The sequence below is a fragment of the Nicotiana tomentosiformis genome, chromosome 10 (assembly GCF_000390325.3).
Source record: "Nicotiana tomentosiformis chromosome 10, ASM39032v3, whole genome shotgun sequence".
Lineage (NCBI taxonomy): Eukaryota > Viridiplantae > Streptophyta > Magnoliopsida > Solanales > Solanaceae > Nicotiana > Nicotiana tomentosiformis.
In genome coordinates this window covers 7,363,165-7,435,253 of record NC_090821.1, presented here as the reverse complement: position 1 = coordinate 7,435,253, position 72,089 = coordinate 7,363,165, and the positions used below count along the sequence as shown (strand labels likewise).

The 72,089-nt window shown below is 38.5% G+C and overlaps 1 protein-coding gene across 1 annotated transcript; it reads left to right on the top strand.

Moving 5' to 3' along the window:
* The first annotated feature begins 18,305 nt into the window (after positions 1 to 18,305).
* On the top strand, positions 18,306 to 58,115 carry LOC104111740 (uncharacterized). The gene is made up of 3 exons (XM_070186402.1): positions 18,306 to 18,433; positions 57,371 to 57,653; positions 57,843 to 58,115. Exons 1-3 carry the CDS (start codon positions 18,306 to 18,308, stop codon positions 58,113 to 58,115), a joined length of 684 nt encoding a protein of 227 aa, XP_070042503.1.
* Positions 58,116 to 72,089: the final 13,974 nt, after the last annotated feature.

Sequence of the window (72,089 nt, the reverse complement as noted above, 5' to 3'; positions counted from 1 at the left end):
TCCTTCTGTGGATGTTCCTTCCCCATCTGTTTCTTCTCCACCATCTTCTACCAATCTTCCCTTTTCTATTTCTACCACCTTTTCCACACCTTCAATCCATCTTTCCTTACCTATTGTACCTGTCCAAGCTGTCAGAAAATCCACTAGGACTGTCACACAGCCTTCTTATCTCAAGGATTACTTTTGTTCTTCTGTCCTACCCCGTGTTCCTGTCCCTAACCTTTCTAAGGTGTCCCAATCAGAGTTGCATATGCATGAACATCAGTTTTATTAGCAGGAAGCTTCACATCTTACTTGGCAGGAGGCTATGATAAAGGAATATCAAGCTCTTGAGTCTAGCCAGAGTTGGAACATTGTTCCTCTCCACCTACACAAGAAGGTTATTCCTTGTAAGTGGGTTTATAAGATTAAAAAGAAGGCAGATGGTTCCATTTAGAGGTACAAGGCCAGGTTGGTTATCAGGGGTGATACTCAAAAAGAGGGTATTGACTTCACTGAAACCTTCTCCCCTGTTGTTAAATTGACCACCATCAAGTGTCTTCTTACTTTGGCTGTTAAGAGAGGATGGACTGTTTATCAGTTGGACGTCAATAATGCTTTTCTACATGGTGACCTTCATGAGGAGGTCTATATAAAGATTCCTCCTGGTTTGGATGTCTTTTCTACTTCTATCTCTCCTCCCTTGGCGTGTAGACTCAAGAAATCTTTATATGGCCTCAAGCAGGCTTCCAGACAGTGATTTTCTAAACTGTCTGAAGCACTGCACTCAAGGGGCTACATTTCTAGTCTCAATGATTATTCCCTGTTCACCAAGTCCTCTTCTGGTTCTCTTGTTGTCCTGCTATTTATGTTGATGACATTCTGCTAGCTGGGGATGATGTTGATGAGTTGGATTCCTTGAAGTTATTTCTGGACTCCCAGTTTAAAATCAAGGACTTGGGCACAGTTCATTATTTCCTTGGCTTGGAAATCTCCTCTACTCCTCATGGTTATCTTATGACTCAGGCCAAGTGTAGCACTGACCTCCTAGCTGAGTTCAACTGGCAGCATTTTTCTCCCGTGTCCACACCTCTGGATCCTTCTATCAAACTTTATTTGGATATGGGGGCACCTGTTTCTGATCCTAGTTTGTATAGGAGGCTGATTGGGAAGTTGAATATTTTACAACATACTAGACCTGACATCTCTTTCTCTGTTCAGCATCTCAGCCAATTCCTTCAGCATCCTCAGGTTCCACACATGTTGGCTGCACTTCATGTTTTGAGGTATCTCATGAATGATCATGCCAATGGTATTTTACTCTCCAACTCTGATGATATGTCTCTTATGGGGTTCTTTGATTCTGATTGGGGTACTTGCGCTATTTCTCGCAAGTCTATCAGTGGTTATTATATAACTCTTGGTGGCAGTCTTGTATCTTGGAAAAGCAAGAAACATCCTACTATTTCTTTGTCTTCAGCAGAGGCTGCGTATAGAGCTCGAAGGAAGGTTGCTGCTGAAATAGCTTGGTTGATCAGATTGCTGGGTGACCTTGGACTGCCTATTGCAGCTCCTGTTCCTGTGTATTGTGATAGTCAGGCTGCTCTACACATCACCAAAAATTCAGTTTTCCACGAGCGAACTAAGCATATTGAAATAGATTTTCATTATGTGCGTGAATGTTTACATGCTGGTCTTCTTTCTATACATTTTGTCTCCAGTGCTGATCAGTTGGCTGATATCATGACCAAGGCTTTACCTGCTCAGCTCCATTAAGCTTGATGAGGGTGTTAGAGCCCAAATCTGATAGTTCCTCTATAATATAGGCCCAATAGATACTTGTATAGGACCCGGGCCCAATACATATTAGACATTTTAATATTTGTCTTTTACACATTTATGGCTGTAAATATAAATACAGATTATTGAATAAAGAAGGTCAGATGGCTTATTTCTCTTTTATGTTTCTCTCAATTTCTCTCTCTTCTTCTCGACCCTTCTAGGGTTTTCTTGTTCAATCATCTTCCATGACTGGTCTGAGCTTCCTTCTAACACCTTAAGACCATTCTTCGCAGTTTTCTCTTTTGCGATTCTATTCTTTTTAAATTATACAATGATTTACATAGATTATGGTTGCACATAGTTAATAAATGTGCAATTAATTATCTAATTATTTTCTTATTTTCATAGATTTGGTTGATTCATGGCACAAAAATTTATGCCATAAATTGTATTACTTCCTACTACTGAAGGCAAGGAAAGGTTAGAGCTTTTTGATTTTAGTTTTTAGAGGTCTATTAGCATACATATCTTTATTTGTACATATATATATATATATATATATATATATATATATATATATATATATATATATATATATATATACACACACACACATTCATAAGGTCAATTAATGAAAGTTGGTTGTCAAAATTTTCTTCAAAATATTTACCATCTATTATTCCTCTATTAACAATAATCTTAACATAAATTTATGTATAAAAAGAGCTACCACTACAAATGATAATATTAATTTTAGTATATCCCTAATAGAGAAGATTAATTTTAATTTCATCTACTCTCTTTTCGTTTATACTGCATAGACGCGTGCTAGCAATTTTGCTGAAAGAAATACTGGAATATGGCCTCTCACGTTTTCTTATAGATCTTCAAGGTATTATTATACGTTTTTTTTTTTAATCGTATAAGTGAAACTAGAAAGACTTGTCTTAGCCTTTTAATCAGACTGATAGTATTTTTTTCTTCATTTCAGTTGAATATTTTAGGTGCACAATATAATTTTCTAACTCATAAAAAATAGATTACACAATATGTAGAATTAGCAAGTTGCTATATTCTTTATTAATATCTATAAATCTTCGTTTTTAACGAAAATAATGCTATAACTTTTTAGAAAGAAAATAAAAAGCTATGTAAAGATGTTTTGAGTATTCAATTGTTAATAAGTAGTTCACTATAATTTTTGTGCAGCTTTGTGAAAAATAGAACACCATATGATATGAATTCGGCTTTTAGACTTTTAATCCCTATGCAATACTAATTTACTTTTGGATGATGTCAGTTATTATGAGAAAACTTTAGGCCAAAATTGTTAACGATAAGAATCAAGCATGCAATTTCATAGATGGCATTTTTATGTAATTACTATATTATAAATATTGTATTTCTAATTTAACTAAATAGGTCATTTCGAAGATATTGATTCATCTACTGTGTCAGTGAAATAACATTTATTTGCAACATTTAAACAAATATTACATTTATTTTAAAGTTAATGTTTACTTTATAATAATTTATTCTTTATATATATTACTAATTTAAACTATTTATTCTTTATATTAATTCGATAAACACGTGCAACACACGTACACTAAAACTAGTAATAATAATAATAGCAAAATAGTAATGGGGTATAGAATAGTAAGATTTATTCCTAAGCTTGAAATTGGAGAAAATTAAATTTGACCCATCAATTGGCACCAAAGATTTTAAAGCTTGATTATAAATTTGGACTCATAATATTATGGGCAATCGGATTTTGTGATTTGCTTCGGGATTTAACTAGTTTTGATCGAGGATGCACTTTGACTTGTACAAAAGTTATAAAAAATTAGACTAATTAGGATGTGTTATTTGATATTTTGTATAGATTGAGGCCATTTGAAACTCATTTTGGTGGATTTTAATTGTCACGACCCAAAATTCAAACCTGTCGTGATGGCGCCTATCTCGATATTTGGCAAATTAATAATATCAATAAACCATAATTTCTTTTAAGTTTAAAAATTTTAATAATTAAATACAATACAAAATCCCACAAATACTGATACGAATGCTCCCCAAAACCTGGTGTCACTGAGTACATGAGCATCTAATATGAATAAGAGTCTGGAAAAATACGGTCTATAATAGTCTAAGACCAAAATACGGTAAACAAAGAGATAAGGAAGGAGAGACAAGGTCTGCAAAACACGACAGCTACCTCTGAATCTCCGAAAGATCAACTGTACGAGAGAATCAACACCCGCTATGTCCAGAAGCACCTGGATTTGCACACAAAGTGCAGGTTGTAGATGAGTACAACCAACTCAGCAAGTAACAATAATAGCTAAGGAACTGAATATAGTGACGAGCTACACAGTTATAGTTCACTTACAGTAATTCCAGCAAAGAATAGACATGCTTTCAAATCCTGTAGTTTAAGTCAAATCAATTCTATGCAGTTCATGTTCATGTAATCCGGATATAGAATCTTTCAGAGAATTTCACAATAATGAGAGATAGCAACTAAATACAACAACAAACAAAAAGCAAGTATACCCTCTCAGGCAACAGTCACTCAACTCGTCACAACAGCTAAATCACTCGGCTCTCAGCCCTCAGCACTCACACTCAATGGGTACCCGCGCTCACTGGGGTGTGTAGACTCCGGAGGGGCTCCTACAGCCCAAGCGCCATAATCCGCACGGACAACTCACGTACTATAATATCCTTCACGGACCCTCACGTGCCATATATCTGTCATGACCCCAAATTCCCTCCGTAGGATGTCATGATGGCACCTAATCTCTAAGACTAAGTAAGCCTATCAATGCGGAATAAAAATTTAAATCTAAAATAAATAAACTACAATTCAAAGAATTTCAACTCCCAAAACCCGGTAGAAATAAGTCACAAGCTTCTAAGAATTTATTCTTTATGTCTCTATATAGCAGAGACTAAAGTAAATAACGAAGACAACATAGTAAGATAGAATGGGACTCCGGAGTCTGCGGTCGCTGGCAGATATACCTCAAAGTCTCCTCATACAGCTAGTTTACTGATGCCTGTTCTGATAAGGTGTACCTGGATCTGCACAAAAAGATGTGCAGAAGCGTAGTATGAGTACACCACAGCGGTACCTACTAAGTGCTAAGCCTAACCTCGGTAGAGTAGTGAAGAGGTCAAGTCATGCCCTACTGAAAAATAATAATTGCATAGTAAAATATTTAACAATATAATAAAATATAATGACAATGGAAATGAATCAAGTAGCATGTCACCATTTAAATATACAAAATAATGGCAAATAAAATCTTGTGGAATCAAAACAGCATTCCTTTCAACTTTAAGAAAATCACGACAAATAATCAAAGACAACTGCGGCCATAAATCAATATCAACAAGGGCACTCCCGAGGTACCGCCTTGTAGTCCAAATCATAAATAAATTCACAATATATCATTTTCTTATCTCACCGCGGGAGTGTCACGATCCCAAATTTCCACCTTCAGACCGTGATGGCGCCTAACATTTCACTTGCTAGGCAAGCCAACGTTAGAATAATATTAATCCATTTTTAATTTTTTTTTTAAATTTATTAATAACAGAGAAGAATTGCGGAAGTAACGTCTCAAATATAGTGAATAATCCATAAAAATAACGGTGTCTAAATACCATCCCAAAATTAGTGTCACAAGTGCACGAGCTTCTAGAATTATACAAATAAAGGTCTGAAATAAAATAAAACTGTCTGAAAATAAACACACAGTTAAAATAAAATAGACGGGGACTTCAGAATTGCGAATGCTGTGCAGTTATACCTTAAGTCTCCTCTGAGTAGCTGAAATCCGAGCAAGTCTATGGTACGTCGCTGGGACCAACTCCAAAATTTGCACAAGAAGTGCAGAGTGTAGTATCAGTACAACCGACCCCATGTACTGGTAAGTGCTGAGCCTAACCTCGATGAAGTAGTGACGAGGCTAAGGCGGGTCACTTTCATTACTTGTACATAATATTAGTAACAAAAACAATAATAGAAATAAATCAGGTAATTCATTTATAATAATTGAATCCAACTCAGCAGTCATAACCAATTGTCATTTCCATCAATTCTGTTGCAGCATGCAACTCGCTCTCACAATATATTCACATTCAATTCTGTTGCAGCGTGCAACCCGCTATCACAATATATTCACATTCAATTCTGTTGCAGCGTGCAACCCGCTCTCATAATATATTCATTTTTAATCAAGTCTGATGCGGCGTGCAACCCGATCCCCCAATATATATATGTATGTCGACTTTTAAATAAGTATGTTGCGGCGTGCAACCCGATCCTCCAATATGGACTTTTAATAAGTCTGTTGCGGCGTGCAACCCGATCCTGCGTGCAACCCGATCCTCCAATATAGACTTTTAATAAGTCTGTTGCGGCATGCAACCCGATCCTCCAATATAGACTTTTAATAAGTCTGTTGCGGCGTGCAACCCGATCCTCCAATATATTTATTATAATCAATTTTATTGCGGCGTGCAACCCGCTCCTCCAGTATATTCATTTACCAATTCTTATAGAAGGAATTTTTTCAATAAATGCAACAATTAATATGAAATTATAAGACAACAAGCATACAATAATTATGTTTTAATCATGAAACAGACAATGTCAAATAGCAAATTATTATAGAAATCAGGGAGAAAATAGGCAGTTTAATATTTAATATGTTAAACGTCAAATAACAATTAAGACACATAATTCAAGAAGCATGTAACAATTAATGCAGGAATTCAAGAATTAATATTTGGCAAAGAATATGAGAGAAATAATTATTATGATAATTAATTCATAATTTAAAACAATTTATGATTTTTCAAGTAATTATGCAAACAATTAATTTAACGACGTATAGACACTCGTCACCTCGCCTATACGTCGTTCACATGCATTTCATATAACAAATAGTTTAAGGGTTCTATTTCCTCAAGTAAAGGTTAACCACGCCACTTACCTCGCTTTGCAAATTCCAATCAATTACTCGACCATAGATTTTCCTTTTAAATTTATCTCCAAAAGCTTCAAATCTATTCACAAACAATTTGATACACTCAATACGAATCATAGGAATTAATTCCATATAAATTTACTAATTTTCTGGATAAAAATCTGAAATTCATTTAAATATTCGACAGTGGGACCCACATCTCAAATCCCAAAAAAACTCACGAAATTCGAACACCTGTTCTGATACGAGTTCAGCCATACAAAAATTGTCCAATTTCGACATCAAATGGACCTTCAAATCTTAACTTTTCGTTATTGGAAAATTTTATAAAAATCTGATTTTTCTTCCATAAATTCATAGATTCATGATATAAATGAGTATGAAATCATGAAATATAATCAATATAGGATAAGGAACACTTACCCCAATGTTATCCCGTGAAAATCGCTCAAAAATCGCCTTACCCGAGCTCAAAAATGGAAAATAGTTGAAAATGGGTTGAAACCCCATTTCCAGAACTTAAATTCTGTTTCTGGGATTTTTTTACCCTTTGCAAACGCGGTCAATGCCTCGCGTTTGCGAAGCACAAACTTGTGCTATCCAATCTTACTCTTCGCGAACGCAAGGTCTACCTCGCGAATGCGATGCTTGCCAGGCTTGGTTTTCGCGAACGTGAAGGCTAATTTTCATGGCCAACCTCTTTCCCTTCGCGAACGCGAGGCTTCGATCGCGAACGCGAAGCTTTTAACCTCAAGACTTCGCGAACACGGTCATTATATCACGAACGCGAAGCACAAAATATGTCAGCCCCAATTCGCTCTTCGCGTTCGCGAGGGTGCCTTCGCGAACGTGAAGAAGAACACACCAGAAGGCTGAAATCTGCAGAAAACCAGATTTCCTAAGTCTTAAATCGTCCCGTAGCCCATCTGAAACTCACCCGAGCCCTCGGGGCACCAAACCAAATATGCACACAAGTCCAAAAACCTCATACAAACTTGCTCGCGCGATCAAATCACCAAAATAATGCCTAGAACTACGAATCGGACACCAAATCAAAGAAAATTTTGAAGAAAACTTTAAAACTTATATTTTACAACTGGACGTCCGAATCACGTCAAATCAACTCCGATTCTCACCAAATTCGGCATAGAAGTCATAACTATTATAGTGGACCTATACCGAGCTCCGGAACCAAAATACGGACCCGAGGTCAATAAATCCAACATCAACAATTTCTTAAAAATCATTAAGCTTTCAAGCTTTTAATCTTTCATCAAAATTTCATATCTCGAGGTAGGGACCTCAGATTTCGATTCTAGGCATACGTCTAAGTCCCAAATCACGATACTGACCTACCAGAATTGTCAAAATTCTGATTCGGGTCTGTTTGCTCAAAATGTTAACTAAAGTCTACTCAGTTGATTTTTAAAGCTCTATTTCACAGTTTAATCCATTTTTCATATAAAAACTTTTCAGAAAATTGTACGGACAGCGCACGCAAGTCGATGAGTGATAAATGGTGCTTTTCTAGGTCTTAGAACTCAGAATTACTTATAAAATTTAAAGATAATATTTTGGGTCATCACAGGGAGCCTTCATAATTTATTTAAAGAAAATATTTTTCCCGAAATAGCATCCCGCGTTTTAGCCATCCTTATCACACCACATGACTTCTAGTAGTTTCCCCTACTAGCCACGTGTATCAAGCCACCCTTATCTCACCGCATGCATTTCAATACCCAGACCTTATACCACCGCATGCGTATGAACATCACAATATATCACAATTTGTACCTCAAGTGCTCAAATAATTTAACTTGCCAAAATAATTCAACAACAATATATTTCCACACTAAAGAACTCACGGCTCATGCTAAAATAAATCATCAATAATAGTTTTCCACAATAAAGAGCTCACGGCTCCATCACAATGAGTACAAAAGTCTTACAAAATATTCGAGAATAAATAACTCAACAAAATAATATTTCAAAATTTTAATACATTGCTTAAATACTAAATTTAAAATGTCAAATAATTTATATTAATAATATTTAATTTAAGGAAAATCAATTTCAAATAATACACAGAATAAAAGAAAAGAAGTTTCAACTAAACAGATAAAATTATTAGCAGAAAAAGGTCAAGCAACTTTAAAATATAAACATTACATCAATGATGAAGAATATATCAGAATAAAATAGTTTAATTAATGCACAATAGTGATCTACACAATTTAAAAACATAATCTTTCACATTCAGCCCGTGTATACACTCGTCACCTCGTGTACACGACTTTCAACACATTACAATTTATCACTTCAATACCAATCCTAGGAGAGATTTCCCCCACACAAGGTTAGACAAGTCACTTACCTCGACTTGCTCCAACTTAACCAAGTAGTATGCTTTTTCCTCGATTTTCCGACTCTGATCGACTCGAATCTAGTCATAATTAATTTGATACATTCAACAAAAATTATAGGTATCAATTTCATAAGAAAATACTACATTTTTCAATAAAATCCGAAATTAGCTCAAAAATGGCATGTGGGGCCCACATCTCGAAATCTGGCAAAAGTTACGAAATATGAACGCCCATTCAATTACGAGTCCAACCATACCAGTTTCACTCAAATCCGACTCCAAATCCATACCAAAATCTCGAAAATTCTTTTCTATGAGATTTCAAAAAATTCCCAAAATTTCAATCTCAAAACATTAATTTAATGGTGAAAACAATGATATATTTGTGTATATAGACAAAATCCGAGTTAGAATCACTTACCCCAATGTGTTTCCTTGAAAATCTATCAAAATCGCCTCTGCTCAAGCTCCAGTTTGTTAAAAATGGCGAATGGGACGAATGCCCTCTTTTATAAATCTGCCCAGGCAGACTTCGGAACTGGGCCTCGATCTTGGCTTCGATCATGGCCCTCGAGCCTAGGCCTCGATCGTGGCTTCGATCACAGGCTAGAGCCTGGACCTCGGTCATGGCCTCGATTATGGCATCGAGCCTGGTCCTTCGATCATGGCCTCGAGCCTGGGCCTTCGATCATCATCTCGATCAAGGCATCGAGGCTGGGCCTCGTCCCTGGCCGTCGACCCTGGGCTCGACCCTGGGCTCAATATCGGGGCTCGATCTTGGGCTCGATCACAGCCTAGAATATCCAGCAGAAGAGAAAAGATTGCAGCGGCTTTTTAAGTCCAATGTTTGATCCGTCAACCATTCGAAACTCACCCGAGGCCCTCGGGACCTCAACCAAATACATCAACAAGTCCTAAAATATCATACGAACGTATTTGAAACCTCAAATCGCATCAAACCATGCTAAAATCACAAATCACAACCCAATTCAAGCTTAATGAAACTTAAGAATTTTTAACTTCTACATTCGATGTTGAAACCTATCAAATCAAGTCCGATTGACCTCAAATTTTGCACACAAGTTATAAATGACATAATGGAGCTGTGCAAATTTTCAGAACTGGATTCCGACCCCGATATCAAAAATTCAACTCCCCGGCCAAACTTCCAAACTTTAAATTCCTATTTTAGCCATTTCAAGCCTAATTTTACTACAGACTTCCAAATAAAATTCCGATCACGCTCCTAAGTCCAAAATCACCATACGGAGTTGTTGGAATCATCAAAATTCTATTCCGGGGTCGTTTCACATAATTCGACATCCGGTTACTATTTAAACTTAAACTTTTAATTTTTTATCAAAATTCCATATCTCGGGCTAGGGACCTTGAAATTTGATTTCGGGTATATGCCCAAGTCCCAAATCATGATATGGACCCACCAAAATTGTCAAAATACTGATCCGAGTCCGTTTGCTCAAAATGTTGACCAAAGTCAACTTAGTTGACCAAAGTCACACCCTACTGGAAAATAATAATTGCATGGTAAAATATTTAACAATATAATAAAATAAAATTACAATAGAAATGAATCAAGTAGAATGTCACCATTTAATTACACAAAATAATGACAAATAAAATCTCGTGGAATCAAAACAAAATTCCTTTCAACTTTTAGAAAATCACGACAATAATCATGAGCCGTGATCTCTTTATTGTGGAAAAATATTATTGATTATTTATTTTGGCATGAGCCGTGAGCTCTTTATTGTGGAAACATATTGTTGTTGAATTATTTTGGCAAGTTAAATTATTTGAGCACTTGAGGTGCAAATTGTGATATATTGTGATATTGATACGCATGCGGTGGTATAAGGTCTGGGTATTGAAACGCATGCGGTGAGATAAGGGTGGATTGATACGCGTGGCTAGTAGGGGGAACTACTAGAAGTCATACGGTGTGATAAGGATAGCTAAAACGTGGGATGCTATTTCGGAAAAAATATTTTCTTTCAAATAAATTGTGAAGGCTCTCGCGGTGAGATAAGGAAATGAGATATTGTGAATTTATTTATGATTTGAGACTACGAAGCGGTACCTCGGGAGTGACCTTGTTGATATTGATTTATGGCCGCAGTTGCCTTTGATTATTTGTTGTGATTTTTCTTGAAGTTGAAAGGAAATTTTGTTTTATTTCCACGAGATGTTATTTGCCATTATTTTATGTAATTAAAAGGTAACATGATACTTGATTCATTTTCATAGTCATTTCATTTTATTATATTGTTTAACATTTTACCATGCCAATTATTATTTTCCAGTAGGGCCTGACCTGACCTCGTATGTGATGACCCAAAATGTCATCTTTAAATTTAATAAGTAATTCTATATTCTAAGACCTCTAAAAGTAACATTTATAATTTCTCGACTTGCGTGCGCAGTCCGTACAATTTTTCGGAAAGTGTTTATGTGAAAAATGGATTAAAATGGGAAATAGAGCTTTAAAACTCAACTGAGTTGACTTTGGTCAACAATTTTAGGAAACGGACCCGGGTCAATATTTTGACAGTTTTGGTAGCTCCGTATCATGATTTGGGACCTGGGCGCATGCCCAGAATTTAATTTGGAGGTCCCTAGCTCAAGTTATGACCATTTAACGGAACTAGCAATTTAAAGGTTAAATATTACAAGTTTGACTGCGGGGTTGACTTTTTGATATCAGAGCCGGAATTCGATTCTGGAAATTTGAACAGCTCTATTATGTCTTTTATGACTTGTGTGCCAAATTTGAAGTCAATCCGGATTTGTTTAATATGTTTTGGCACGAGATTTACAAATTTAAAGGTTTAAAACTCAAAGTTTGAATCGGGGTGTGAATTATAATTTCAGCGTTGTTTGACGTGATACGAGACCCCGAGTAAGTCCGTATTATGTTATTGGACTTGTTGGTATATTCGTACGGGGTCCCGAGTACCCCGAGAATGAAACAGATTGAAATCGAATCAAGAATTGGACTTAAGCAAAATCTGTATTTTTGCCTTCTGTGATAATTGCACCTGCGGATTTTTGACCGCAGGTGCGAGCATTCGATCATAGATGCGGTCTTCGCATGTGCGGCCTCCTTGCACAGATGCGGATGCGCAGGTGCACATTTTTCCTCCGCATGTGCGAGGCCTCGCCTGGAAGCCCCTTTTCCGCAGATGCGAGATTTTTATCGCAGATGCGAGCTCGCATGTGCGAGCCCAGGCACCGCAGGTGCGGAAATGCCTGGGCAGTATATATATCGAAGAGTCCGATATTTTTACTCATTTTTGAGTTTTAAGTCTCGGATTTGGGTAATTTCAAGTGGGATTTTTACGACTTTGAATTGGCTAAGTGTTCTTTAACCAAAAGTGATTATATTTCACAAATCCATGTCCATATTCATCATTTATTTCGGATTTAGATGGAAGAAATTGAAATTTTTGTAAAACTTTCAAAAAACGAAAAATTTAGATTTGAAGGTCCATTTGATATCGGAATTGGACAAATTTAGTATGGTTGAACTCGTATTGGAACGGGTGTTCGGATTTTGCGAGTTTTTCCGGGATTTAAGACGTGGGTCCCACTGCCGAATATTTTAATGAATTTCGAATTTTTATCCGGAAAATTTGTAAATTCATATAGAATTAATTCCTATGTTTAGTATTGAATATATTGAATTATTTTTGAATATATTTGAAGCTTTCGGAGACAAATTTAAAAGGAAAAGCTGTGGTTGAATAATTGATTGGAATTTGCAAAGCGAGGTAAGTGTCGGGGTTAACTTTGACTTGAGGGAATAGAACCCTTAAATTGTTTGTTATGTGAATTGCATGTAAACGACGTATAGGCGAGGTGATGAGTGTCTATACGTCATCAAATTAATTGTTTGCTTGCTTACTTAAAAAATCATAAATTATTTTTAATCATAAATTAATTATTCTAATAATTGTTTCTCTTTTATTCTTTGCAAATATAAATTCTTGAATTCCTGCATTAATTGTTACATGCTATTCGAATTATGTGCATCAATTGTTATTTGACATTTAGCATAATAAATATTAAACTGCCTATTTGCTCCCTGATTTCCATTATGCTATTTGTCATTGTTTGCTTCATAATTAAACCATAATTATTGTATGCTTGTTGTCTCGTAATTTTATATTAATTGTTACATTTATTGGGAAAATTTATTCTGTAAGAATTGGTAAATGAAAATGTTGGAGGAGCGGGTTGCACGCCGCAACAGACTTATTAAAAGTCAATATTGGAGGATCGGGTTGCACGCCGCAACAGACTTATTAAAAGTCAATATTGGAGGATCGGGTTGCATGCCGCAATAGACTTATTAAAAGTCAATATTGGAGGTTCGGGTTGCACGCCGCAATAGACTTGTTAAAGAGTTAATATTAGAGGATCGGGTTGCACGCCGCAACAGACTTATTAAAAGTCAATATTGGAGGATCGGGTTGCACGCCGTAACAGACTTATTAAAAGTCAATATTGGAGGATCGGATTGCACGCCGCAACAGACTTGTTAAAAAGTTAATATTGGAGGATCGGATTGCACGCCTCAATATACTTGATTAAAATGAATATGTTGGAGGAGCGGGTTGCACGCCGCAACAGAACTGAATTTGGTTATATTGTGAGAGCGGGTTGCACGCTGCAACAGAAATAATGGAAATGATAATTGTTTATGATTGTTGAGTTGCCTTCAATTATTATAAATGAATTACCTGATTTATTCCTATTGTTGTTGTTGTTGTTGTTACTAATATTGCGTACAGGTTAATGTAAGTGAACCGCCTTAGCCTCGTCACTACTTCGTTGAGGTTAGGCTCAGCACTTACCAGTACATGGGTCGGTTGTACTAATACTAGACTCTGCACTTCTTGTACAGATTTTGGAGTTGGTCCCAGCGGCGTACCATAGACTTGCTCGGATTTCAGCTTTCAGAGGAAACTTGAGGTATAACTGCATGGCGTTCGTAGTTCTGAAGTCCCCTTCTATTGTACTTTAGCTTTGTGTTTATTTTTCAGACAGTTTTATTTTATTCAGACCTTTATTTGTATTTATTCTAGAAGCTCGTGCACTTGTGACACCAATTATGGGATGGTATTTAGACACCGTTATTATGAAGGATTATTTCAAAATTGCTTCCGCATTTGCTTCTTTGTTATTAACAAATTTAAAAATATTGTTTTAAAAATAGATAATGTTATTCTGACGTTGGCTTGCCAAGCAAGTGAAATGTTAGGCGCCATCACGGTCCAGATGTGGAAATTTTGGGTCGTGACATTTGGTATCAGAGCACTAGGTTACATAGGTCTCACGAGTCACGAGCAAGCTTAGTAGAGTCTGAAGGATCGGTACGGAGACGTCTGTACTTATCTCTCAGAGGCTATGAAGTTTAGGAACAATATCACTTCTTTCTTATTCTATCATGAAATTTTTTTTTATTAGCGATGATTGAACCATTCTACTCTTATTATCTCGCAGATGGTGAGAACACGTAATACCTCTATCGATGGACAGGGACCAGAACTCCCGGTGGAAACTATGGCTAGGGGTAGAGGTCTAGGTCGTGCTAGAGGTTGAGGTAGAGCTCAGTCCAGAGCTCGAATAGCTGCACCTGTTGAAGAACCTCAGATAGACCTTCAGGAGGAGGTCCCTGTTCAGAATGTACCAGTTGGACCAGTTCAGGTCCCGGAAGGATTCATAGCCACTCCAGTGCTTCGGGATGCTCTAGTCCGCTTGGTGAGTCTTATGGAGGGTATAGCCTAGAATGGTACATTTCCAGTGGCACCAGCCATCTCACAGGCTGGGGGAAGAGCACAAACTCCCACTACTCCCGCTCCGGAGCAGATGGCTCCCCAGAATCAGGCTCCAGCAGCACCGCCAGTTATGGTAGTTCAGCCAGTTATTGCGGCACAGACCGGTGATAGGCCCTCCATGTCTTTTGAGGACTTATTGAGACTGGATAAGTTCACTAAGATCTTTCCAGTTCACTTCAGTGGTACACCTTCTGAGGACCCACAGGATTATCTTGAATGCTGCCATGAGGTGCTGCAGAACATGGGTATAGTTGAGACCAATGGGGTTGATTTTGCTGTATTCCAGATGATGGGTTCCACCAAGAGGTGGTGGAGAGATTACATATTGACCCAATCAGTCGGATCACCTGCACTTACCTGGGAATAATTCTCTCAGCTATTTCTGGAGAAGTTCCTCCCTATCACACTGAGAGAGGAATTCCGCAAGCAATTTGAGCGACTACAGCAGGGCAGTATGACTGTTACTTAGCATGAGTCCCGTTTTGTGAATTTGGCCCATCATGCTCTCCTTTTACTACCTACGGAGGGAGAGAGAGTGAGGAGGTTCATTGGGGGACTCACTCACCCTATCAAAATTCAAATGGCAAAGGAGACCGGAGGTGAGATTTCTTTTCAGGCGACTGCTAATGTCACAAGGAGGATCGAGATGGTTCTTGCACAGGAAGAGGGCAGAGGTTCGATAAGAGGCCTCGTCAATTTGGTGGTTACAATGGTGCCTCGTTTGGAGGCAGGGGTAATTTTGGTAGGGGTCATCCTCCCAGACCATTTCATTCAGCACTTCATGTATCTCCCGATGCTTCAGGGAGTCACGGTCCTATTATGCCTTACTCTGGGCAGCCAGTATTCAGTGCACATTTAGCTCCTAACAGTGCACCACCACTCTAGAGTTACTACAGTGGTTATTCGGTCCATCTGGGTTAGCTTCAGCTTCAGCAGCCACGACATCAGGATGAGTGTTATGAGTGTGGGAACATTGGTCACATCGGGAGGTATTGCCCTAAATTGGCGAGTAACAGATCTCGATAAGAATCGAGTGCCATCATACCGGCACTGGTTGCTTCACCGCCTGCTCAGCCAGCTAGAGGTAGGGATCAGGCAGCTAGAGGTGGAGGTTAGGCCATTAGAGGTAGAGGTCAGGCCATTAGAGGTGGAGGTCAGACCGTTAGGGGTGGAGGCCAGCCCGTTAGAGACCGTCCCAGAGATGCAATTTAGAGTGGTGGGGCCCAGCCCCGATTTTATGCTTTTCCAGCTAGGCCTGAGGCCGAGTCATCTGATGCTGTGATTACAGGTATTATTCCAGTTTGCCATAGAGATGCTTCAGTTCTATTTGATCCATGATCTACTTATTCCTAGGTTTCCTCCTATTTTGCTACATATTTGGTTGTGCCTTGTGATTCTCTGAATGATTCTGTGTGTGTATCTACACCGATGGCAGACTCTGTGGTAGTAGATCATGTCTACCATTCATGTGTGGTTACTACTGGTAATCTTGAAACTAGTGTGGATCTTCTAATTCTTGATATGGTAGATTTTGATGTTATCTTGAGTATGGATTGGCTATCTCTTTATCATGCTATATTGGACTGTCATGTCAAGATAGTGACCCTATCTGTGCCAGGGTTACCTCGATTAGAGTGGAAAGGAACTCCTGGCCATTCTGCCAGCAGGGTTATTTCTTATATGAAAGCTCGGTATATGGTAGAGAAAGGGTGTCTAGCCTATTTGGCTTATATTCGCAATCCCATTGCAGATGTCCCTTCTTTGGACTCAGTACTAGTTGTTCGTAAATTTTCCGAAGTATTTCCTGCATATCTGCCGGGGATGCCACCCGACAGAGATATTGACTTCTATATTGATTTGGCTTCGGGCACTCAGCCCATTTCTATTCCACCATATCGTATGGCCCCGCCAGAGTTGAAAGAATTGAAAGAGCAGTTACAAGACTTGCTTGATCAGGGATTCATTAGACTCAGTGTCTCGATCTAGGGTGCACTAGTATTATTTGTAAAGAAGAAAGATGGCTCGATGCGGATGTGTATAGACTATCGGCAGTTGAACAAGGCCACTATCAAAAATAAATATCCGCTGCCAAGAATTGATGGCTTATTTGATCAGCTTCAGGGTGCCAAGGTATTTTCGAAATTTAATTTGAGATTTGGTTACCATCAGTTGAAGATTAGGGCATCTGATGTCCCTAAGACAGCTTTTCGGACTTGGTATGGGCATTACGAGTTCCTAGTGATGTCATTTGGGTTGACAAATGCTCTAACAGTATTTATGGATTTGATGAATCGGGTGTTTAAGCCTTATTTGGATTCTTTTGTGGTTGTATTCATTGATGATATCTTGATTTACTCCAGCAGTAGCGAGGAGCATGAGCAACATCTTCGAAGTATGCTTCACACCTTGAAGAATAATCAGTTATATGCCAAATTTTCAAAATGTGAGTTTTGCTTAGACTTAGTTGCCTTTTTGGGGCATGTTGTATCGACAAAAGGCATAAAGGTGGATCCTAAGAAGATTGAGGCTGTTCAGAATTGGCCTAGACCTACTTTGGTTACAGAGATCCGGAGTTTCCTGGGTTTGGCAGGTTATTATCGTCGGTTCGTGGAGGGGTTTTCATCTATAGCAAGCACATTGACCAGACTAACCCAGAAGGGTGTTCCATTCAGATGGTCATATGAGTGTGAGTTGAGCTTTCAGAAGCTCAAGACCGCTTTGACTACGGCACCAGTATTTGTATTACCCACAGGCTCAGGATCGTATATGGTATATTGTGACACATCTCACATTGGGCTTGGTGTAGTATTAATGCAAGATGGCAAGGTAATTGTATATGCGTCGCGGCAGTTGAAAGTTCATGAGAAGAATTATCCTATTCATGACTTAGAATTGGCAGCCATTGTTCATGTGCTGAAGATTTGGAGGCATTACCTCTATAGTGTCTCGTGTGATGTATTTACTGATCATCGTAGCCTCCAGTATCTGTTCAAACAAAATGATCTGAATTTGAGGCAGAGAAGATGGTTAGAGTTGTTGAAAGACTACGATATCACCATTTTGTATCACCCTGGAAAGGCTAATGTGGTGGCCGATGCCTTGAGTAGAAAGGCTGTGAGTATGGGCATTCTTGCATATATTCCGATTGGTGAGAGGCCATTAGCTGCAGATGTTCAGACTTTGGCTAACCAGTTTGTGAGGTTAGATGTTTCATAACCCAGTCGGGTTCTAGCTTGCATAGTCACTCAGTCTTCTTTATATGAGCGCGTCATAGAGAGGCAGTATGATGATCCTCATTTACTTGTCCTTAAGGACACGATGCGACACGGTGATGCCAAACAGGTTGCTGTGGGGGAAGATGGAGTTCTGCAAATACAGGGCCGAATTTGTGTGCCTAATGTGGATGGGCTTCGTGAATTAATTCTTGAAGAAGCACACAGTTTCAGGTATTCTATTCATCCAGGTACCGCCAAAATGTATCAAGATTTGCGGCAACATTATTGGTGGAGGAGAATGAAAAAGGCTATAGTTGCATATGTAGCTCGGTGTCTGAATTGTCAGCAAGTTAAGTACAAGCATCAGAGATCTGGTGGTTTGCTTCAGAAGTTAGAAATTCCTGATGGAAGTGGGAGCGTATCACTATGGATTTTGTTATTGGGCTTCCACGGACTCATAGAAAATTTGACACAGTTTGGGTCATTGTGGACGGGTTGACTAAGTCAGCCCATTTCATTCCAGTGGAATTTACCTATTCTTCAGAGAGGTTAGCTGAAATTTACATTCGTGAGATTGTCCGCCTTCACGGTGTGCCCGTGTCTATTATTTCAGATCGAGGTACGCAGTTTACCTCACATTTCTGGAGGGCTGTACAACGTGAGTTAGGCATGCGGGTGGAGTAGAGTACAACATTTCATCCACAGACAGACGGACAGTCAGAGCGCACTATTCAGATATTGGAAGATATGCTCCGCGCTTGTGTTATAGACTTTGGAGGTTCTTGGGATCATTTCTTACCACTTGCGGAGTTTGCTTATAATAATAGCTACTAGTCGAGAATTCAGATGGCTCCATATGAGGCATTATACCGAAGGCGATGTTGATCGCCAGTTGGTTGGTTTGAACCGGGAGAGGCTTGGTTGTTGGGTACCGATTTGGTAAAGGATTCCTTGGATAAAGTCAAGATTATTCAGGATCGACTTCGCACAGCTCAGTCTAGGCAAAAGAGTTATGCCGACCGTAAAGTTTGTGATATTGCATTCATGGTTGGAGAACGACTATTGCTCTGGGTTTCACCTATGAAATGTGTAATGAGGTTCGGAAAGAAGGGCAAGTTGAGCCCTAGGTATATCGAACCCTTTGAAATTCTTGAAAGGGTGGGTGAAGTAGCCTACAGGCTTGCATTACCACCTAGTTTATCATCGATTCATCCGGTGTTCCATGTGTCTATGCTCCAGAAATATCATGGTGATCCGTCCTATGTGTTAGATTTTAGCTCAATCCAATTGGACAAAGATTTGACTTATCAGGAGGAGCCGATGGCTATTCTAGCCCGACAGGTCCGACAGTTGAGGTCAAAGAGTTATCCTTCAGTTCGGGTGCAATGGAGAGGTCAGCCGGTAGAGGCATCTACCTGGGAGTCCGAGTCGGACATGTGGAGTAAATATCCACACCTTTTCTCCAGCTCAGGTACTTTTTCTAACTCCGTTTGAGGACGAACGTTTGTTTTAGAGGTGGAGAATGTGATGACACAAAATGTTATCTTTAAATTTAATAAGTAATTCTGTGTTCTAAGACCTCAAAAAGCATCATTTATCATTTCTCGACTTACGTGCGCAGTCTGTATAATTTTTCGGAAAGTTTTTATGTTAAAAATGGAGTAAAATGGGAAATAAAGCTTTAAAACTCAATTGAGTTAACTTTGGTCAACAATTTAAGAAAACGGACCCAAGTCAGTGTTTTGACAGTTCCGGTAGCTTCGTATCGTGATTTGGGACTTGGGCGTATGCCCAGAATTTAATTTGGAGGTCCCTAGCTCAAGTTATGACCATTTAACGGAACTAGCAATTTAAAGGCTAAATATTCCAAGTTTTACCGCGGGGTTGACTTTTTGATATCGGAGCCGGAATCCGATTCTGGAAATTTGAACAACTCCGTTATGTTATTTATGACTTGTGTGCCAAATTTGAAGTCATTCCGGATTTATTTAATATGTTGTGGCACGAGATTTGCAAATTTAAAGGTTTAAAACTCAATGTTTGAATCGGAGTGTGAATTGTAATTTTAGCATTGTTTGACGTGATACGAGACCCCGAGTAAGTCCGTATTATGTTATTGGACTTGTTGGTATATTTGTACGGGGTCCCGAGTACCCCGAGAGTGAAACGGATTGAAATCGGATCAAGAATTGAAATCTGTATTTTTGCCTTCTGTGATAATCGCACCTGCGGATTTTTGACCGCAGGTGCGAGCTCGCAGAAGCGAGCATTCGATCGCAGATGCGGTCTTCGCAGGTGCGGCCTCCTTGCGCAGATACGGATGCGCAGGTGTGTATTTTTCCTCCGCAGGTGCGAGGCCTCGCCTGGCAGCCCCTTTTTCGCAGATGCGAGCTCGCATGTGCGAACCTAGGCACCGCAGGTGCGGAAATGCCTGGAGAGTGTATATATCGAAGAGTCCGAGATTTTTACTCATTTTTGAGTTTTATGTCTCGGATTTGGGCGATTTCAAGGGGGATTTTCACGACTTTGAATTGGGTAAGTGTTCTTTAACCAAAAGTGATTATATTTCATAACTCCATGTCTATATTCATCATTTATTTCAGATTTAGATGGAAGAAATTGGAATTTTTGTAAAACTTTCCAAAAATGAAAAATTTAGATTTGAAGGTCCATTTGATATCGGAATTGGACAAATTTAGTATGGTTGAACTCGTATTGGAACGGGTGTTCGGATTTCGTGAGTTTTTTCGAGATTTGAGACGTGGGTCCCACTGCCTAATATTTTAATGAATTTGTGATTTTTATCTAAAAAATTTGTAAATTCATATGGAAATAATTCCTATGTTTAATATTGAATATATTGAATTGTTTGTGAATATATTTGAAGCTTTCGGAGACAAATTTAAAAGGAAAAGTTGTGGTTGAATAATTGATTAGAATTTGCAAAACGAGGTAAGTGTCGGGGTTAACTTTGACTTGAGGGAATAGAACCCTTAATTTGTTTGTTATATGAATTGCATGTAAACGACGTATAGGCGAGGTGACGAGTGTCTATACGTCGTCAAAATAATTGTTTGCGTGCTTACTTGAAAAATCATAAATTATTTTTAATCATAAATTAATTATTCTAATAATTGTTTCTCTCTTATTCTTTGCAAATATAAATTCTTGAATTCCTGCATTAATTGTTACATGCTATTCGAATTATGTGCATCAATTGTTATTTGACATTTAGCATAATAAATATTAAACTGCCTATTTGCTCCCTAATTTCCATAATGCTATTTGTCATTGTTTGCTTCATAATTAAACCATAATTATTGTATGCTTGTTGTCTCGTAATTTTATATTAATTATTACATTTATTGGGAAAATTTATTCTATAAGAATTGGTAAATGAAAATGTTGGAGGAGCGCAACAGGCTTATTAAAAGACAATATTGGAGGATCGGGTTGCACGCCGCAACAAACTTATTAAAAGTCAATATTGGAGGATTGGGTTGCACGCCGCAACAGACTTGTTAAAGAGTTAATATTGGAGGAGCGGGTTGCATGCCGCAACAGACTTATTAAAAGTCAATATTGGAGGATCGGGTTGCACGCCACATTAGACTTGTTAAAGAGTTAATATTAGAGGATCAGGTTGCACGCCGCAACAGACTTATTAAAAGTCAATATTGGAGGATCGGGTTGCACGCCGCAACAGACTTATTAAAAGTCAATATTGGAGGATCGGGTTGCACGCCGCAACAGACTTGTTAAAAAGTTAATATTGGAGGATCGGATTTCACGCCTCAACAGACTTGATTAAAATGAATATGTTGGAGGAGCGGGTTGCACGCCGCAACAGAACTGAATTTGGATATATTGTGAGAGTAGGTTACACGCTGCAACAGAAATAATGGAAATGATAATTGGTTTTGACTGCTGAGTTGCCTTCAATTATTATAAATGAATTACCTGATTTATTCCTATTGTTATTGTTGTTGTTACTAGTATTGCGTACAGGTTAATGTAAGTGAACCGCCTTAGCCTCGTCACTTCTTCGTCGAGGTTAGGCTCAGCACTTACCAGTACATGGGTCGGTTGTACTGATACTACACTCTCAACTTCTTGTGCAGATTTTGAAGTTGGTCCCAGTGGCATACCATAGACTTTCTCGGATTTCAGCTATCAGAGGAGACTTGAGGTATAACTGCATGGCGTTCGCAATTCTGAAGTCCTCGTCTATTGTTCTTTAGGTGTGTGTTTATTTCCAGACAGCTTTATTTTATTCAGATCTTTATTTTTATTTATTCTAGAAGCTCGTGCACTTGTGACACCAATTCTAGGATGGTATTTAGACACCGTTATTATTAAGGATTATTTCAAAATTGGTTCCGCATTTGCTTTCTTGTTATTAACAAATTTAAAAAAATTCTTTTAAAAATGGATAATGTTATTCTAACGTTGGCCATGTTAGGCGCCATCACGGTTCGGAGGTGGGAATTTTGGGTCGTGACATCGTCACTACTCTACCGAGGTTAGGGTTGGCAGTTACTGGGTACCGCTGTGGTGTACTCATACTACGCTTGTCAGATTATCATATTTCACGACGTACCAGTATCTATCATCTCTGACCGGGGTACGCAGTTTACATCACGGTTCTGGAGGGCAGTACAACGTGATTTGGGTACTCGGGTAGAGTTGAGTACAACATTTTACCCTCAGACGGACGGGCAGTCTGAACGCATTATTCAGATACTAGAGGATATGCTTCGTGCGTGTGTGATAGATTTTGGGGGTGCTTGGGATCAGTTCTTACCACTTGGGGAGTTTGCTTACAACAACAGTTACTAGTCAAGCATTCAGATGGCTCCATATGAGGCCTTGTATGGTAGGCGGTCCCGGTCCCCAGTGGGTTGGTTCAAACCGGGCGAGGCTAGACTATTGGGTATAGACTTGGTTTAGGATGCCTTGAAAAAGGTTAAGTTGATTCAGGATCGACTTCGTACAACCCAATATATATAGAAGAGTTATTCGAATCGAAAGGTTCGTGATGTTGCATTCATGGTTGGTGAGCGGGTATTGCTCCAGGTTTCTCCTAAGAAGGGTGTGATAAGGTTCGGGAAGATGGGCAAGTTGAGACCTAGGTATATTGGGCCTTTTGAGATTCTTGAGAGAGTTGGATAGGTGGCGTACAGACTTGCATTAACACCTAGTCTCTCTGTAGTTTATCTGGTATTCCATGTTTCTATGCTTCGGAAATATCACAGCGATCCATATCATGTGTTAGACTTCAGTTCGGTTCAGTTGGACACGGATCTATCTTATGTTGAGGAACCAGTGGCTATTTTGGATAGGCATGTTCGAAAGGTGAGGTCAAAGAACATTGCTTCCGTGAAGGTTCAGTGGAGGGTTCATCCGGTCGAGGAGGCGACTTGGGAGACCGAGCATGATATGCGCAGCTATGATCCATACTTATTCACAAGCTCGGGTACTTTTTCTAACTCCCTTCGAGGACGAACGTTTGTTTTAGAGGTGGAGAATGTGATGACCCAAAATGTCATCTTTAAATTCAATAATTAATCCTGTTTTCTAAGACCTCAAAAAGCACTATTTATCATTCCTCGACTTGTGTGCGCAGTCCATAAAATTTTCCGGAAAGCTTTCGAGTGAAAAATGGATTAAAATGTGAATTAGAGCTTTAAAACTCAATTGAGTTGACTTTGGTTAACATTTTGAGCAAACGGACTCGGATCGATGTTTTGACAGTTCCGGTAGGCCCGTATCATGATTTAGGACTTAGGCGTATGCCCAGAATCAAATTCTGAGGTCCCTAGCCCGAGATATGAAATTTTGATAAAAAATTAAAAGTTTAAGTTCAAATAGTGACCGGATGTCAAATTTTGTGCAAACAACCCCGGAATAGAATTTTGATGATTCCAGCAGCTCCATATGGTGATTTTGGTCTTAGGAGCGTGATCGGAATTTTATTTGGAAGTCCGTAGTGGAATTAGGCTTGAAATGCCAAAAGTTAAATTTTTTGAAAGTTTGACCGGGGGGTTGACTTTTTGATATCGAGGTTGGAATCTGATTCTGGATATTGGAATAGGTCTGTTATGTCATTTATGACTTGTGTACAAAATTTGAAGTCATTCCAAATTGATTTGATGTGTTTCGGCACAAGATATAGAATTTAAAAGTTCAAAGTTCATAGATTTTGATTTGAGATGTGATTCGTCGTTTTGATATTGTTTGATGTGGTTTGAAGACTCGGCTAAGTTCATATTGTATTTTGGGACATGTTGGAATAATTGGTTAAGGTCCCGAGGGTCTCGGGTTGGATTTCGGAAGGTAAACGGAATGGATTTCGGACAAAGAGGGTTGCTGGAAATTTTTTATGCATGGAGCCATATTTGAAAGCTTATATCTCGCAATTCATAAGGAATCAGAAAATTTTCAAAACATTAAAGTTGTACTAGTTTGATTCTAGTTTCCAAAAAGTTAAACCATTCATTATTTGGACATTTGTACAGGAAGTTATGATGGATTAAATGAAGGCTGATAGAACAGTTTTGCTAGAATGCGTGGAGCCAATTTTGGAATCTTATATCTCGCAATTCATAAGGAATCAGAAAATTTTCAAAACATGAAAGTTGTAGTCGTTTGATTCTAGTTTCCATAAAGGTAAACCATTCATCATTTGGATATTTGTACATAAAGTTATGATTAATTGAAGGAAGGCTGGTACAAGCAAGTTCTGGTGGATTTTTAGTGACGGAAAAAGGTAATTTAGTGACGGATGGGCAGAAACTTAAGGACCAAAAATGGTCATTTCCTTCATTTCGTTTTGGATTTTTAGAACACGGTTCTTGGGCGATTTTTGGGTGATTTTCACGGAAAAACATTTGGGTAAGTGTTCCTTATCCTATATTGATTATAATTCATGATTCCATACTCATTTACATCATGAATCCATGAATTTATGGAAGAAAAATCAAGATTTTTGCAAAATCTTCCAAAAACAAAAATTTAAGATTTGGAGGTCGAGTTGTTATCGGAATTTGATAAAATTGGCATGGGTGGACTCTAATTGAATGGGTTGGCGGATTTTGTAAGTTTCGCTGGATTCCGAGATGTGGACCCCATGGGCAAATTTTAAGATAATTTCGGATTTTATTGAAAAATATAATATTTTCCAATGAAATTGATTATTATAATTTTTGTTGACTGTATCGAATTAATTATGACTACATACGAGTCTATCGGAGTCGAAAAATCAAGGAAAAATCATAATACTTGATTTAATTGGAGCAAGTCGAGGTAAGTGACTTGTCTAACCTTGTGTGGGAAAAATTTTCCCTAGGATTGATAATTATAATGTGTGGAAAGTCATGTACACGAGGTGACGAGTGTGTACACGGGCTAAATGTGAAAAATTATGTTTTAAATTGTGTAAATCACTATTGCGCATTAATTAAATTACTTTATTTTGTTATATTCTTCATTATTGATTTAGTGTTTATATTCTAAATATGCTTGACCTTTTCCTGCTAATTATTTTATCTGTTTAGTTGGAACTTGGTTTCTTTTATTCTGTGCATTATTTGAAGGTTGATTTTATTTAAATTAAATATTATTAATATGAAGTATTTGATGTTTTTAAACTTGATATTGAAGCAACGTATTAAAGATTTTGAAATATTATTTTCCTGAATTATTTACTCCGGAATATTTTTGTAAGATTTTCGTAATCATTGTGATGGAGCAGTGAGCTCTTTGTTGTGAAAAAATATTATTGTTGAATAATTTTGACATGAGCCGTGAGCTCTTTATTGTGAAAAAATATTATTGTTGAATTAATTTGACATGAGCCGTGAGCTCTTTATTGTGGAAAAGTATTGTTGTTGAATTATTTTGGCAAGTTAAATTATTTGAGCACTTGAGGTACAAATTGTGATATATTGTGATATTGATACGCATGCGGTGGTATAAGGTCTGTGTATTGAAACGCATGCAGTGAGATAAGGGTGGCTTGATACGCGTGGCTAGTAGGGGGAACTAATAGAAGTCATGCGGTGTGATAAGGATGGCTAAAACGCGAGATGTTATTTCGAGAAAAATGTTTTCTTTCAAATAAATTGTGAAGGCTCCCGCGGTGAGATAAGGAAATGAGATATTGTGAATTTATTTATGATTTGGGACTACGCGGCGGTACCTCGAGAGTGCCCTTGTTGATATTGATTTATGGCCGCAGTTGCCTTTGATTATTTGTTGTGATTTTTCATGAAGTTAAAAGGAAATTTTGTTTTATTTCCATGAGATGTTATTTGCCATTATTTTATGTAATTAAACGGAAACATGCTACTTGATTCATTTCCATATTCATTTTATTTTATTATATTGTTAAACATTTTACCATGCCAATTATTATTTTTCAGTAGGGCCTAACCTGACCTCGTCACTACTCTACCGAGGTTAGGCTTGGCACTTACTAGGTACCGATGTGGTGTACTCATACTACGCTTTTGCACATCTTTTTGTGCAGATCCAGGTACACCTTATCAGGCCAGGCATCAGTAAACTAGCTATACGAGGAGACTTCGAGGTATATCTGCCAGAGTTCGCAGATTCCGGAGTCCCCTTCTATCTTACTATGTTGTCTTCCTTATTTGCTTTAGACTCTGATGTATAGAGACATAAAGAATAAATTCTTAGAAGCTTGTGGCTTATTTCTACCGGGTTTTAGGAGTTGAAATTATAGTTTATTTATTTCAGATATTTATTATTATTCCGCATTGATAGGCTTACCTAGTCTTAGAGACTAGGTGCAATCACGACCTCCTACGGAGGGAATTTGGGGTCATGACAGATCCTGGGCTCGATCATGGCCCTCTTCTTGGCACGATTCAAGGCTCGATTCTAGGAGATTCTGGGCTCGATTCTGGGAGATTTTGGGCTCGCCTTTTGGGTTCGATTCTTGGATAAGGAATTTGAAGCAGAAGGAAATTGCAGCAGCTATTTTAGTCTACTTTTTGATCCGTTAACCATCCGAAACGCACCCGAGGCCCTCGGGACCTCAACCAAATATACCAACAAGTCCTAAAATATCATACGAACTTAGTCGAGTCTTAAAATCACATCCAACAATAATAAAAACATGTATCACACATAGATTCAAGCCTAATGAACTTTGAAACTTTCTATTTCTACAAACAACACCGAAACCTTTCAAATCACGTCTGATTGACCTCAAATTCTGCACACAAGTCATACATTACATAACAGACCTATTAAAATTTTCATAATCAAATTTTGACCCCGATATCAAAAAGTCAACCCCCCGGTCAAACTTTCCAAAAAATTCAATTTTCGGCATTTCAAGCCAAATTTCACTACGGACCTGCAAATAATTTTTCGAACAAGCTCCTAAGCCTAAAATTACCATACAGAGCTATTGAAATCATTAAAATTCAAATATGAGGTCGTTTACACATAAATCCACATCCGGTCAATTTTTCTAACTTAAATTTTAAATTATGAGACTAAGTGTCTCATTTCACTCTAAATTCCTTCCGGACCCGAACCAACTAACCCGATAAGTCATAAATCAATTGTAAGGCATCAATTGAGAAGTAAATAGGGGAACGTGATTATAATACTCAAAACGACCAGCTGGGTCGTTAAATTCTCCCCCTCTTAAACAAATGTTCGTCCTCGAACGCGTTTAGAATAATACTTGGAATCTCAAATAGGTGTGGATATTTGTTCTGCATCTCCTGATTAATATCCCAAGTAGCTTCTCCGACTGGCTCGCCTCTTCACTGTACCTTCACTGATGATATGTTCTTTGACCTCAGCTTTCGAACCTGTCGGTCTGAAATAGCCACCGGCTCCATATCATAAGTCAAATTATCGTCCAGTTGTACTGTACTGAAATCCAGAATATGAGTCGGATCCTCGACATACTTTCGAAGCATAGATACATGGAACACTGGATGAACACCTGATATACTAGGTGGCAAGGAAAGTTCATAAGCCACCTCTCCAAAAATTTTAAGTATCTCAAAAGGCCCAATATACCGAGGGCTCAACTTGCCCTTCTTCCCGAACCTCAACACACCCTTCATGGGTGAAATCTTGAGTAGAACCTTCTCTCCAACCATGTGAACAACATCACGAACCTTCATGTCAGCATAACGCTTTTGTCTAGACTATGTCGTACGAAGCCGTTCCTGAATCACTTTGACCTTTTCTAAGCATCCTGTACCAAGTCAGTACCAATATCCTAGCCTCACCCGGCTCAAACTAACCCATCGTAAAATGACATTGTCTCCCATACAAAGCCTCATATGGAACCATCTGAATACTCGATTGGTAGCTATTATTGTAAGCAAACTCTGCGAGTGGCAGTACTTGATCCCAAGAACCCCCAAAATCAATGACACAAGCACATAGCATATCCTCTAATATCTGAATAATGCGCTCGGAATGTCCGTCCGTCTGAGGGTGAAATGTTGTACTCAACTGAACCTGGGTGCCCAATTCTCGCTGCACTACTCTCCAAAACTGTGATGTAAACTGTGTGCCCCGATCTGAAATGATAGACACTGGCACACCGTGGAGGCAAACAATCTCGCGAATATAAATCCCAGCCAACCGCTCCGAAGAATAATTAGTACCAACTGGAATAAAATGCGTAGATGTGGTCAACCGATCTACTATCACCCAAACAACATCAAACTTTCTCAAAGTCCATGGCAGCCCAACTACGAAGTCCATGGTAATACGTTCCCACTTCCACTCCGAAATTTCAAGTCTCTGTAGTAATCCGCCCGATCTCTGATGCTCGTACTTTACCTGTTGACAATTTAAACACCGAGCTAAAAATCCATATATATCTTTCTTCATTTGCCTCCACCAATAGTGCTGCCTCAAATCCTGATACATATTCGTGGCGCCTGGATGAATAGAGTACCGCGAACTGTGAGCTTCCTAGAGAATCAGCTCATGCAAACCATCTACATTAGGCAATCATAGCCTGCCCTACATCCGTAATACACCGTCATCTCCAATAGTGACTTCCTTGGCATCACCGTGCTGAACCGTGTCCTTAAGGACAAGCAAATGTGGATCATCATACTGGCGCTCTCTGATGCGATCATATAAAGAAGATCGAGAAACCACACAAGACAAAACTCGATTCGACTTAGAAACATCCAATCTAACAAACCGGTTGGCCAAGGCGTGAACATCCAAAGCTAAAGGCCTCTCTGCTACCGGTAAGTATGCTAAGCTACCCAGACTCTCTGCCTTATGACTCAAGGCATCAGCCACTACATTGGCCTTTCCCTCTATTTAAACAAATGTTGTAGACTCCGATGATCGGTATATACCTCACACTGTACACCGTACAAGTAATGCCGCCAAATTTTCAAGGCGTGAATAGTAGCTGCTAACTCAAGATCGTGGACTGGAAAATTCTTCTCATAGACCTTTAACTGTCTAGATGTATAGGCAATCACCCTACCGTCTTGCATCAGCACTGTGCCAAGACCAATATGCGATGCATCACAATATACAGTAAAAGACTCTGAACCTGTAGGCAACACTAATACTAGAGCTGTAGTCAAAGCTGTTTTGAGCTTCTGAAAGCTCTCTTCACATTCATCCGACCACTTAAACGGAGCACCTTTCTAGGTCAATTTAGTCATAGGCGATACAATAGATGAGAAGCCCTCCACGAAGCAACGATAATAACCGACCAAGCCGAGAAAACTCCGAATCTCAGTAACTGAAGATGGCGTGGGCCAATTCTGAATTGCCTCTATTTTCTTTGGATCTACCTCAATTCCTTCACTGGACACTATATGTCCCAAGAATGCCACCAAACTAAGCCAGAACTCACAATTAGAGAATTTGGCATAAAGTCTCTCCTCTCTCAGCCTCTGTAATACAATACCCAAGTGTTGTGCATGATCCTCCTGGCTACGTGAGTACACCAGAATATCATCAATAAATACTACGACAAGTAAATCAAAATATGGCTGGAATACACTATTCATCAAATGCATAAATGTTGTTAGGGCATTGGTTAGCCCGAAAGACATCACAAGAAATTCGTAGTGGATATAACGAGTTCTGAATGTCGTCTTTAGAATATCCGAATCCCGAATTTTCAACTGGTGATACCCCGATCTCAAATCAATTTTGGAGAACACCCTCGCTCCTTGAAGCTGGTCAAATAAGTCATCAATACACGGCAAAGGATATTTATTCTTGATTGTAACTTTGTTCAACTACCTAAAATCAATGCACATCCGCATAGTACCATCTTTCTTCTTCACAAACAGAACCGGTGCACCCCAAGGTGACACACTAGGCCTAATAAACCCTTTTTCAAGGAGTTCCTGAAGTTGCTCTTTTAATTCTTTTAACTCAGCTGGTGCCATACGATACGGAGGAATAAAAATAGGCTGAGTGTCGTACACCAAGTCAATACCGAAATCAACATCCCTGTCGGGTGGCATACCCGGCAGGTCTGTAGGAAATACATCCGAAAAATCTCGCACGACCGGTACTGAATCAATAATAGGAGTATCAACATCAACATCTCTCACAAAGGCCAAATATGACAAACATCCCTTTCTAACCATACGTTGGGCTTTCAAATAAGAAATTACCCTACTAGGAACAAAATCTAGAGATCCTCTCCATTCAACCTTTGGCAACCCCGGCATTGTCAATGTCACAGTTTTTGCGTGACAGTTCAGAATAGCATGACATGGAGACAGCCAATCCATGCCTAAGATTACATCGAAATCAACCATACCGAGTAATAAGAGATCAACTCTAGTCTCCAGTTCCCCAATAGTTACCACACACGACCGATACGCACGGTCCATAGTAATAATATCGCCTACCGGTGTAGACACACAAACAAGTAAAACTAAGGACTTACAGGGCATGTCCATATAATGAAAGAAATACGATGATATATATGAATAAGTGGATCCAGGGTTAAATATTGGAGAAGCCTCTCTATGGTACACTGAGACAATACCTGTGATCACTGCATCCGAAGCAACAACATATGGCCTGGCAGGAAAAACATAGAATCGGGCCTGACCGACCTCCCCATCTTAGGCGACCCCTAGCTGGCTCGGCGGGTGGTGTAACTGCTGGTGCTGGTGTCGTTGGTCGCGAATTCTGCTGTGGAGCCCTACTCAACAAGCTAAGACAATCTCTCTTGAAATGACCCAATTCTCCACACTCGAAACAACCCCTCCTCTGACGGAACTGCTGCTCTTGATGACCCAAAGAATTACCTGTAGAAGACTAAGCGGACGAGGCATGATGAGAACTCTGCTTTGGTAGTGCACTGAATGAAGACTGGCATGTATGAGCACTATAAGAACCGTGGCTAGCTGATGCACCAAGATAAGCAGGGCCGTCTAAGCGTGTCTATAAGAACGACCCCTACCGCGGTAAAAATGACCCCCTGAAGGAACACTGCTGAAATCACTTGAACCACGAAGCCTCTTAGCCTCCCTTTCAACATGTTCCTGACTGCAAACCATCTCAATCTGACGAGCAATGTCGACCACCTCGTCGAAAGTAGCACCACACACTCTCTCTCTAGTCATGAGTAATCACAGCTGAAGAGTGAGGCCATCTATGAACCTCCTGATTCTTTCCCTGTCTGTGGGAATCAACCAGATAGCATGACGGACCAATTCTGAAAATCTCATCTCATACTGTGTCACGGACATATCACCTTGACGAAGCTGCTCGAACTACCTACGTAGCTCCTCTCTGCGGGACTGAGGCACGAACTTCTCCAGGAATAGACCAGAGAACTACTGCCAGGTAAGGGGTGCTGCACCGACCGTCCTACACCTCTCGTAAGCCTCCCACCATCTGAAGGTAGCCCCAAAAAACTGAAAAGTAGTGAACGAGATCCCACTGGTCTCTAGAATACTCGCTGTCCGGAGCACCCGTTGACACTTATCCAGGAAACCCTGAGCATCCTATGACTTAGCACCGCTAAATGGTGGAGGTCTAAGCCTCTCAAATCTCTCAAGTCTCCTCTGCTCATCATCTACCATAATAGGAACTATCGGGGCCTGAGCAGCTACAATCGGCTGGACTGGTCCCTGCACTACCTGGTCTGGAGTACGGACAATAGGGGTATGAGTACCTCCCCCGGCCTGAGAAGTGGCAGGTATGGCCTGAGCCGAAACCACCTGAGCAAGACCAGTGCAAACTGTCAATATCTGGGGCAAAGTCTCCTGAAGGCCTGGAATCTCAATGGGCACAGCTGGTGCTTGAGCTGGTCCTGTCGGCTCAGCTATATCTGGAATATGCTCCTAAGCTGGAGCAACTGGTGGTACTACAGGTGCGGGTCCAACTGTGGTATGAGTTACACCTCGACCTCTACCTCGGCCCCGACCTCTACCACGGCCCCGGCCTCTCGCGGCCCTAACTGGTAGCACTAGTGGTTGACCATCCGATCCGGTAGTGTCCTCACCATCTGTGAGAGAATAGAATAACAGAAATTTAGTTTACGGAATCAACAAATTCGCACGACAGAATACAAGAAAGTGAAATTTTCTTAAGGGTTTTCCAGCCTCTCGAAGATAAGTACAGACGTCTCTGTACCGATCCGCAAGACTCTACTAAATCTGCTCATGACTCGTGAGACCTATGTAACCTAGGCTCTGATAACAACTTGTCATGACCCAAAATCCCAACCTGTCGTGATGGCGCCTATCTCGATACTAGGCAAGCCGATAATATAAATAAACCATAATTTCTTTTAAGTTTGAAAATTTTAATAATTAAATACAATACAAAATCCCACAAATACTGATATGAACGCTCCCCAAAACCTAGTGTCACTGAGTACATGAGCATCTAATATGAATACGAGTCAGGAAAAATATGGTCTATAATAGTCTAAGACCAAAATACAGTAAACAAGGAGATAGAGAAGAAGAGACAAGGTCTGCAAAACACGGCAGCTACCTCTGAATCTCCGAAAGATCAACTGTACGAGAGAATCAACACCCGCTACGTCCAGAAGCACCTGGATCTACACACGAAGTGCAGGGTGCAGTATGAGTACAACCAACTTAGCAAGTAACAATAATAACTAAGGAACTGAAGATAGTGACGAGCTACACAATTATAGTTCACTTATAGTAATTCCAGCAAAGAATAGACATGCTTTCAAATCCAGCAGTTTAAGTCAAATTAATTTTATACAGTTCATATTCATGTAATCCGGATATAGAATCTTTCAGATAATTTCACTACAATGACAGATAGAAACAAAATGCAACAACAAATGAAAAGCAAGTACAACCTCTCAGGCAACAGTCACTCAACTCGTCACAACAGCTCAACCACTCGGCTCTCAGCCCTCAGCACTCACACTCAATGGGTACCCGCACTCACTGGGGTGTGCAGACTCTAGAGGGGCTCCTACATCCCAAGCTCCATAATCCGCAGGGACAACTCACGTGCTATAATATCCTATACGGACAACTCACGTGCCATATATCCTTACCTCACCGACAGGCCCTCGGCCTTACAAAATCCAAAATTCCATTCAACTACGAGTCTACCCATACCAATTTTACCAAAATCCGACCTCAACTCGACCCTCAAATCTACAAATCTTATTTCCAAATTTCTAAGTTCAAATCTCCAATTTACATCTCAAAATCATGTAATCTAGTCGGATTATTCGATGGTAATTCAATATTATGGAGTAGAAATGATCACAAGGGATTTACCTCATGTTTTCCTTGAAAATCTATCAATAATTGCCTCTCATCAAGCTCCAATTTGTCAAAAATAGCGAATGGGACGAAGTCCCCTGCTTTATAATTCTGCCCAGACAGCCCTCGATCCTGTCTCGATCCTGGGCCTTCGATCGAGTTCCTCGATCCTGGGCCTCGATTCTGACACTCGATCCTGGCCTTCGATCGTGGCTTCCATCCTGGCCCTCGATCATGGCCCTCAACCCTGCCTTCGATCCTGGGCACGATCATGGCCCTCTTCTAAGCACGATTCAAGGCTCGATTCTAGGAGATCCTAGGCTCAATTTTTTGGCCTGATTCTGGGAGAAGGAATTTGCAGCAGAATGAAATTGCAGCAGCTATTTTAGTCCACTTTTTGATCCGTTAACCATCCGAAAACCACCCGAGGCCCTCGGGACCTCAACCAAATATACCAACAAGTCCTAAAATTTCATACGAACTTAGTCGAGTCTTCAAATCACATCCAACAACACGAATCATACATAGATTCAAACCTAATGAACTTTGAAACTTTCCATTTTTACAAACAACATCGAAACCTATCAAAACACGTCCGATTGACCTCAAATTTTGCACACAAGTCATAAATGACATAACCAGCCTATTGAAATTTTCAGAATCAGATTTCGACCCCGATATCAAAAAGTCAACCCCTCAGTCAAACTTCCCCAAAAATTCAACTTTCGGCATTTCAAGTCAAATTCCACTACGGGCCTCCAAATAATTTTTCGAACACGCTCCTAAGTCCAAAATCACCATACAAAGCTATTCAAATTATCAAAATTCAAATCCGAGGTCGTTTACACATAAATCTACATTCGGTCAACTTTTTTAATTTTAAATTTTAAATTATGAGACTAAGTGTCTCATTTTACTCCGAATTCCTTTCGGGCCCGAACCAACTAATCCGATAAGTCATAAATAAATTGTAACGCATAAATTGAGTAGTAAATGGGGGAACATGGTTGTAATGCTCAAAACGATCGGCCGGGTCGTTACATTAATAATTCAAGAGAGAATAAGATTGATTTTTCTAGGTAAGTGAGACTCTAAGCTTTGATACTTGCTTTTCAAAACTTGTCTTGAAAAATATATTTTATATGTCTGGTTCATGTATTGGGACAAGTGTGTGCTTAACAGATCGGTGGTCTTTGACTAGCCTTGAATATAATTATTTTATGAAAAATATTAAAAATTATTTTATGAGTTATTGATGGTGTGATACGGCTGTGAGCCATGATATTAAGTTTGAAAGTTTGATATGACTGTGATCCATGATGTTGGATTTGATGGTTTGATACAGCTGTGAGGTATGGGGCATTATGTATGCCTTTGTACATCACTCGAGTATTGTGTATGCTTCTTGATATATTTGGGTCATTGTGTATGCCGGTGAGCATTGCGTATGCTCTGTTACATATTTGAGGCATTGTGGTGCCGTTGTGGATTCGTAGAGGTGTTCGTTAATTTCTTTCACTACAATTATGACAAGTCCTTAGTGTGTGATGTGTTAAGATATGTATACTCTTGTTAATTAATTCTTATTAACCCCGTTGATACATATATATTGAGTTATTGTATAATTATCATATTTATTATATCGTTCTTGTTGTGGTGCGTTTGTATTTTCTAACACTTGTTCCAGGGGTATTCAAAGTGGCAGGTCAAGGATCTTACTAAGTTATATTTACGTATAACTCACTCCTTACCTTCATGTCCATGCAAATATTATTCGTGATGATGGAGCTAGTAACTGACGAGTTCGCTAGAGTCGATTGACTTATTGAGGTGAGCCACTACATCGTTTGTGGATGCTGCCAAAAGGGTCTTTATCATTTATTTCAATGATGACTTTTATTTTTGGGTTTACACATCCACCTTGAGTATTGTAATTCTCTCAGATGCTCCATGATCTAGTGTGGGATTTGGGCTAGAGTATTTGTAATGACCCAACTGGGCATTTTTATTTTTAGAACCCTGTTCTCCTAAATAAAACTCACTGCATATGCTTTTATTAATTTATGACTTACGGGGATGGTTAGTTAGGGATTTGGAAGTGTTCGGGTTGAAATCGGAACACTTGGTTCTTTAACGTCACGACCCAAAATCCAACTTGTCGTGATGGCACCTAACCCAACCCGCTAGGTAAGCCAACTTTCATTTATCCAATTCCAATAACAATTATTAAAGCAATTTAAGTGAATAAAGATCTTAATATTATACATCCCCCAAGAACTGGTAGTACAAATTATGAGCTTCTAAGAATAGAGTATACAAAGTAGAATTTAAATAAATACATAGTCTGTTTGAATAATACATAAACAGAGCTTTTATAAATCTAAGGCTACCATGAACAAGAGGCAGCTACAGCAGGAGCGCAGGTACATCTTCAAATCCCACAACCATCGAGCATAGCAACATCAACAGCCAATATCTGCACACAATGTGCAGAAGTGTAGTATCAGTACAACCGACCCCATGTACTGAGTAAGTAACAAACCTAGTCATAGGTTGAAAGTAGTGACGAGCTTCTACCAAGGTCAGAGTCCAACTTCCATAACCAACAATAGTTCATAACAATATTAAACAAGTAATACCAGAAGTAACTCAAAGAATAAATACTCAGCTAAATCATGACTTCTAAAATAGTTCTCCCTTTCAAGTACATCAATGAAAACCCAAATCGTTTACCGAAGTTACCAAAAATATGAATAAGTTTGAAAAAAGTAATTTTTCCAAAAATCCTTTCAATAATAAATAAAATATCTCAGTTTCTTTCCTAGATAATTAGTGTAAAACAAATGCATCACTATGCCCATCTGTCAACATGTGTGAGAAATCATTAATAATGTGATACCTTACAACATGAGGAAAACACATCTCTATGCATATATGTCATGTGTGCATGCCAATGCAATGTATCTCAGAGATTGCACTCATGTACTCACACTCTCAGAGTACTCTCACTGTGCTCAGCACACTCAATCACTCAGCGCTATACAATACTTGTTGCGGTGTGCAGTCCGATCCCTGTTTATAGTCGACTGTGCTCACTGGGGGTGTGTACAGACTCATGAGGGGCTCCTACAGCCCAAGCGCTATAAGCACGGACAACTCACGTGCCATAATATAAGCCAATAAGGATTGCTGCAGGCGGGTAGCCCCGATCCATATAATAGTAATAATATATATAAAGCCAACATGGCCTGCTGCGGCGTGCAGCCCGATCCCAAAAATATCCTCACAATTAGGCCCTCGGCCTCCCTCAGTCATCAATCTCTCCAGTCACTCTCTCATGGGCTCACAATGTCATGAGAACAGTCCAAAATGATGATATGATGTATCAATAAATAATAATAGAGACTGAGATATGATATGTAATGACATGAATATGACTGAGTATAAATTTTCAATTTAAAATAAATAATTCACAACAATATGACCTCTGTGGGTCCCAATAATACTGGCACATAGCCTCAACATGATTTTTAATATGCTTTTCAGCTCAATTTCTTTAACTTAAAAAAACCGCATGGAAAATGCCAAGATCATTTAACTACAAAATTTCACATAAACAATTATGTCACAATTTCTATAGTGGATGCCCACACGCCCGTCACCTAGCATGTGCGTCACCTCCCAACAATTCTCGAAATACATATATTCAGGGTTCATACCTTCAACTCCAAGATTAGAAGAGTTACGTACCTCGAACAAGCCGAATCCAATGTCAAGCAAGCTAAACAAAGCTCCAGAAATTCCATTCTATGCGTAACAACTTCCGAATGGCTCGAATCTAGTGACAATTAATTTGATTCAGTCAACCCAAATTATAGGAATTAATTCCATATCAAAATACTAATATTTCCATAAAATCCAAAATTACGCCCCAAAAATCACTCGTGAGGCCCACGTCTCGGAACCTGACAAAAGTTACAAAATATTAACACCCATCCAACCACGAGTCCAACCATACAAATTTCATCAAATTCCGACATCAACTCGACCCTCAAATCTTTAATTGAAGTCTTTGAAGATTTCTACTATTTTCAACGCAATCTTTACCCATTTGAACTCAAGACTCTTTCCGTAAACCTTATTGATACGTATAAATAATACTCTTACACCCAAGAATCATACTCTTAATTATCCATCATTACCCAAACTCGAAATTGAAGATTAGGGGTTAGAACCTTACCTCTTTGATGAAGAGCTTGAGGGATTTCTCGTTGGATTTCAAGGCTTGGACAAGAATTTGATGAATAAGACACTTCATCTTATTCATCTCTCTAGAAAACTCTCACTTCTCTCTAAAATCATAAGATAATTGCCCCAAAATAAGCCCCAAAGCCTATTTATCAAAATGGGGTCGGGTTATGAAAATAAAAAAATTAACCCTCCGAAAGCAGGTCTGCGGTCCCATAATGGACTGCAGAATGGGTATGCCGGCCGCAAAATTGGCGCCCAAAACTGGGCTCTTCTGGTCCATTCTGCGACCAGGTTTGCGGTCGCAGAAGCAGTTTTGCGATCGCATAACTGTTTTGCGATCGCATAATTGGTCGCAGAATTGCATTTTTCCAGCCTTTGTTAATTTGGTCATAACTTCTTGTAGGAATGTCCAAATGACAAACGGTTTGAAGCGTTAGAAACTAGACTCAAAGATATTTCTTTTGATATGTAATATGCCACATAACATTTTGTATCATGAGATTTATGCTCATCTGAATTTGGGTCTTGTGCGAACTCACTTAAAACTTTATTCTTATGAAATTTCCAACTTCTACATTCGATGCCGAAACCTATCGAATCAAGTCCGATTGACCTCAAATTTTGCACAAAGTCATAAATGACATAATGAAGCTATTACAATTTTCATAATTGTATTTCGACCTCGATATCAAAAAGTCAACCTCCCAGTCAAACTTCCCAAAAATTCAACTTTCGGCATTTCAAACCAAATTCCACTACGGACCTCCAAATAATATTCCGGACACGCTCCTAAGCCCAAAATCACCATACGGAGCTATTGGAATCATCAGAATTAAATTCCGAGGTTGTTTACATATAAGTCAATATCCGATCAACTATTTCAACTTAAGCTTCCAACATGAAAATTCATTCTTCCAAGCTAACTCCGAAATACCTTAAAACCAAAACCGACAATTCACACAAGTCACAATACCTCGTAGGAAGTTATTCAAGACTTCAAATAGTTGAAAGGAACGTAAATGCTCAAAACGACTGGTCGGGTCGTTACAATCTCCCCCACTTAAACATGCGTTCGTCCTCGAACGTGCCAAGAGTTGTTCTTAACCTTCAAATCTCTATTCCACCTTACCACGCACATACCCGGGGGTGATCTCACAACACCCTATTCCATATAGGCCTAACAACACAGTATAACTGAAAATCCTTAATTTAACCTTGGAATTCAATTCCCAACCTTCAGAATTTCTTTTCAAGACACGAATCTTACATTTACACATTGTATGAGTCTGAACAAGCAACATCGAGCCATAACTAAAATCACGGATATAATGTACCCAGAATGTTAGACAACTCGCCCGCTCGTAGCACCATTCCTGATCACAATAACTACTTCAAACCAACCAAGTACTAGCATTAAACCCCATATCGAACAAAACCTCATCCCAACACCTTCGTATGCTGTTAATAATTAAAGAAACACGTGGAACTCTCATGACCCCTTATTAGATCAACAAGTCATGGAGCTCTCTCGCCCCAACTATAACCATAATCCTCTCCTAAGCCGACATTCAATATTATCCCACCTAATATTCCATAATCAATCCCGATAGTACCCATTCTAGGTCCAATGAACTTATATTATTAAACATAACTATCCCACAGATACGCCACATCAATATAACTCAAGCCACAACTGTGCAATCTGTGTACCCAAATATGGGAGATATCTCAAGGAAGAGAACCGTATTGCAAGTTCAATAAGCACCACCACAACCACCATGTTACAACCAACTCCTCAAATTTCGTGAAGAGGACAACCGTAGGTTCATGTGCACAATTGTAGAGGAAGGAAGTTAATAGATCAGATAAATTATTATAGAAATAGAATTCCCACACATGACACGGACAACTCACCTGCCAATAATATGAATCGCCCGGCATGGTCACAGGCCTCCAGTCCCAACCTATCATACATGAGCAATTAAACAAGTACATTTGTATATATGATAATGAAATAATATTCTCATACTCCTGGACTGGTATAAATAGCACACCATAGTGTAAGCATGTGCAAAGTCTGCTATCACACTTCAAATCGGCAATTTAACAGAGAAATAGTAACTACCCCGTTTATTCAGGGGAATTAGCCTCTTTGTAACCTCAAATGTAGCCCAGATAGTTTTCAACAAAGGTACGAACATGAGAAACGTTATAACTTTACGCTTAACAGTCAACTCTACTCATATCATAGCCTAAGCATTCTTTCGAGTAGGAATACTTTCCCTGATACTCGCACATAGGCTCAACCTCACATATATGCGCACTCATAGCATATAGCTATCACAAATAATTAATGAAACTAGTGCCTCCACTGAGTTTAAATAAAATACTCACCTCAAACAGGTTGCAACCCTGAAAAAATATGCTTCAGAGAACTCCCAGTCTCCAAATTCATAGGACACATGAATCACCGTAACTGATCCCAACTCCAACACTCGAATGACCAACACATCTTACATACACGATCCTACCACTAGGAATACTTACAAAATTCCTCTGTTCCACATAGAAATAATTTGAATATCAGCAGTCTATCAACCAGGTGAGTACTGCAATACAGATGAACATTCGTAAGTCAAAACACAACGCGCCTTCTGAAATGCGCACCCTTATTAGGAATTATCGAGCAGTTATAACATTTATCGAAATATTTGAAACTGACCATGCTATCCAAGATTCGTTACCTTCTCTTCAAGACTGAACTGTCACCTTGTACATGTAAATCCTAATCCTGCACAACGCACCACATCTATTACCCCTTTAAATACCACAGTGAAAACACCTACTCTGAAAATACCTTATTTGAGTCTAAGGCCATTTCATTTACCTTCCTGATACCAAAATATAAAATCCATAATGATATACAAAACAAATGCCACAAATCTCGACACCATCCAACTTAAATCTCATCTTTTAGCCATAAACAAATCTGCCAAGAATTCTCAATTGTTACATATTAATCTCGAATCCATTAGAACTTTTTCGAGAGTCACCCCCTTTGTTCAAATCCACATTACACCGCCCAAATGGGCCAAAATACATGTGCCTCATTAGCACAACAACACTTAAAGAATTAACTCTTCTTTAATACCACCTATCAAATTCATACTACGTGTGTACTACATCATTCACAAATAACAACTCACTCATCCCACGATTTTCATATTTTCATAAAGTGCCATAACCCGTATCCAGAAATTTCCTTACTCGAGTCATTCTCGAACTCCATCTTTGCAAGTCATAACTAATCCACAAGTTTACATTGGACTAGAACAAACAAATTTGACACAAAGCCATAAAATGAATTGCCAATAGCAGACTCCCCCACTTGGCTCAAAGCCATAATTTTAAACACTCGTTAACTCAAAATATCCATACTCTATTACTGCCATAATACTGCAGTCAGTTCAATGAAAATTCTTCTCAAGCTCATGTAACACCCACCATAAAATACCTCGATCATCCTCTAAGCTCACAATTATTCTCTTGTTAGTCAAATCAACTTTCTCAACCAGATTCAAATTCAAATCTCAACACATATAACTCGCTGGTAGAAAAGAAATCTCCAATCAACATTATAACGAACACACCTACGTAGCTTACTCTGAAGGAGATAACCCACCTGCTTAGCCTCAAATTAGCATCTTGTTATATCTTTTCGCAATCACATTTACTATGCAATCACTTAGTCTATCTAAGTCCAAACTCATTAACCATACATGAGAATTTAATTTGTCCCAAAATTTAATAATGTAAAAGATCCTTCAAAATATTCATACTTGGGACTATACGTCACATCAAAACAAAAATCAAGCACCCAACGACCTTCCTTTACACTTCAAGGAAACACTTCTCGCCACATTCACATCGTCTTAACACATCCTGCAGTTACATCATACTCATCACAAAGCCATTTCACCGCTCATCGAGCCACAAATTCCACTCGTAGGGATATTACCAAACATATGAGTCCAATATACAAGTTACAACTGAAACTGCTGAGCTTGAGCTGCGGTCTAACCATGGCCTCAAGTCCTCCAGACTGGCCCATCAGCAAAACACAGGATACTCACCTCGAACCTCGTCCAAGGAACTATAAGCCGGCGATGTACAACTGTTACCGAGCGCTCATGTGCGCATACGAATATGTAGAAGGAATTCAAAGAGTTATAATTCGAGCTGAATCAATTTCGCACGATAAGGAAAGAAAGATGGGAAGTATATATCCTAAATTCCCTGTAGCCTCTCGAAGATAAGTATGGACGTCATCACACTAATCTGCAAGACTCTACTAGACACTTGCTCATTACTTGTAGAACCTATGAACCTAGAGCTCTGATACCACCTTGTCATGACCCAAAATCCAACTTGTCATGATGGCACCTAACCCAACCCGCTAGGTAAGCCAACTTTCGATTATCCAATTCCAATAATAATTATTAAAGCAATTTAAGTGAATAAAGATCTTAATCTTATACATCCCCCAAGAACTGTTAGTACAAATTATGAGCTTCTAAGAATAGAGTATACAAAGCGGAAATGAAATAAATACATAGTCTGTTTGAATAATACATAAACAGAGCTTTTATAAATCTAAGGCTACCATGAACAAGAGGTAGCTACAGCAGGATCACAGGTACATCTGCATATCCCGCAACCATCGAGCATAGCAACATCAACAGCCAATATCTGCACGCAATATGCAGAAATATAGTATCAGTACAACCGACCCCATGTACTGAGTAAGTAACAAACCTAATCGTAGGTTGAAAGTAGTGACGAGCTTCTACCAAGGTCAGAGTCCAACTTCCATAACCAACAATAGTTCATAACAATATTAAACAAGTAATACCAGAAGTAACTCAAAGAATAAATACTCAGCTAAATCATGACTTCTAAAATAGTTCTCCCTTTCAAGTACATCAATGAAAACCCAAATCGTTTACCGAAGTTACCAAAAATATGAATAAGTTTGAAAATAGTAATTTTTCCAAAAATCCTTTCAATAATAAATAAAATATCTCATTTTCTTTCCCAGATAACCAGTGTAAAACAAATGCATCACTATGCCCATCTGTCAACATGTGTGAGAAATTATTAATAATGTGATACCGTACAGCATGAGGAAAACACATCTCTATGCATATATGTCATGTGTGCATGTCAATGCAATGTATCTCAGAGATTGCACTCATGTACTCACACTCTCAGAGTACTCAATCTCATTGTCTCGCATTCTCTCTCACTGTGCTCAGCACACTCATTCACTCAGCGCTATACAATACCTGCTGCGGTGCGCAGCCCGATTCCTGTTTATAGTCGACTGCGCTTACTAGGGGTGTGTACAGACTCATGAGGGTCTCCTACAGCCCAAGCACTATAAGCACGGACAACTCACGTGCCATAATATAAGCCAGTAAGACCTGCTGCAGGCGGGCAGCCCCGATCCATATAATAGTAATAATATATATAAAGCCAACATGGCCTGCTGCGGCGTGCAGCCCGATCCCAAAAATATCCTCACAATTAGGCCCTCGGCCTCCCTCAGTCATCAATCTCTCCAGTCACTCTCTCATGGGCTCACAATGTCATGAGAACAGTCCAAAATGATGATATGATGTATCAATAAATAATAATAGAGACTAAGATATGATATGTAATGACATGAATATGAGTGAGTATAAATTTTCAATTTAAAATAAAAAATTCACAACAATATGACCTCTGTGGGTCCCAATAATACTGGAACATAGTCTCAACATGATTTTTAATATGCTTTTCAACTCAATTTCTTTAACTCATAAAACCGCATGGAAAATGCCAAGATCATTTAACTACAAAATTCCACATAAACAATTATGTCACAATTTCTATAGTGCACGCCCACATGCCCGTCACCTAGCATGTGCGTCGCCTCCCAACAATTCACGAAATACATATATTCAGGGTTTATACCCTCAACTCCAAGATTAGAAGAGTTACTTACCTCGAACAAGCCGAATCCATTGTCGAGCAAGCTAAACAATGATCCAAAAATTCCATTCTGTGCGAAACAACTTTCGAATGGCTCGAATCTAGTGACAATTATTTTGATTCAGTCAACCCAAATTATAGGAATTAATTCCATATCAAAATACTAATATTTCCACAAAATCCGAAATTACTCCCCAAAAATCAACCATGGGGCCCATGTCTCGGAACCCGACAAAAGTTACAAAATATTAATGTTCATCCAACCACGAGTCCAACCATATAAATTTTACCAAATTCCGACATCAACTCAACCCTCAAATCTTCAATTGAAATCTTTGAAGATTTCAACCATTTTCAACCCAATCTTTACCCATTTGAACTCAAGACTCTTTCCATAAACCTTATTGATACGTATAAATAATACTCTTATACCCAAGAATCATACTCTTAATCACCCATCATTACCCAAACTAGAAATTGAAGATTAGGGGTTAGAACCTTACCTCTTTGATGAAGAACTTGAGGGATTTCTCATTGGATTTCAAGGCTTGGACAAGAATTTGATGAATAAGACACTTCATCTTCTTTATCTCTCTAGAACACTCTCACTTCTCTCTAAAATCATCAGATAATTTCCCCAAAATAAGCCCCAAAGCCTATTTATCAAAATGGGGTAGGGTTATGAAAATAGAAAAATTAACCCTCCGAAAGCAGGTCTGCGGTCACATAATGGACCGCAGAATGGGTATGCGGGCCGCAAAAATGATCGCAAAATTGGCGCCCAAAACTGGGCTCTTCTGGTCCATTCTGCGACCAGTTTTGCGGTCCGAGAAGCAGTTTTGCGATCGCATAACTGTTTTACGATCGCATAATTGGTCGCAGAATTGCATTTTTCCAGCCTTTGGTAATTTGGTCATAACTTCTTGTAGGAATGTCCAAATGACGAACGGTTTGAAGCGTTAGAAACTAGACTCAAAGATCTTTCATTTGATAGGTAATACACCATATAACACTTCGTATTTGACCTCAAATTTTGCACACAAGTTATAAATGACATAATGAAGCTACTACAATTTACATAATCAGATTCCGTCCTCGATATCAAAAAGTTAACCCCACGGTCAAACTTCCCAAAAATTTAACTTTCGGCATTTCAAGCCAAATTGCACTACGGACCTCCAAATAATATTCCGTACATGCTCCTAAACCCAAAATCACCATACGGAGCTATTGGAATCATCAGAATTAAATTCCGAGCTCGTTTACATATAAGTCAATATCCGATCAACTATTTCAACTTAAGCTTCCAATATGAAAATTCATTCTTCCAAGCTAACTCCGAAATATTTTAAAACCAAAACCGACAATCCACACAAGTCATAATACTTCGTAGGAAGTTATTCAAGACTTCAAATAGTTGAAAGGAATGTAAATGCTCAAAACTGCCAGTCAGGTCGTTATACTTAAGTTGGCCTTAAAATGCTAAGTTTGACTTCGATTAACATTTTTAGAAAATGACACCCGAATAGAATTTTGATGATTCTAACTGCTCCGTATGGTGATTTTGGACTTAGTAACATGTTCAGAATTTTATTTGGAAGTCCGTAGTTAAATTAGGCTTGAAATGGCTAAAATAGAAATTTAAGTTTGGAAGTTTGACCGGCGAGTTGACTTTTTGATATTGGAGCCCAATTCCGAAAATTTTCATAGCCCTGTGAAATGGTTTGCTATCGCGTAGGCTTGTTTGGGGCAGTGATATTTTTGTTCTTCGCGATCGCATGAAGAGAGCCGTGATCGCGTAGATATGGGAGTTTGTTATTCACGAACGCGTGAAGAAGGTCGCGATCGCGTAGAGCAAATGACTGGGCAGAGAGTTTAAGTTATGGAAAATGGGACTTCCATTTGGAGCTCGGATTGAGGCGATATTTGGGAATATTTTCAGAGAAAACAATGGGGTAAGTGTTCTTAACTCAATATTGGTTAAATTACCCGAATCCATCGCTGTTTTTATCATTTAATTGGTGAATTGAGTTTGAGAAGTTTGAAAACTCTCTTGGATAAATTTGAGAATTTGAGGGCCGAATTGCTATCGGAATTTAGTAATTTTGGTATGGGTAAACTCGTGGTTGAATGAGCATTCATATTTCGTAACTTTTGCCGGATTTCGAGACGTGGGCCCCACAGATGAGTTTTGAGTTAATTTCGGATTTTTATTGAAAAATGTAGTATTTTCTTATGAAATTGATTCCTATAATTTTTGGTGAATATGTCGAATTGTTTTGGCTAGATTCGAACAATTCAGAGTTGGATAATCGAGGAAGAGGCCTACTAGTGGATTAAATTGGTGCAAGTTGAGGTAATTCTCTTGCCTAACCTTGTAAAAGAGAAATTACCCCATAGGTGATTTAAATTAATAATTGTTTCTAATTGTGGAGGGCTACATACGCACGAAGTGACGAGAGTTCGTGCGTAGCTACTATTTATGCTAAAGTTTGGGTAGTTTAGGACTCAAATCATGAATTACGTGTATTAATTGTATCCTTTATTTAATTAAAGTATTTGAACTATACTGTGAATTATTAGGTAAAATAGTAAAAGATTGAAATCTCATATACTTGAATTTTTGTATAAATTAATTAATCGTTAAAAGAAATTGTTCACCTTCTTGTATTATTCTCATAATATATTTATATCTCATTCCGGAGATACATAATAAATGTCCACCTTTCTTGTGAAGTGGGCCGAACGCCTCGGTAGTGTAGATGCATCTATGGATCACGCCGCACGTCCCTCGGCAGTGCACATGACACTCTGGATCGGGTCGTATGACCTCAGCAGAAATCGTGCCTAATAATAATAATTACACCATACCTTAATGGCAGCTTGTGAAGTTAAATAAATGGGGAATTGTCGTATTTGAAGGAATTTAATTATTTCTGCTGGTTAAGGAATAATATTGTAAATTCTATAAATCATATTGATTTAAATATTTCTATAGTTATTTTATTTATTATATTTGACCCTTAGTGAGTGTCAAAGTCGGCCTCTCGTCACTACCTCTTCGATATTAGGCTTGATACTTACTGGGTACATGTTGTTTACGTACTCATGCTACACTTGCTGCACGTTTTTATGTAGGACCTGAGACAGGTGATATAGTTGGACCTATGGGCGCGCATTCTCGTTATCCAGAGGCTTAGTGGTGAGCTGCCTTTCTTAGTTGTTCCGCAGCAACTAGTGCCTCTTCTTGAAATTTTAATCTGTCTATTTTATTTCAGACAGTATTTGAAATTTTTGTGTAATCTACTAGATGCTCATACACTTGTGACACCAGGTCTTGGCACACACACTAGTAGAATTTTTTTTGGATTTAATTTTGTTCCTATATTTTTTTTTTCTAATTTTCCAGATCTTTTTATATTGTGTTAATTCTTGCAAGTTGTAAGAGTTTAATTACTCAGTTAATTTTTAAAGAGTTGAATATGTGTTTAAATCACTAGTTGGCTTGCCTAGCTGTAGTGTTAGGCACCATCACGACCTATAGGTAAAATTGGGTCGTGACAACATGGTATTAGAGCACTAGGTTCACGTAGGTCTCACAAGTTATGAGCAGACCTAATAGAGTCTTGCGGATCGGTATGGTTACGTCTGTACTTATCTTCGAGAGACTATAGGGTGTTAGAAAACTATTGTTCTTCATCTTCCATCATGAAATTTAGGTAGAACTAAATATCTTTCTCTTATTCTATCACAGATAGTGAGAACGCGCTCTAATGAGGTTCCAGACCAGGGAAGAGCTACTGCCCCTATTCTTAGAGGCCGAGGGAGGGCTCCAGCCCATGGTAGGGGATGAGGACGTCCTAGGATTGTTCCAGTTATGTGACCAGTGTGTCCAACAGAAGATCCCATTATTAAGGAACAGGGCGAGGTGCCCGTGGCAGAGCCAGATCCGGTGGATTTCACGTCTGCACTAGGATTCCAAGAGGTCATGGGCCGTATGCTGCGGTTCATGGACACTATGACTCAGGCCGGTTTGTTTCCAGCAGACCCAGCCACATCTCAGGCGGGCGGGGGAGCACAGACCCCTACCGCACAAGCTCATGGGCAGGAAGCTGTTATATATCAGACCCAGGGTGCACTACCCGTGGGTGGAGCCTAGCCAGTGGCAGCAGCTACACTTGAGCCCAGACCAGCAGCGACTACCGAGCCGCAGAAACTATTGGACAGATGGACTAGACTACATTCTCCTGTCTTTGTGGGTGAGCGACATGAGGATCCCCAGGACTTCACTGATCGGTGCCGGGACAGACTGCATAACATGAGGATATTGGAGTCTCATGGGGTAGACTTTGCTACTTTTCAGGTAGAGGGCAGAGCCCGTAGATGGTGGAAGTCTTATATTCTTGGCAGACCAACAGATTCTCCTCCCATGACTTGGGACAGGTTCACTCGTATTTTCCTGGACATGTATATTCCACCCTCCCAGAGGGAAGAGTTACGGTTTCAGTTTGAGCAGCTCCTGTAGGGTCAGATGTTAGTGACTGATTATGAGGCGAGGTTCTTTGAGTTATATCGCCATGCACTTATGATACTCCCTACAGAGGCGGAGAGAGTGCAGAGGTTTGTTGTGGGTTTACATACTAGCATTCAGGCCACTATGGCCCGAGAGGTTGAGATGGGGACTTCTTATGAGTTGGTCGTGGAGATAGCCCGGAGGATTGAGGGTGTGCGTCAGCATAGACGGGAGAAGGTTATGAGAGATAAGCGGTATAGATATTCTGGAGAATTCAGAGGTGCTCCGTCTGGGGGCAGAGGTCAGTTAGAGGACAGTCCAGCAGGCCCCCATATCCAGCACCACCGCCTCCTCGAGGTGCTCTAGTGCGACCTTATTTCAATGTTATGCTAGAGAGTTCTTATCGCCCACCAGCTATTCAGGGTTCTTCCAATGGGTATTCAGGTCACAGGGCCTCTTAGTCAATAACCCATCACACCGAAAAGTTGTTACGTGTATGGGGATCCCAGTCACATGCGAAGATTCTGCCCCAGGTTTCGGGGTAGACCAGTGCAGCAGGGTTAGCAGCCTATGATTACTGCACCAGTTGCTACACTAGTCGTCTGACCACCAAGAGGTGGAGGACAAGTGGGTAGGGGTTGTCCTAGAGGTGGAGGTCAGCCAGGCAGAGGCCAGCGAGTTGGCGCTCCAGCCCGGTTCTATGCTTTTCCGGCCAGACCAGATGCCGTGATTATAGGTATTATTTCTGTTTGTGGCAAAGATGCCTTCGTATTATTTGATCCAGGATCTACGTATTCATATGTGTCATCTCTATTTGCTCATTTTCTGGGTGTTTCTCGTGAGTCCTTGAGTACTCCTGTTTATGTGTCCACTCTTGTGGGCGATTCTATTGTTGTGGATCGGATCTACCGGTCCTGCATTATTACATTCTGTGGTTACGAAACTAGAGCAGATCTTCTATTGCTTGAGATGACCGACTTTGAAATCATCCTGGGCATGGACTGGTTATCTCCATATCATGCCATCCTAGATTTCCATTCCAAGACTGTTACCTTGGCTATTCAAGCATTGCCTGGGCTGGAGTGGAAGGGTTCATCTGTTAGTGCAACTAATCGGGTTATTTCTTTTATGAAGGCTCAACACATGATTGAGAAGGGTTGTTTGGCTTATCTAGCTTATGTTCGGGATACTACTGCAGAGACTCCAACTATTGATTCAGTGCATGGAGTTCGAGAGTTCTCCGATGTATTTCCTTCAGATCTTCCAGGTATGCCACCAGATCGTGATATTGATTTCTGTATTGACTTGGCACCAGATACCCATCTTATATATATCCCACCGTATCGCATGGCTCCGAAAGAATTAAAAGAACAACTTGAGGAGTTACTAGCCAAAGGGTTCTTCAGACCGAATGTATCACCTTGGGGTGCACTGGTGTTATTTGTGAAGAAGAATGATGGAACGATACGAATGTGTATTGATTATCGCCAATTGAACAAAGTCACTATTAAGAACAAGTACCCGTTGCCGCGTATTGATGATCTATTTGACCAGTTGCAGGGTGCTAGGGTGTTCTCTAAGATCGACTTCAGGTTGGGGTACCACCAGTTGAAGATTCGGGATTCAGATATTCCGAAGACTGTTTTTCGAACTAGATACAGTCATTATGAATTTCTGGTGATGTCTTTTGGTTTGACTAACGCCCCGGTGTCGTTTATGGATTTGATGAACAGGGTATTCAGGCCATATATTGATTTGTTAGTTATTATCTTCATTGATGATATTTTAATTTACTCGCGCAGTAAGGAAGAGCACGAGTAGCATATGAGAGTGGTTCTTCAGACACTACGGGAACAGAAGCTATATGCTAATCTTTCCAAATATGAGTTTTGGCTAAATTCTGTAGCATTCTTGGGGCATATTGTATCGGACGAGGGCATTAAAGTTGATCCTAAAAAGATCGAGGCAGTTCAGAATTGGCATCGTCCCACTTTGGCGACTGAGATCAGGAGTTTCCTGGGTTTAGCAAGTTATTATCATCGGTTCGTGGATGGCTTTTCATCTATTGCAGACACCTTGAGTAGAAAGGTGGAGAGTATGGGTAGTTTGGCTTTCATTTAAGCGGAGGAAAGGCCATTAGCTTTGGATATTCAGTCCTTGGCTAACAGACTTGTGAGGCTGGATATTTCAGAACCTAGCCGAGTTCTTGCATGATGATCCAATCTTCATTAATTGAGCAGATCAAGGCTCGCCAATATGATGATCCACACTTAATGGTTCTTCGAGAAACGGTACTACGGGGTGGTGCCAATGAAGTTACTATTGGCGTGGATGGTGTTCTGCGACTCCAGGATCGTCTATGTGTTCCTAATGTGGATGGACTGAGGAAAAGATCCTAGAGGAGGAAAACAGTTCTCGGTATCCTATTCATCCAGGTGCTACGAAGATGTATCGTGACATGAGGCAACATTATTGGTGGCGGCAAATGAAAAAGGACATAGTTGAGTATATAGCTAGGTGTCTAAATTGCCAGCAAGTTAAATATGAGCACCAGAGGCCAGGTGGCCTACTTCAGCGGATGACTATACCAGAGTGGAAATGGGAACGCATTACTATGGACTTTGTAGTTGGATTGTCGTGGACCTTGCGGAAGTCTGATGCAGTTTGGGTCATTGTCGACAGGTTGACCAAGTCGGCACACTTTATTTCGGTTGTGACTACGTATACTTCAGAGAGGTTGGCCCAGATTTATATTCATGAGATAGATTGGTTGCACGATGTTCCAATTTCCATCATATCAGATAGAGGCCCTCAGTTTACTTCACATTTCTGAAGGTCAGTATAGAGTGAATTAGGGACCCGCGTAGAACTCAGCACAGCCTTTCATCAACAGACCGACGGACAATCAAAGCGGACAATTCATATTTTTGAGTATATGCTCAAGGCATGTGTGATCGACTTTGGATATCAGTGGGATCGTTTCTTGCCTTTAGCCGAGTTTGCTTATAACAACAGTTACCAATCCAGCATTGAGATGGCTCCATTTGAGGCTTTATATGGTCGGCGATGTCGTTCGCCCATCGGATAATTTTGATCCCGGTGAGGCTAAATTATATGGTACTAATTTAGTGAAAGATGCCTTGGAAAAGGTAAAGTTAATTTAGGAGCGACTTCGTACAGCACAGTCCAGACAGAAGAATTATGCGGATTAGAAAGCGTGTGATTTATCGTTTATGGTGGGTGAAAAGTCCTCTTGAAGGTTTCACCGATGAAGGGAATCATGAGATTTGGGAAAAGGGCAAGTTGAGACCAAGGTTTATAGGCCCATTTGAGGTGTTGAGACGAGTTGGGGAGGTTGCTTACGATCTTGCTTTGCCTCCCAGTCTATCAGGAGTTCATCCGGTTTCCATGTATCTATGCTCCAGAAGTATCATGTCGACCTGTCAAATGTGTTAGATTTCAGTACTGTTCAGTTAGATAAAAGTTTGGGTTATGAAGAGGAGCCAATTGTCATTGTTGATAAACAAGTTCACCAGTTAAGGTCCAAGAAGATTTCTGCAGTAAAAGTCCAGGGGAGGTGCCAACCGGTCGAGGAAGTGACTTGGGAGGCCGAGTAATACATGCGGAGTAGATATCCACACTTATTCAACACTCGAGGTACAATTTTAACGTTCGAAGACGAACGTTTGTTTAAGAGGTGGAGAATGTAATGACCCAACCGGTCATTTTAACTTTTAGAACCATGTTCCCCTAAATAAAACTCCATGTATGTGATTTTATTAATTTATGACTTGCGGGGATGGTTGGTTAGGGATTTGGAGGTGTTCGGGTTGAAATCGAAACACTTGGTTCCTTAAGTTTGCCTTAAAATGTTAAGTTTGACTTCGATCGACATTTTTACAAAATGACCCTGGAATAGAATTTTGATGATTATAACAGCCCCGTATGGTGATTTTGGACTTAGGAGCGTGTTCGGAATTTTATTTGGAAGTTCGTAGTTAAATTAGGCTTGAAATGGCTAAAATAGGAATTTAAGTTTGGAAGATTGACCGGGGAGTAGACTTTTTGATATTGGAGTCGGAACCCAGTTCCGAAAATTTTCATAGCTCTATTATGTCATTTATGACTTATATGTAAAATTTGAGGTCCATCGGACTTGCTTTGATAGGTTTCGGCATCAAATGTAGAAGTTGGAAATTTTAAGTTTCATTAACCTTGAATTGGAGTATGATTCGTGGTTTTAGCATTGTTTGATGTGATTTGAGGTTTCGACTAAGTTTGTATGATATTACAGGACTTGTTGGTGTATTTGGTTGAGATCCTGAGGGACTCGGGTGAGTTTCGGATGGCTAACGGATCATTTTTGGCCTTTGGGAGATAGCTGATAGTTGCTGGTATTTTTCTTCTGGTTTCCTTATACGCGATCGCATAGGTTCATCCGCGATCGCGTAAGCTAATTTGGGGCAGAGGCAACTTTTTTCTACGCGATCCAGTGAAATGGTTTGCGATCGCGTAGGCTTATTTAGGGCAGTGGTGATTTTTGTTCTTCGCAATCGCGTGAAGAGAGTCGCGATCGCGTAGATATGGGAGTTTGTTATTCGCGAACGCGTGAAGAAAGTCGCGATCGCGTAGAGTAAGTGGAGCAGAAGTGAAGGTCATGTGTTTGTGCTTCGCGATCGCGTAGGCCTGTGAATTTGAGCTTCGCGATCGCGTGGACAATTCTGCGATCGCGTAGGGTTAATTTGGGCAGTGAAAAAAATGTGCTTCGCTATCGCGTGAGAAGGTTCGCGATCGCGTAGAGCAAATGACTGGGCAGAGAGTTTAAGTTCAGAAAATGGGACCGATTTGGAGTTTCAGAGAAAACAATGAGGTAAGTGTTCTTAACTCAATATTTGTTAAATTACCCGAAGCTGTTTTTATCATTTAGTTGGTGAATTAAGTTGGAAAAGTTTGAAAACCCTCTTGGATAAATTTGAGGATTTGAGGGATGAATTGTTATCGGAATTTAGTAATTTTGGTATGGATAGACTCGTGGTTGAATGGGCGTTCATATTTCGTAATTTTTGCCGGATTCCAAGACGTGGGCCCCATAGATGATTTTTGAGTTAATTTCGGATTTTTATTGAAAAATATAGTATTTTCTTTTGAAATTGATTCCTATAATATTTGGTGACTGTATCGAATTATTTTGGCTAAATTCAAGCCATTCAGAGTTGGATAATCGAGGAAAAGGCCTACTAGTGGATTAAATTGGTGCAAGTCGAGGTAAGTCTCTTGCCTAACCTTGTAAGGAGAAAATTACCCCATAGGTGATTTAAATTAATAATTATTTCTAATTGTGGGGGCTACGTACGCACGAAGTGACGAGAGTCCATGCGTAGATACTATTTATGCTAAAGTTCGGGTAGTTTAGGACTCAAATCATGAATTACGTGTGTTAATTATATCCTTTATTTAATTAAAGTATTTGAACTATACTGTGAATTGTTTGGAAAAATAGTAAAAGATTGAAATCTCCTATACTTAAATTTTTGTATAAATTAATTAATTGTTAAAAAAAATTGTACACCCTCTTTTATTAATCTCATAATATATATATATATATATATATATATATATATATATATATATATATATATATATATATATATATATCTCATTCGGGAGGTACATAAGAAAATGTCCTCCTTTCTTGTGGAGCGGGCCGAATACCTCGGCAGTGTAGATGCATCTATGGATCATGCCGCATGTCCCTCGGCAGTGTACACGATACTCTGGATCGGGTCATACGACCTCAGCAGAAATCGTGCCTAATAATAATAATTACACCATACCTTGATATTTTAATTGCAGCTTATGAAGTTAAATAAATGGGGAATTGTCGTACTTGAAGGAATTTAATTATTTCTGCTGGTTAACGAAAATTATTATAAATTCTATAAATCATATTGATTTAAATATTTATATTGTTATTTTATTTATTATATTTGACCCTTAGTGAGTGTCAAAGTCGGTATCTCGTCACTACCTCTGCGAGATTAGGCTTGATAATTACTTGGTACACGTTGTTTACGTACTCATGCTACACTTGCTACACTTTTTTGTGTAGGACCTGAGACAGGTGATATAGTTGGACCTATCAGCGCGCATTCTCGTTATCCAGAGGCTTAGTGGTGAGCTGTCTTTCTCAGTCGTTCTGCAGCAACTAGTGCCTCTTCTTGAAATTTTATTATGTCTATTTTATTTCAGACAGTATTTGGAATTTTTGTGTAATCTACTAGATGTCCATACACTTGTGACACCAGGTCTTGGCACACACACTAGTAGAATTTGTTTTCGGATTTAATTTTGTTCCTGTATTCTTTTTTCTAATTTACTAGATCTTTTTATATTGTCTTAATTCTTGCAAGTTGTAAGAGTTTAATTACTCGGTTAATTTTTAAAGAGTTGAATATGTGTTTAAATTACTAGTTGGCTTGCCTAGCTGTAGTGTTGGGTATCATCACGACCTATAGGTGAAATTGGGTCGTGACAGTATTATTCCTCTGTTTGGGTTACAATTATTTATAACTATTATGAGACAGTTTGGATCATTAATTATTCAGATTTAATTATAAAAATGATGTATCTTGTGTTTATTTCAGTTGAGTCTCAAATAAATGCTAAGTATTTGGTATAAGCTGGTTCGCCTGGCGGGTAGTGTTAAATGGGTATCAGTCAAGTTTATGGAGTATTTTGGGACGTGACAAAGTTGGTATCAGAGCCTAGGCTTTAAGTTCTGGGTCATGGAACAGTGTTTGGTAGTGTCATGTTCATGGGTATATAGACGTCCATACTTATGACCTTGAGGCTACTAAACATTTAGGATGTTTTCCCTTCATTCATTCCTTATTCGTGAGTTAAGCTAAATCGAGTTTAAACTTAGGATATCCCTTTCGCAGACGGCACGGACAAGCATATCCTCCTCTGTTGGACGGCTTAATTGACTTAAAATTTTGAATAATATATATGCAGTCGAGAGTGACCTTGAGTACATGGGATATTACTTGTAGTTGAGAACTGATAGGTCGTAAAATTTTGGATAACTCTGTTTGAAGGAACCTCTTTTAAATAAAAAATAAAATAAAACGTGTGATTCTTAAAGTGAACTAAGGATATGGTCCAAACCTTGTAATGTTGAACCCAACTAAGGAGCACTTGGCAGAAGGCATACACTGGAAAGTTGGGAAGAGACCATTACTTCAATCTAATGTGAATTCTGGGATTTCGATGGCATGCCTACAGAATTGAGACACTTAGGCAAAATGTTGTAGTGTCATTTCTTTGTTCTAGTTGTCATTTTCATAGCTTTTGAGAAGTAGTCTCTGCTGCTACGCAGTGGAGGAACTTTGTACTATTCTTTTGCATTATAACTGCTTGTTTAGACAGTTTTAACTGGTTGGGCATTATATACATGGAAAAAAACAAAGGATATATGGCTATTTTCTAAGAGCGACTTATCAGCACTAGAGGTTATGGACTTAACTCTATGTTGTGAGTCAGATTAAAGAGGAAAAGAACGGAGCAGGAAAGTAAAAAGTGTAATAACTTATCCACGTCTAGGCTATGGGGTTTGATAGTGAAAGAAATTTTGAGGAAAGTGCTTATTGTTATAAGAGAAATCAAATTATGTTGGATGTCTATTTTTTCTCCATGATCTTCTCAAATGTTTAATGACATATTTCTATGCTTAATGACATATTCAATGACATATTTTTATTCACTTTTCATGCCTATATAAAGGCATTGTAATAGATAAAAAAAAACACATAATTGAAGAAGAAATAAGAATCTCTCTTCCTCTCTTTCTCTCTTTCTCTCTATATCTCTTAGCTTGTTTTTCCTTGTTCGATATTGTTATTTTGAATTATATTTATAACACGTTATCAGCACGATTGTCACCTTTATTTTCACAATCACATCCTAGTTGTGTTCGATTCTCCTTCAGGTATATCACTATATATTCTTTTAGTTTATGGTAATATATATGCACCAATATGCTATTTATTAACAAATTCATATATTGTTAAGCATTTATTTTAGTTGATCATGTTACTGAAGTTTTCTTACTTTGCTTATTGTTAAAGAAAATATAAGATATAGATCTTAAGTGCGTTAAACTAACAAAAATAATTTAATAAATATGTGTGGACTTGCGTAGAGCAAAACTTATCTTCAAGACATTCTACCAAAAAAAAAAGTGATAACCAAGGTGACAAAGTAATTATTGTAGATACTAATTTAAATTACTTTACAATTGGTGAAAAATGATATTTGAATACATTCACTCTTATTACCGTATATGGTTATTCCTCAAATCCACGTTTATAATAAATTGCTTTTCTTTTACCATACTAAATGTTTCTCTTTGTGTTTATTCATATACTCCATAATTCTTATTTATTTTACATATATATATATATATATATATATATATTATGTTAATTTTTATACTACATGTTTTAAGTGATCAACTTCTTAATTAGTTGTCTGATTTAATTTTACAAGTATATTTTAATTGAAAATTATTTTTATTCGTTCTAACCCATTTACTTTTGTGATTAGTTTTAATATGTCAAAATTGTCAAAGCTTGAATTCGTGGCACTAGACATTACCGGGAAGAATTATTTATCATGGGTCCTTGATGCTGAAATTCACCTTGACGCTAAAGGTTTTGAAAATACTATTATACAAGAAAATGAAGCATCAAATCAGGATATAGCAAAGGCCATGATTTTCCTTCGTCATCATCTACATGAAGGGTTAAAAACTGAATATTTAACTGTAAAAGATCCACTTGAGTTATGGATTAATTTGAAAGATCGATATGATCACCTAAAACTTACGGTATTACCGAAAGCTCGGTATGAGTGGATACATTTAAGGTTGCAAGACTTTAAAACCGTAAGTAAGTATAATTCGGCTATCTTTAAAGTAAGTTCTCTATTAAAATTATGTGGAGACACTATCAGAGATGATGACTTATTAGAAAAAATATTTTTTACTTTTCACGTTTCAAATGTGGTGCTACAACAGCAATACAGTGAAAAGGTTTTTAAGAAATATTCTGAGTTAATCACATGCCTACTTGCGGCAGAGCAGAATAATGCTCTATTAATAAAAAATCATGAAACCCGTCCCACTGGATCAACGCTATTCCCGGAAGTGAATGTTGTAGCAGCATATGATAAGTCTGAAAGAAAAAGAAATAATTACCGTGGTCGTGGACATAGTCGTAGACGTGGCAGGGGACGAAATAATTATCGTCATTATGGTAGAAATAAACAGGAGAACAATAAGGGTTCTTAAATTAATCCTTCAAAAGGTAAAATTAGTATGTGTCACCGATGTGGTATGAAAGATCATTGGGCACGCATTTGTCGTACACCAGATTATTTTGTCAAACTTTATCAAGCCTCCCTTAGAAAGAAAGAAAATAATGTGGAGGCACACTTGACCTTTCAAAATAATGATGATGAAGCAGGTCCCTCAAACAATTATGATTCTGAGGCACATCTTGCATATAAAGATGATGATTTTAGAGGCCTAGAAAATATTACTCATTTAGAAGCTGGAGACTTCTTTGAGGATATTGACTGAAGAACCAATCATCTTACTGGGAATGAATCTATAATAAAAGTTATTATTTTGTTATGTTTGTAACTAGTTTATTTTTCTTAAGTGTATTTTTCTAATGTATCATGTGTTGCTAGTTTCTACATTCCTAATGTATTCCTTAATATATATTTTGTTTGTCTTTCATCTTTCTTATAATGTACTTTTTGATTTTTTTTATGAAGAATATGAAAATTTCCCAGTCTTCAGTTGGACTCAAGATTAATAAAGATGATATATGTCTTCTGGATAGTGCTACAACACACACTATTTTAAGAGATAAGAGATATTTCTCTTATTTGGTAATGAAAGAATCAAATGTTAATACAATATCCGATATTATAAAATTAATTGAAGGTTCTGGAAAAGTCAATTTATTACTACCAGGAGAAATAAATTTGGCTATTGATGAAGAACTATATTGTTGTAAATCTCAAAGAAACTTATTAAGTTTCAAAGATATTCGCCAAAATGGCTACCATATTGAGACTACAAATAATGAAAAGATTGAATATCTTTATAATATTACAATAATATCTGGTAAGAAATATGTGCTTGAAATGTTACCTGCTCTTCCCTCCGGCTTATACAAAACAAGTATTAGCAGGATTGAAACACATGCCATAGTAAATGAAAAGTTTACTAATCAAGATAATTTTATTATTTGGCATGACCGGTTGGGTCATCCTGGTTCTACTATGATGCGTAAAATAATTGAGAATTCACATGGACATTCAATAAAGAACCAAAAGATTTTTCAATTTAAAAAAATTCTCTTGTGCTGCATGTTCTCAAGGCAAATTAATTATTAGACCATCAGCAATTAAAGTTAGGATGGAATCCCCTACATTTATGGAACGTATACAAGGTGATATATGTGGGCTCATTCACCCTCCATGTGGACCATTCAGATATTATATGATTTTGTTAGATGCATCTACAAGATGGTCACATGTGTGCTTACTATCAACTCGCAATATGGTATTTGCGAGATTGTTGGCTCAAATAATAAAGCTAAGAGCACAATTTCCAGTTTATGCAATTAAGACAATTCATCTTGATAATGCTGGTGAGTTAACATCCCAAGCCTTTAATGATTATTGTCTATCAAATGGGATAACAATTGAGGATCCGGTTGCTCATGTTCATACACAAAATGATCTAGCGGAATCATTGATCAAACGCCTCCAATTAATTTCTAGACAAATGCTTATGAGAACAAAATTTCTCATTTCAGTATGGGGTCATGCTATTTTACATGCAGCAGCACTTGTACGGATAAGGTCCACAAGTTATCATAAAGTCTCCCCATTGCAATTGGCTTTTGGTCATGAGCCAAATATTTCTCATCTTAGAATCTTTGGTTGTGCGATATATGTTTCAATTGCTCCACCACAACGTACAAAGATGGGTCCCCAAAGAAGGTTGGGAGTATATGTTGGGTATGAATCTCCTTCTATTATAAAATATTTGGAGCCTATGACTGGAGATTTATTTACAGCAAGATTTTCTGATTGTCATTTTGATGAATCAGTATACCCAATATTAGGGGGAAAAATAAGCAGCTGAGAAAGGAGATAGATTGGAATGTATTATCACTATCTCATTTAGATCCTCGAACAAATCAATGTGAACCAGAGATTCAAAAGAAAATTCATTTGTAAAATATTACAAATTAACTGCCAGATGCATTCACTGACCTACCAAGGGTGACTAAGTTACATATTCCAGCTGCTAATGCTCCAATTCGAGTGAATATCCTGGTAGGACAATTAATTAAAGCAAATGAGTTTAAACCACGCTTGGAACGTGGTAGACCTATCGATTCTAAGGATAAAAATCCTCGGAAAAAAAAAGGAGCAAATGATCAAAGTGATCATAATACGGAGGTAGTGACTCAAGAAGAGCACAAACACATAACAAATGATAAAACCTCAAGGGAGGTTCAGGTACCTGAAAATGATAAGAATGGAGAGATCTCAATAAGTTATGTCTCAACGGAAAAAAGATGGAACCGAAATAATATTGTTATCGATAACGTTTTTTCTTATAATATCGCTATTGAAATAATGCAACAAGATGAGAATCTTGAACCAAAATCTGTTGATAAATGTAGACAGAGAAATGATTGGCCAATATGGGAAGATGCTATCCAGGCAGAATTAACTTCACTTGCAAAACGTGAAATTTTTGGGTATGTAGTCCAAACACCAAATGGTGTTAAGCCTGTTAGCTATAAATGGGTTTTTGTACGTAAAAGGAATGAGAAAAATGAGGTACAAAGATATAAGGCACGCCTTGTTGCCCAAGGATTTTCACAAAGGCCTGGTATCGATTATGAAGAGACGCATTCTCCTGTTATGGATGCTATAACGTTCCGTTATCTCATTAGTTTTGCTGTCCATGAAAAGCTTGACATGCATTTAATAGATGTGATTACAGCCTACCTTTACGGCTCACTTGATAATGAGATATACATGAAAATTCTCCAGGGATTTAAAATGTCGGACGCACATAATTCGAAGTCCCGTGAAATATTTTCAATCAAATTACAAAGTGTCACGATCCAATTTTACCTATAGGTCGTGATGGCGCCCAATACTACGGCTAGATAAGCCAACTTAATAAATTAATCATTCATTGACAAAATTTAAAACCAAGAGAAATAACAAAATCCAAACTCTACCAATATGTGTGCCAAGACCTAGTGTCACAAGTATATGAGTATCTAGTAGATTATACAAAACCTCAAATGCTGTCTGAAATAAAAATAGATAGAATGAAAAATACAAAGAGAGATACTAATAGCTGCAGAATGGATCAGAGAAACAGCTCACCACTATGCCCCTAGATAATGTGGGTGTAAGATGATAGGTCCCCCACTAGTACTTGCCTCAGTTCCTGCATAAAAAGTATAGCAAGTGTAGTATGAGTACGTAAACAACGTGTACCCAGTAAGTATCAAGCCTAATCTCGAAGTGGTAGAGACGAGATGGCCGACTTTGACACTCACTATGGGTCAATAATAATAATTGAAATACAATTAGGATATTTAAATCAACATGATTTATAAAATTTAAAATAATTTATTTAATCAGCGAAAATAATCAAATTCCTTCAAATGCAATAATTCTCAATATATTAATTAAATTCCTTCAATTCTCAATATACTACACAAATATCATTTACAAGAATAACAATTAATTCTTTAACAAGCAAGAATAATAATTCATTAAATTTCAAAGATTTTTTTTAATTTATCAATTAGCTTCGCAAGCTGAAATAAATTATTAAGGTATCGTGTAATTATTATTATTAAGCACGATTTCTGCCGAGTACGTACGGCCCGATCCAGAGTGTCGTGTACACTGTCGAGGGACGTGCGGCGCGATCCGTAGATGCATCTATCCTGCCGAGGCGTTCGGCCCGCTCCACAAAAAAGGACATTTTCTTATGTACCTCCGGAAGGAGAGTATATTTATTATAAGATAAATTCGGGAGGAAGAATAATTTCTCTTAACAATTAATTAATTTAAACAGAAAATCAAGTATATGAGATTTTCATCCTTTAATATTTTTATCTAACAATTCACAATATATGTATATATCAAATAATATTAATTAAACAAAGAATATAATTTACACAAGTAATTCATGCTTTGAGTTCTAAACTACCCGGACTTTAGCATTAATAGTAGCTACGCACGGACTCTCGTCACCTCGTGCGTACGTAGCCCCCACAATTAGCAACAATTATTTAATTTTAATCGCCTATGAGGTAATTTCTCCCTCACAAGATTAGACAAGAGACTTACCTCGTCTTGCTTCAATTTAATCCACTATAAGGCCTTTTTCACGATTATCCAACTATGTCTGGCTCGAATCTAGCCAAAAATAATCGATACAATCACTAAAAATTATAGGAATCAATTCTATGAGAAAATACTATATTTGCAATAAAAATTCTGAAATTAATTAAAAATTCGTCTGTGGGACCCATGTCTCGAAATCCGGCGAAAGTTACGAAATATGAACACCCACTCAACCACGAGTCTACCCATACCAAAATCACTAAATTCATACAATAATTCGGGCCTCAAATCCTCAAATCTATCCAAGAGGGTTTTCAAACTTTTCCAACTCAATTCACCAATTAAATGATAAAAATAGTGATGGATTCGGGTAATTTAACCAATATTGAGTTAGGAACACTTAACATGTTGTTTTCTCTGAAAATCTCCCAAAAATCACCTAAATCCAAGCTCTAAATCGTTAGAAAATGTCTCATTTTTAGAACTTAAACTCTCTGCCTAGTGATTTCTTCTACGCGATCGCAAACTTACTCACGCGATCGCGTAGCACAAATTTTCTGCCCAAACATTAACCCTACGCGATCGCATCAAGTCCCACACGATCGCGATGCACCAGGTTATGACTCTACGCGATCGTATCCCTCTTCATGCGATCGCGTAGCACAACCGCGTAGCCCAGCTTCCTCTCGAATTTCCCCTACGCGATCGCAAACAATAACACGCAATCGCGATTCACACGCTGGCCCAAACCTACTCGATCGCGGACGTATCCACGCGATTGCAGTGAACAAATTTCCAGCTGCCTAAATTAACCTTACGCGATCTCAACCCCATTCACGCGATCACGTAGAAAAATTCTACCTCTGACTAAATTACTCTACGCGATCGCAGATCAACTTACGCGATAGCGTATAAGGATACCAAAAGAAAATACCAGCAGCTATCAGCAGTGTTCCAAAGGCCAAAAGTGATCCGTTAGTCATCCGAAACTCACCCGAACCCCTCGGGACCTCAACCAATTATACCAACAAGTCCCAAAATATCATACAAACTTAGTCAAATCCTCAAATCACACCAAACAAAGCTAAAATCACGAATCATCCCTCAGTTCAAGCTTAATGAAACTTAAGATTTCCAACTTCTACATTATGTAGAGAAACCTATCAATTCAAGTCTGATTGACCTCAAATTTTTTACACAAGTCATAAATAACATAACGGAGCTATGAAAATTTTCAGAACTAGATTACGACTCTGATATCAAAAAGTCAACTCTCTGGTCAAACTTCCAAACTTCAATTCCTATTTTAGTCATTTCAAGCCTAATTTAACTACGGACTTTCAAATAAAATTCCGAACACGCTCCTAAATCCAAAATCACCATACGGAGCTGTTGGAATCATCAAAATCCTATTCCGGGGTCATTTTTCTCAAAATATTGACCGAAGTCAAATTTAGCACTTTAAGGCCAACTTAAGGAACCAAGTGTTCCGGTTTCAACCCAAACACTTTCAAATCCCGAACCAACCATTTCCGCAAGTCATAAATCATTAAAAATACATATGAAAAGTTTTATTTTAGGGAACGGGATTCTAAAAGTTAAAATGACCGGTTGGGTCATTTCACAAAGATCTTTGTATGGTCTAAAGAAATCAGGTAGAATGTGGCATAACCACCTTAATAAGTATTTATTAAATGGAGGTTATATAAATGATACCATTTTTCCATGTATTTTTATAAAGAAAACAACATCGAAGTTTGTTGTACTTGCTGTATATGTTGATGACATAAACCTTATTGGAACTCCTACAGAACTCCAAAAGAAAATTGATTATTTAAAGAAGGAATTTGAGATGAAAGATCTCGGAAAAATAAAATTATGTCTTGGTTTGCAAATTGAACATTTGGCAATCGGTATTTTTGTTCATCAATCTGCCTACATAGAAAAGGTATTGAAACGGTTTTACATGGATGAAGCACATTCATTAAGTACTCCGATGATTGTTCGATCACTTGATGTGAATAAGGACCCGTTCCGACCTCAAGAAAAGAATGAAGAACTTCTTGGTCCTGAAGTACCATATCTTAGTGCAATTGGTGCACTTATGTATCTTGCTAACACTACAAGGCCTGACATAACTTTTTCAGTTAATATCTTAGCAAGATATAGCTCTGCTCCTACAAGGAGACATTGGAATTGAATCAAACACATATTGCGATATCTAAAAGGGACTATCGATATGGGATTATTTTATGGCAATGATTGCAGTCCCGATCTTGTTGGTTATGTCGATGCTGGGTATTTATCTGACCCACACAAGGCTCAATTTCAAACAGGCTATGTGTTTACATATGGAGGTACTGCCATATCTTGGCGATCGACTAAGCAATAAATAGTGGCTACTTCATCTAATCATGCTGGATAATTGCTATTCATGAAGCAAGTCGAGAATGTGTATGGTTGAGGTTTATAATACACCTTCTTCGAGACAAATTTGGTTTGAATTGTGATAAATTACCCACAATTTTGTATGAAGACAATGCAGCATGCATAGCCCAATTGAAAGGAGGATTTATAAAAGGGGATAGGACAAAACACATTTCACCAAAATTATTTTTCACATATGATCTTCAAAAGAATGGTGATATCAATGTGCAACAGATCCGTTCAAGTGATATATGGCTGATTTGTTCACCAAATCTCTACCGACGTCAACCTTCAAGAAACTAGTGTACAAGATTGGGATGCGAAAGCTCAAGGATGTGAATTGATGCTCTCATCAGGGGGAGTTAATACGCGTTGTACTCTTTTTTCCTTATAAGGTTTTGTCCCACTGGGTTTTCCTTGCAAGGTTTTTAACGAGACAACCAAAAGGCGTATTTCTAAACATGTGTACTCTTTTTCCTTTACTATGATTTTTTTTTCCATAGGATTTTTTCCTAATAAGGTTTAAGCGAGGCACATTATCTATGGACATCCAAGGGGAGAGTGTTATAAGAGAAATCAAATTATGTTGGATGTCTAGTCTTCCTACATGATCTTCTCAAATGTTTAATGACATATTCAATGGCATATTTCTATGCTTAATGACATATTCAATGACATATTTTTATTCACTTTTCATGCCTATATAAAGGTCTTGTAATATATAGGAAAAAATATACAATTGAAGAAGAAATAAGAATCTCTCCTTCTCTCTATATCTCTTACCTTGTTTTTCCTTGTTCGATATTATTATTTTGAGTTATATTTATAACGATTATACAATTCCTAGTTTAATGCCTCTTGAAGTGATGTTTTTTATTATTAGTGCTATCGTGATCAGATATTATAAGAGTTACTGTGGCGTAAGTATATATTATTCAAGTGCATTGGGCATGAGCAACATGTTCATGGTGGAGGTTTGTGGATGAATATATTCCAGATTGCGAGAGAATTTAAGACTTAAAATATGAGGCTTAATGCACCAATATAATAAGAGGCTGAGTATGAAACTCAGTGAGTGGCATGATTTGTTGTCAAGGTAAAAGTAAAGCATGAAGTATTAGTACTGCCACGCGCCATGAGGAGAAGAGAAGAACCATAAAGAAAGTTTGAGTACTAAAAAGAATGGCATGACTGTGCGAGAAAAGTAATCAGTTCGCACACTTTTTGTTTGGTAAAGCTTAAGTTTGAGGAAGACAGCAACAAATTAATAAGAAGGCTATGTAGATGACGATAGGACTTGAGTACTTAAATGTACTATTTATAATTTCGATCCAAGTGGAGGAGTCTACTATTATTGGTTGGTCTATCAAACTTATGTGGACGTAGTTCAAGGTCGTCATGGTACACTTACGAGCTAGTTATTACTTGACACGATTTATCTTGAGGCTATCTTTGGCTTGAATTGGTCAACGTCGTGTTGCTTTTTCTCGATTTAACCTATTATTGAATATAAATGATTCGCGGTGTGCCTACAGGCAAAGCTACCTCATCATCAGAAGTTATATATAATAAGTATGTATTGTATCTAACTATAACTTGGGGCACCAGAGTTGATTAACTGACTATTGAGTTAGTCTCGATGATTAACGAGTTTCTATATGTGTTTTTAAAGAACCTACCGAGTGTACCACCTAATTGGGAGATGGGCTCGTGTACAATTAACAAACATAGCCCATATGTATTATAGAATGGTTATGTGGAGACAAAGGAACTAAAAGAAACTAGTTTCAAGACCTTGGGATTAAATGTCACCAGACCAAGCATATATCTATGACGTGCCTGAGTTTTTCTAGTTAAAAAAATAAATAATGGATCTATACTCAAATAAATTAGAGTGCCAATCAGAAGATCAACTATTCTTTGTCGCCCTTAGATGCTTTCTACTCGTAGATACAAAGTGTTACCTTTTATTCTAACGATAGACTTGTGATTGAGAACTATGAGTGGAAATAAAAAGGGTTAGATATTTTGAAAACGTATTACAGTTAGTGTTACTAAACAACGATGAAGAAAAAAAATCAAGAGGTACTAAACATTATCAGTTTTCTGGTGTTGCTAGTGCTTAGAAATGGTATACAGAGCTTTCTACCACTTTTTTTCTTTCTTATTTCTTAAAAAATTAAGTTTGTTTGAAGATCATTTAGACTATTAATTATACTGCTCACCTTCTATAAAGTTGTTTCCAAGTTGATAGTTTTCTGTCCACTTTTTCACATTGATACCTTGGAGTCGTGAAGGCCCTTTTTAACTGTAATTGGATAAGTGGTTATGCTGATTCTTTTTAAAATTAGATTAGCGATAATGTCATCGAATGTGAGACAATTTTGGAATAATGTTTGTCTACTTCTACCGTTCGTGATCTTGCCATTAAAACTTCTATTGATATCTTTTGGATAATCGAAGGCATTAGTAATGGTCATGGACTGGAGGAATCGAATGCTCAAGCTGCTCCTTATCATTCTTTTTATTATTTTTATATAATCGCATATGAGAATATTGTCATAGTCGATAGGAGCATATGTTATGGTTGAGGAGGGTCCTATAGATATCGAGGTAATATTAATTAAATTCCGTGATATTTTAAGTCATGTGATTCTTGTAAAAATGGTGATAGGTTGATGGCATTATACCTACTAGTCTTTGCGTTCGTGCGCTGCACGAGAAATACATACCGAAAATACTAAACTTTCAATTACATATATTGTGTTGCGTAAGTACGTAATGTGGAGTTTAATAATCAATTCCTTAAAAAAAATATAATATATAATTCAAACTAGTCTGTAATAATGTTTTGACATAATGTAGAAAAGGAAATTAAACTTTCTGAAATCACATAGTTAGGGACCAGTTTACCTTCAATGTGAGACTTTTTGATGCGAATCTGAATTTAGTCGGAGCACACCGGATAAAAAAAAGATTTAAAAATTACTTAAAGAATATAACATTATTTACTATTTTTTGTGATGCGATGATGTACTTTACTTAAGCGTTAAGGTATGCGGAAGAAAACAAGATAGGTATATGGAAGAAAACAAGATAAAATTAATTGGTTTTAGAAATTAAGTTGAAACTGGAATCTTGTTCGTTTAGGAGAGGCATTCTTATCCGAGTGCAAAGTTTAAACAGTACTCTTAGTTGAATTCGAAGTAGCGTCTATATAAGATAATGCTAAACTTTACCATTTTATCCTACATTGAAAAATCTCTTTGAAGGAAATAATTTAGTGTTTAAGGATATAAAAGTCTATCAATATTTCTAGCATATTTTTGTCATTCAATATTTAACGTTTTAATATTCGTATTTTTATAATAATATAGATTAAGACCCTAACATGTGTGACATTACAATCATCTTTGCTTGAACAGGTGCACTGAAACGATAGTCTTGACTTTACATGGGGTTAGTGATTAGATTTTAGAGATGAGGCCTACTTGATAGTGAACAATAAATGAGTATTATGGCTAATGAGTCGAATGTGTGTACTTTTGCGGTGGTTAACTTGAGGAGGTTTGCACTCTAAGAGATATAACGTTTACGACATTCAGTACTTTTGAGATCCACAAATATACATTAAGACCGAAGAAAGAGCGCTAATGTTGGTAGGAGGTCGTACGGGCTATCACAAATATTATTCCTTAATATTTATACTATTCATTTGGTAAATACAAATGTTAGAGATTCAAAAATTTTCGCAAACATTCTTAACTCTGAAAAAAAGTGAAAATAGACTGCTGTAGACTCCGTGGTTAGTCTATCACATTAGTTGAAAAAGTTGTGATCCTAATTCGGACGAGCGTGATAGGCTCTGTCCAATTCACTTATACAACATATTAGCCTATGTAGTGGTATATTTGAGAGATACTTGCGATGGCACGAGATTTCGTATCATCATATGTGACAATAGTAATAATCATAGAATATTTATACAGGGGCGTATGAATGTGTTTCAGCACCATCATATGTGAGAATTATTATGTAAGGTCATATGGATGTGTTCCAGCTACATCGTACATGAGATCATTATATAGGGGTGTTTAAATGTGTTTTCGCACTACCATATATAGAACAATGGTATGGTCATGCACGATAGCTCCGTTGGGTGATTTTGGACTAGATAAGTGCGAACAATGGTAGACGACTCCGAAATAGAGTTTTGATGATTCTGTTAGCTCTGTTGGGTGATTTTGGACTTAGGAGTCTGTCCGGATTGTGAATTGGAGGTCCGTAGTTGAATTAGGCTTGAGATGACGAAAGTTGAAAATTTAGAAGTTTGACCGAGAGTGCACTTTGTGGATACCGGGCTCGGAATGGGGTTCCGAGAGTTGGAGTAGGTCTGTGGTATCATTTGTGACTTGTGTACAAAATTGAGGTCAATCGGACGTGCTTTAATATGTTTCGGCATCGTTTGTAGAATTTGAAATTCCTTGGTTTCAATAGGCTTGAATTGTGGCACGATTCGTATTTTTGATGTTGTTTGATGTGATTCGAGGACTCAACTAAGTTTGTATCGTATTTTAGGACTTGTTGGTTGGTTGGTTGAGGTCCGGGGGCCACGGGTTGATTTCGGATGGTTAACCAACCGAAAATGAGGATTAAAAGATTGCTGAAGCTGGGAGTCTTCTGGTGTAATCGCATCGGTGGAGCTTTGGTCGCAAGTGCGAGCTCGTAGGTGCGAGCCGGGGAGCGCAGATGCGGCCAGGAGTGAGGAAGGTTGTGGTCACAGGTGCGAAGGATTTTCCGCAACTGCGTGGTCGCAGATGCGGAGAGGTTGAGCGCAAAAGCGGAGGCCAGCGCAGGACCGGGAAAGAGGGTCGCACCTGCGTTTGCGCAGGAGCGGAGCATGGTCCGCAGGTGCGAAGGCTCAGTTCCAGTGGTTCACCGCAGAAAGGGAAGGATTGTCGCATCTGTGACGCCGCAGATGCGGTTAAGTTTCCGCACGAGCGAAAAGGCTGGACAGAACCTTAAATTCAAGGGTTCGCGATATTTCTTCATTTTGAACATTCCAAGCTCGGGATTAGGCGATTTTTGAGAGAATGCTAGAGGGATTTCTTGAGGTAAGTCACTTTTGGTCGAATTTATTTAATAATTATGTTTTCCCATTGAATTTCCCAACTAGATTGTGTGGTTTTGAGGTGTAATTTGGGGGTTTGAGACTAGGGATTTGAAGAGTTTAAATTGGGGATTTGGGTGTCGATTTGGTGTTGCATTTTGGTTAATTCGGTATGGTTAGACTCGTGGCGGAACGGGCTTCCGAATTTTGTGATTTTTATTGGATTCCGAGACGTGGGACCGAGGGCCGGCTTTTGAGTCGACTTTTTGACTTTTGATTAATAACTTAGTATTTTCTTATGGAATTGATTCCTTTAGCCCGTGTTGATTGTATCGAACTCTTTATGGCCAGATTCGAGGCATTTGGAGGCCGATTCGCTAGGCAAGGGCGTGTTGGAGTAGGGATTTGCACGGTTTTAGGTAAGTAACAGTTCTAAACTTAGTTCTGAGGGTATGAAACCCCGAATTTTGTGTCATGTGATTGGTGTTGAAGCGACGCACATGCTAGGTGACAGGCGTGTGGGTGTGCACCATAGTAATATTGACACGGTCAATTCCATGGAACTGTATAGTTGAATAATTCGTTGTTATCCGTATATTCTCTGTGTGTTATAGAAATTGAACTACAAATCATGTTAGAAATCATGCTTAGTGTGAGAACCTAATTTTTTACCATGTTTGAAAATTTTTCCACCCATCTTACCAATACCTCACTTCTCACTCCATATTTTCCACTCCCATTTTCCCACGCGTGTCTTCACCCCACTTTTCTTTGTCTCCCATGCTTATCCCCCCACACTTTGTCCCCACTCCACTTTCCTTTGTCCCCATACTTGTCCCCTCTCACAACCCCCACGTCTCCCTAATTCCCTAAAAGGTACGGACAAGCACAATAAAAAGAGGCCTTCCTCATCTTCTTCTTCCTCACCACACATTCATCTTCTTCCTAAAAATTACCTCCATTAAACCACCCTCAACATCCTCCAAAGAGCATGTTTTTCAGCCATAAAAGTCAGTCCCTAAAGCTCCTTTAATCAATTGAAAATTAGCTGCAACATGGGCAAAAACGCATGAGCAGTTCAGCTGTAAAATCAGTTCAAATTCCGGCCCGAAATCACCCCAAAATAGTTGCGAAAATGACCCCAAAACAGCTCTTTTTCAGACAAAAAACTGCAGCAAAAACGCAGCAGCAATAGTAGCGAGAAACCACCAAAATTGCTGCCCGTTTTAACCCTCGAAATCAGCACAAAACAATTCCGAAACCGCTATTGGAATCACCTTGAACCACCGTTTAAAACCCGGCAGGTTTTGACCTCATCCGTTCATTGTTGGCTGAGTTCGAAGAGGTCGAGTTCAAAGTTTGTTGTGCTGTCGAGGTCTACGCCTTGTCCGATGAAGTTTCTAGTTCGTCAAGGTTAGAGGTGGCATCTGGGCCGGTTAGGACCGGGACCGGCCCAGGACCGCAAGCCCAAATGGGCGGTGGTCCTAAACGGTCCTAACCGGATAGGACCGGGACCGTGGGGAGGTGGGCTGGGTAGTGGGCTGGTCCTATTAGGGAGGCCCGCGAGACCGGGATCGTTTGGGACCGGGACCGGTTGAGAAGTGGGCCGGTTCAAGCGGTCCTAAACGGGCCTATCCGGGCCCAACAGATAATTTTTAAAAAAAAAATTTGACTGTTTGGCTATTTAAAAACTAGCCGTTTGGTCTGCCAAAATAGCCATTTAACCCCCCAAACTTTGTTTTAACCCCAAACGTTTTATAATTATACTTTTTCCTATTTTCAACTATAAATACCCCCTCATTCTTTTATTTTTCTCACAAAATCATCAATCTCTCTCAATCTCTCTCTAATATTCTTCTATAATTGCTTACTTAATTGTTACATTTTGTGCAAAATTATGAAGTTGGTAAATTGAAGTCTTCAAATCTTCAACGATAATTAATTTTCAATAAGTTGTTCGTCAATTCGGTAAACTCGTTCCAACTCTTAAGTTTTAATATTATAGGTTTGTTTGTTTTATTTACTTTTCTTGATTAATTAAGATGGCTTATTCCTTAAAAAAAATATTTAGTAAAAATAAGGAAAAATTCAAGAGTGGTGAATCTAGTGGCCAATCTATTCCTCCTCCATTTTCCCCGGCTCCCCGACCCAAACCTGTTACCCGTCCTACACCTCCTATTCTTGATAGCGATAATAGTTTATTACAATTTATCGAGAGTCAATTTTGCCATAATATTGCACCCGATGAACAATTAAACCATGAATATATGAATGCTCTTTATGGTAATCCAACTATTGATGAAAATGATGATGAAGAAA

Coding starts and splice junctions, on each gene's coding strand:
- LOC104111740 (XM_070186402.1), top strand. CDS start 18,306: ATGCGACACGGTGATGCCAAACAGGTTGCTGTGGGGGAAGATGGAGTT. Junction 18,434..57,370: donor GAAGAAGCACACAGTTTCAG/GTATTCTATTCA, acceptor TTTTGTGATTAG/TTTTAATATGTCAAAATTGT. Junction 57,654..57,842: donor ATGATCACCTAAAACTTACG/GTATTACCGAAA, acceptor GTGCTACAACAG/CAATACAGTGAAAAGGTTTT.